The following is a 72,089-nucleotide window of genomic DNA, read 5'->3' as shown; positions in this document are numbered from 1 at the left end:
GGACTTCTTGCCAAGCGTCCGGTCAGCCCGTCGACCCGCTTGGACTTCTCGCCAAGCGTCCGGTCAGCCCGTCGACCCGCTTGGACTTCTCGCCAAGCGTCCGGTCAGCCCGTCGACCCGCTTGGACTTCTCGCCAGCTATCCGGTCAGCCCGTCGACCTAGCTGGACTTCGTGCCAGACATCTGGTCAGCCCGTCGACCTGTCTGGACTTCTCCTGCACACTCAATCAAAGTGTCAGATAACAACGAACCTAACTTAACCTGATTTGTCATTCATCAAAACCTGAGTTAGACCGTTAGTGCTACCCGCACAAACACCTAGATGTTGCATCACCGCAAGTACACGATTACGTCGTCAGTAATAAAAGATTATCGATCACACAGGGACTGTTGATTAAGTACTAGTTAACTTTGCACGATGAGCTATCTAGACAATTGTTAAATGGAAAAGAGAGAGTGAAGGAAAGAGAGAATGTAAAGAGTAAAGAAAGAGGGAGAGTTGAGTTTGGGGATGGATAGATACTAGGATTTAGGTTTCACTATGATGCTAGTTAATGACCCTATACATTATTCATCTCCTTACCTCCATCCTTATGCACATGTTTAAAGTTATTAGCTATCCCCTATAGTGGGCAACCGGCAGGGTAGTTAGATCAACATCCCTTGCAATTAAATAAGAATGATTCCTATGAAGTCCGTTAGCGGGGTAGCCTATCACTGACGCCCCTCGGTCATATAACATAGGAACATATGCACTACTTAATAAACATAGAGATGAAGATTACAATTGACTATGACTACCTACTTCCTTGTAGAGAATTACTTCTTCTTTCAAGGTGATTATAAAATATGGTGCCCAGATAATAATTAAATAATAATGTTATTTGACAAATAATCTTATTGGATTTTTTAGAATTTTTTAGGAATTTTTAGGAATTTTCTAGGAATTAATTGGAGCTTGTATGATGAATTTAAGGGGATAAAATTATAGGCTTGGTAAAAATGCCGTTTAGATATCCCAATTAAGTTAGGAGTTGATTGATTAAATTAACCTAAAGTTAGTTAATTTAAGCATAGTTATAAAAACATAACCTAGGTTTCCTTTTCCCTCATCACGCCAATTTCTTTTCCTCCCCCACCCTCTCTCGACGTCGCCCGAACCCCTCTCCCTCTCGCGATCCACCGCACCCCAGCCGACAATTTCCTTCCCCCTCTCGAGTTTCCGGACGCCGACGGTCTCCTCCTCATGCGAGCGAGCCACAGCCATCGGCCTCTCCTCCTTTGCCAAGCCTTTCCTCCCTAAATCCTCCGATGATCTCCTCTCTTCCCGAGCCCTCAACCTCTCGCGGCCCCTCCTTCTTTCCTCGCGCGAAAGCACCACAGCAGCCGACGATCTCCCTTGTCCTCACACGGGCACTCCAGCCGCTGAGCCACAACCGCTGATCACGCCGATACCCGACGCACTTCACGCGATTCTGCTCGACATCGCCACCTCCTCTTCTCCACCCAATTCCCCGCTGTCGGCCGACAGTTGGTGCCGCTCCCTACTCCTCACGGCGATGCCGTCTCAATGTTTCCTTCTCTGGACTATGACCTTGGCCTCTTCTTCCCCCGACACTGGTGTCCATGGTGGCGATCTCTCTTCCGTGCCCTAGTGTCATCTCCTTTGGCCTACTTTGGTCTTCACCGCCGGCCTACTTTTCCTCCAGTGGATCGCCGCCAAGCAGTGGAGATTCAGCTTGGACTCGAGCTCACCTACGAAATTCCTTTCTCCGCTTGATCCAAGTTGCGTGAACCCTCCTTTGCATTGCTGATTTAGGGTTTCTAGCGGCCGGATTTAAAGTATGCACTAAACCTAGGTCTGAATTTAGGAATTTAGGTGTTGGTTTGCTGAATTGGACAACCAAAATTGAGTTGGGCATTGGGTCTATGTTAGGTGCTGATTTTGGGGCATTTGATTGGCTTCAGCCATCTCCAACAGTGAATTAACAGTGGAGGGCAATGGAAATGGGTAAGTTTTAGTGTTGAATTCTTAGTGGTTATTTGGTTTAATTGACATAGATGGTAGTATGATTGTTGATAGTATCATTGAATTGTTGTGGATGAATTAAGTGTGTATTGATCCTAGAAGTTGACCATGATTAGATTGATTAACTCATGAGTAGGATTGTAGTGAATGAATTGTGGATTAAGTTAAACCTAATTGGAATGATGAATTAGGTTAATTATGTCGATTAGGGTTTTCCCTAATTAGATTAGAAATTTTATTTAGCTATTTGCTACATAAGTAATTAGCTAAACACATTATGTGATCACAGGACTTTAACTCAAGACGGACATAGGATTCAGACTACGTTTAGAGGCGGGTACTTCTTACCTTGATTCTGTAGTTCTTTGAACTTAGTGCATGAACTATTTTGGATAAGAATTGTTTTACCTTGACTCCACTCTTACTTTTCCTGTGCTTGATACTTCCACGTGATCTTTGAGATATTTGTTTCCATTTCTATATAGTCTCTTGTTGTTGTCCATGATAAGTAGCAGATACTAGATACCATGTTTGTATATTTTGATTGTTGTTTATTTATGTACTATATTGAGTATGCTTGCTTCATGTAGCGTACCTAATTTCTACTTATATTTGTATGATGACTGTTGCATTTGGCGCATCATATCATGGAATGCATGTCAACGACCAATTCTCCCTTGCGGTCGAGAGAGTCGTTGACCAGGGCTGCATCCTCGGCCACTCGAGAGAGTGGTAGCTGGAGTTGATGCCACTTGTCTTGTCGTGCTTCCACTCGGTCACTCATAGGTAGTGATAGCTGGAGTTACAAGCAGCAAGGACCCCAGTCACAGATGTAGCCAGTTAGCTACTATGCAACTGTCCCCTCGGCCACTCGAGAGAGTGGTAGCTGGAGTGGTGTACAATCTGTCATTGACCCGACCTTTCGACCATACAGGGGTTATAGTGCAGAGAGGTGAGCGGGAGTGACCATCCGTGCATACGCTGTTTATTATTGTACTTGCTTTGGCTGCTGCTGTTTACATATACTGCTATTGTTTACTTATGCTGCCATTGCTAACTGCTGTTGTTCACTTATGCTGATATGCTTACTTATGATGAGATATAATCTCATGGTAGATGTTTAGACATTGGTTTATTATTGGAAATTTATATATATCTTGCTTATTACCTCTGTAGTTATGAACAGTACTGTAACAGATTAGTACCACTTCTGACCTTCTATTACCTAGCCTAGGATATGGTTTCAGGTATGAGTATTTATTATGATTTTATTTTAGTATTTGTTATTCCCTTTATGAGACTGTATACTGTTGGCACTCTCAATTTGTATGTTATGTTCATGCACTATCTTTCCTTTACCCGCTGAGTTCCAATACTCACCACCCCACAAAATGATTTTTCTCTCGCCAGGTAACAGGTAGATGAGTCATGGGTGCTTGGAGAGTCCCGACTGCCATCCCCACGTCACACTTGAGGATAGTTTTCTTTTTGGTTTTGTTATCGTTTGGGTGATATGTTGATTTTGTGTATTTTGCTTTTCAATAAGTCGATGTAAATTTTGGAGTCAAGTATGGTGATTGTAGGTATTTCCATTAGTGTCGTTGTTGGTCTTACGTTCGTATTATTTTGTGTTTTCCCCTGCGTTTACTTACAGTTATGTGGGATGTTATTAAACTGCGTGGTTGTGTGTTTATTTCATTGTTGTCTAGCAGGGTAGGCTGAGTATATTAAATTACGTGGTTATGTTGTTTCTATTGTGTGTATATTCCAACCGTATGTGGCTGATGTATTTTGTATGTATATATGCCTCAGATTGTCACCGGTACAGGGGAGATGCTGCCGAAATTTTTTGATAGGAACTCCTCTGGGGGCGTGACAGTGATCCCCTAGACGTTCGTTAGCAGGGCAGCCTGTCACCAACGCCCCTCGGTCATACGATCTAGGGTATCCCTTTACAGGATCCACAATCAATCCACATCTACATGTTTGCACCACTCACACACTTCATCAAACATATAGACGACACAACACAAATAGAACATGACATAACACTTCATTAAATAAGGAAATATCTAAATACATAGTTCATACATCCACAATCACATCATAACTACTTCCTACATCCTAGATCAAAAGATTTACTCCATAACAAAGGATTTATGAATGAGAGGGGTAGAAATTAAGCATTCCACACTCCAAAACAAGAGATAGAGAAAAGAGGAATGCTTATCTATGTACCGCCGGTCTTCTTACTTGCAAATCTTGCTCCGGAGGTGGACGGATCAGCGAAGATGGAAGATCTAGGGTTCCCCCAAGGGGGAGAACCCTTCTCCAAGGAATAAATGTGAGCTCCAAGCTAAAGATGGATGAAAAGGGGAGGAAACCCCCTTTTATAGGCTTAGACATGGGTTATGACATGGCCCATCCACATGGTCGTGTGGCCCACACGGACATGTCTTGTTTCTTCTCTGGACTAGTGACATGGCCATGTGGCTCACACGACCATGTTCTGCTTTAGTTCTAGATAGGCTACACGGTCGTGTGGCTCACACAGCCTAGCTCTTTTTAACCTCTAGAAATGCTGCACAGTCATGTGGCTCACACGGTCTAGCTGTTCTTGCTCTTTGGAAATGTTGCACGGTCGGGTGACTCACACGACCTAGCTCTGGTTGTGCTGGTGGGGTGACACGGCTGTGTGGCTCACACGGCCTAGCCTTGCCATTTTAACACCTCTTATCGTGGTATTCTTGAGTTGAGGTCTTCATCAAAGTTGTATATCTTGAAGTTATCTACAATTCAATATAAAGAAAAGCTAAAAACTCCAACGGAGCACAAATTTATGCCTATTTTACTCTTGGTATATAGTGCAGAAAATGTAGGATTTGACACGTCCGTATGCTAAGACCATGTCTCATAGAAACGCATTTTAGACCTTTAAGAAGTGGTTTTTTCTGGTTGAAGTCTTCATAAGAGTTGTAGATCTTGAAGTTATCTACATTTTAATATAAAGAACAACCCATAATTCTAACTGAGCACAAAGTTATGGTCATTATAGTTTCAGTCTGCAGTATTGAAAATTCCACACAGCCGTGTGGATTCCACACGGCCTCCACACGACCCCCCACACGACCTCCACATGGACGTGTGGATTTCACATGGACAGAACAGGGAAAAACTTGATTTTTGCATGCTCGTGTGAGTTGCACACTACCAAGACACTTTGGAAGCTCTAGACTCCATTTAAGCATTATTTTTGCTCCAAATCATGTCCTATCAATCAAAATAAGTAAAGAGTAGATCTCCAAATAAATGGAGTAGAAATAGGATATTATAATGAAATAGGATGTAATAAACATATATTATGCTAATGAAATATAAGTAGATGTGCGTTAAAGTATGCATAAAAGTATATATAATCTATACACATCAGGTATGGCCGACACGACCTTGGCATGGTCATGTCTTGTAGACACGGTTAGGTGAAGATGCTCTACATGACCGTGTAGATCTACACAACCCAAGCATTCCTCCTCTTAGTCAAAACCACATGCCCGTGCCAAATGGCACGGGCAGTGGTGTCTCCTTCTCGGCTAGGTTCACATCGATAGTGTGGGTTGAGTTCATTTTCTTCTCTGTTGGCCTCACATGGTCGTGTGTGTCACATGACCTTCTTCTTCTTCTTCTTCTTCTTCTTCTTCTTCTAGGGTGTCTGGCTAGGCCGCTTGGGCAAAGCTGATCTGGGCTCCCGGAGTCGGGGCACCTGGATCACTCCAAGCACTTAGACACCTTGTTTTCTTTTCCTTTTTTTTTCCTGCAACAAGGTTAACACACAAGCAATAATAGAAAAAAAAAAGTAGCAATTTGACAGTCTCCGGATTGTCTGACCTTGACCTTCAATTTCGTTGAAGCCCCCGGATCGGATCAACGCCTACTGTTCCCTCGATCGGGAATGTGTCCTCACTGGATCTCTTCTCCGGTTGCTTACAATTTACTTACTAACTGCAGTCGCTTGACTTGCTTTTAACCAACCAGGTCTTCCCGCTAGCTGTCAGATCTGCAACACACAACTGGACTTTGGTCTGTTGTTAGGTCTCGCAGACCCAACCAGATTCCCGCCAAATATCGGATCTGACGGACCTATCTGAATTTCGCACCAGCTATCAGATCTCGCAAACCATGCTGGATTTAAGCTTAGTGTCAGGTCCTCTAGACCCATCAACTCCTATACATTTGGTGAAGCAATTAGATCATAAACACTCTTACTTTAATCCACTTATCATTCATCAAAACCTAAGTTAGATTATTAGTGTAAATTACACCAACAACCGAGCTACACCAACTTGACCGCACTATGTCATCAACCACAACTCGACCTCGTTGAGTCACAAGCTCGACTAACTTCATATCAATCCTTACCAAATCCTTACACAACTTAATGCACAAATTAGTAACTTAGACCAACTTAACTTAAATTTTTGCCCAACACATTACCTTGGTTGAATACAACCACTTAGGATACAATCACACTACCAAGTCCACTAAATAGAAACTTATTTATTGCACAAATCTATGTAAATACTATTAGTTTTGGTTCAACTAATACTTTTTTTTAAATGAGTTTACTACTTTCATGGAGAGAGAGTTTGAAATAAGCATGGAGAGCAAATTCAAGTTCTTATTATGATTATTGACAAAGTAGACTAAGGAGGGAACTTATGTCAATCAAACCAAGTACGTAAGGGAACTCATCAAGAAGTTCAAGATGGGGAATGCCAAAGAGTTGACTATGTAGGGGATCGGTGGCCGGCTTAAAGGGGAGTTGGATAGACGGTGCTCCCAAATCGATCGCTTCTCCTATGATGTTAGCTTGTACAATGGAATACAAACAAAACAAACAAGCTAAAGGCTAAAACTAAGAAAGGAAATGCAAACCGCTAACACGTTCATTTAACGTGGTTCGGAGATTAGGGCTCCTACTCCACGGCGTGTCCTTGAGGTGGACGATCCTGATCCGTCGGTGGATTAGCCCCCGACAAACTTCGGCTATCTCAAGTAGCTCCTTGTCGGTGGAGAAACCTCACCACAACACTCACAAACATTTGAGAACAAGTAGACTACTAATTAGGGTTTACCACCACTAATTTCGTCAACTATAACCAAGCTCCCAAGCTTTGGTTATATAGGCTGCGGGTTGAAAACCCCGCCTACCAGTCGACTGCCAAAACATGCAGTCGACCGCCCTCTGTGGAAATTCGACCGTTACATCCCAACGACTCAATACTAGTCGACTGATCCACACTGACCGAACGAACAGAAGCATTCTGTTCGCTCCCAGTCGACTGCCCAGTCGACTGCACCAGTTGACTGCTAAAACATGCAGTCGACTGCTACAATAGCGCTACAGTACTGCTACAGTAACGCTATAGTGAAACCCTAAAACTAGGATTTTACTCCGAGTATAATCTCTCATGCACTCGTACCCTCACCCTTATGACTCACTTGACGCTTCTTTGCAGCCTTAACCTCTTTCCTTCAAGCTTACTTCCTTTGACTCTCGTCCCTTGGATGCATTCAAGCTTGCGGCTCATCCCCAATGTCATCCTTCACGTATGCCTCGAAGTCGCTTCCCTCGACCCTTGTCCTCGCTGCCTTGTCCACGGTCCCTCGGATGCTCCATCCTTCACCGGACCCGAAGCCGTCAACCTGAGTCACATGTGTATCCTGTAGTCCTGCACAACTAAAGTACACATATCAAATAATAAGGGTGAACCGAACTTAAACCCTTTGCTCAAACACCAAAACACATGGTCCCACGGACCATTGGGATTGCTCCAATAATCTCTCCTTTTTTGATGTTTGCCAATACGTTTAAGTTAGGGAAAACATAATAGCAAATAAACATGCTAAAACAAATGGACTTACGTTGCCACGGCTACATACTTGGACTTACACCGCCGAATGGACTTACATTGCCAAGGCTACACACTTGGACTTACACTGCCGAATGGACTTACGATGCCAAGGCTACACACTTGGACTTACAACGCTGAAATAAAAATGCAAACATGCATTGGAACCTATCCCAAGGCTCCCCATACGTAAAGACACTAAGGTTTTCCCAACTAAACCTTTACTTCTCCCCCTTTGCCTAACATCCAAAAAGCTTTCGAACAATATCCCAACTATTGAAAACTTATCATCCAACTGACCTTAAACTCATGTATTTATCCCTCATGGATTCCATACATCTATACGAGCTGACCCGGTCAAAATCCAGTGCTGAAAACACTTTCAGACTGGTATCAGTCGACTGCAAGAAGTACCAGTCGACTGCCCCCATGAAAACGAGCTTACAAAGATATTCTGTGCTCAAAAATACTGTTACCAGTCGACTGCTAACTATAGCAGTCGACTGGTACACTATTCATGCAAAAATCAACCTTTTCTGGCCAACTTCAGAAATGCGCCAGAAATTCCACATACCTTCAAAAAATCTCAAATTTTGTAGAGAGGTCTATTTTATCAATATCTACTTGAAAAAAAAATATATAAAAATATATTTATCACAAATCCCAAGATTGACATAAAACACAAAACTAGCAAAAAAGTCCAATTGAACCTTGACCTAAAGTCCTAGTTTTGGTTTCGTCTTGATGTATTTGCCCATACTAACCCACAATGCATCCCTAGCATTGGTTTATATGACATCTATACATCCAAAACCAATTATCATGCTATATGACCCCAATGTCATATTTCCAAGCATGAAACACAACCCATGTGTGTCAATTCCCTAGGTTTGAGACTTAAGTCCGTCTCCAAATCACTTGGCACATTTCATGACCTAACCTAAACTCTCAAGTAAAACCCACTTGAGATCCATTGGCCATGGATCCCAAATTGACTCTTTGAGCTTCCCTTAGAGCTCTTAGCCTTAGCCACCTCCCTAGGCGACTCATCTACAATGGCTAGGCGATTTCGGTGCACCTCCGGTGACACTTGGCCTACAAACCTAACTTTCTTGACCTTGGACACTTTGTCCTTGGTTAATTTCTCCTTACCATTAAATGACTTTCCCTTGCCATTTATTGTCTTCTCCTTGCTATAGTCATATGCAACCCTAGCATAAGACTTTCCCTTAGCTTTGGAGGACTCTCCCTTGCCATGATCATTTGCCACCCTAGCATATGATCTCTCATTAGCCTTGGAGGGACTAGATCGGTATCCCAAACCCGATCTATCATTGTTGGGTCTTTGGCTACCCAACACCATACCTAAACCCTTAGATCCAACATTGAATCTTTCTAGGATTTTCTCCAACTTATCAAGTTTTGCCTTCAAAACTTGATTTTCCCTTTCTAGGTTCCTAAACCTAGAGTTAACATGCCCACCATGGACATTCCTAGACCTACCCTTTCTAGGCATGTGTCTCCCCTTCTTAGGATTAATACCTTAGGTCTCCTTAGGTCTAATGTTTCTAGATATATCATGAATTGGTTTCCTAGGGTTATGATCCACATTTACCCTACTTCTATCATGATATTTAAATCCAAAATTTTGCATGACTACATAATGATAATCATTATTTTTCCTAGCATGCATGGGAGTATAAGAATTTGAATTACGATTCAAGTTAGGGTATACCTCCCTTACCCTTGAAGCTCCCCCTTGACACTTGCTTCTCTCCTTCTTATCCCATTTCTTTAGATGCGCTAGCTTCTTAATCTCTCCCTTCTTGGGACATTTGGTGTGGTAGTGGCCCTTTTCTCCACACGTGAAGCATATGACGTGCATCCTTCTTCCTTGGGTTTCTTCATTCCTACAACCCTTGTTAATATTCAAATTAACTTGAATGGGTTTAGGAGTTACCTTCTTCTTACCCATTGGACACCTACTCTTGCAGTGTCCCTTCTCATTGCACCCGAAACAAATTATGTGGTCCTTTGACTTCACTTCGGTGGAGGTGCTTGCTAGGTTGACCACTTCCAATACCTCTTTTTCTTCTTCACTTGTCTTGGAATTTTCTTCAATTCTTGAGGATGTAGATGATATCTCATCTTCCTTTTCCTCCTCGGATGTTGAGCGTGACTCAACTTCCATTTTCTCCTCCTCAACTTGAGCAATTAAATCCATCTCCTTGGGTTCTTCTTCTTTTTGTGTAGGTTTAGGTTCTTCCCGTAGAATCATCTTCACATTTCTCCACAAATCGTGGGCGTTCTTATATTCACCTACACCAATTATCACATTAGACGGCAATATATCTATTAAGATTGATATTACCTTTGAGTTTGCCTCCGAATGTGAGGTTTGCTCTTCCGTCCAATGTCGTGGTCGGAGTCTTTTTCCCTTCTTGTCTCTTGGGACTTCGAACGGGTCGTTGATCACCATCATGGTATCCCAATCCATGTTGAAGAAGACTTCCATCTTCATCATCCAAAATGTGATGTCCCCAAGGCTTCCTCCTTCAAACTTTGGAGGTGCTATCAAGTCGGCCATCTTCTTGCTTCCTCGACGATTAGTCCGAAGGAGAATGCCCTAGCTCTGATACCACTTGTAGGGGATCGGTGGCTGGCTTAAAGGGGGGTTGGATAGACGGCGCCCCCAAATCAATCGCTTCTCCTACGATGTTAGCTTGCGCAGCGGAATACAAACAAAACAAACAAGCTAAAGGCTAAAACTAAGAAAGGAAATGCAAACCGCTAACACGTTCGTTTAACGTGGTTCGGAGATTAGGGCTTCTACTCCACGACGTGTCCTTGAGGTGGACGATCCAGATCCATCGGTGGATTAGCCCTCGGCAAACTCCGGCTATCTCAAGTAACTCCTTGTGGGTGGAGAAACCTCACCACAACACTCACAAACACTTGAGAACAAGTAGACTACTAATTAGGGTTTACCACCACTAATTTCGTCAACTATAACCAAGCTCCCAAGCTTTGGTTATATAGGCCATGGGTTGAAAACCTCGTCTACCAGTCGATTGCCCTCTGTGGAAATTCGACTATTACATCCCAACGGCTCGATACCAGTCGACTACTAAAACTAGCAGTCGACTGATCCACACTGACCGAACGAACAGAAGCATTCTATTCGCTCCCAGTCGACTACCCGGTCGACTGCACCAGTCGACTGCTAAAACATGCAGTCGACTGCTACAGTAGTGCTACAATATTGCTACAGCAAAGCTACAGTGAAACCCTAAAACTAGGATTTTATTCTAAGAACAATCTCTTGTGCACTCGTACCCTCACCCTTATGACTCACTTGACACTTTTTTGCAGCCTTGACCTCTTGCCTTCAAGCCTACTTCCTTTAGCTCTCGTCCCTCGAATGCATTCAAGTCTGCGGCTCGTCCCCAATGCCATCTTTTGCGTATGCCTCGAAGTCGCTTCCCTCGACCCTTGTCCTCGCTGCCTTGTCCACGGTCCCTCGAATGCTCCATCCTTCACCGGACCCGAAGCCATCAACCTGAGTCACATGTGTATCATGCAGTCCTGCACAACTCAAGTACACATATCAAATAACAAGGGTGAACCTAACTTAAACCCTTTGCCCAAACACCAAAACACATGGTCCCACGAACTATTGGGATTGCTCCAACAGACTACTCTAATGGCAATACGCATAAAATTAATATCAATTCAGAGGGAAAGTATTAAATATAAACTTTATAGAGGAATGTTTGGTAGCTTACTATATTTAATGACTAGTAGACCTAATATTTTATTTGTTGTAGTTATTCTCTAGGTACCAATCCTACCTCAAGGAGTCTCACTCAGCAACCATTAGGAGAATTTTACAATATCTCAAGGGTACTCTCAATATAGGTCTTTTGTATCTCAAGACCAACTCCTTTGACCTTGTAGGATGCTTTATCTCTAACTATGTCAGTTGCAAATTTGATATGAAGAGCATAAGTGGAGCATATCAAGGTTTCTCCTTTATGAGTTGGAGCAGCCATATTGTGTTGCACTATGTTTCACCGCGGTTGAGTACGTGGCTATGCAAGAATGTGTGATATAATTATTATGGACGATGTATACCTTTGAATATTTCGAGATAGTAGATTTGATCCTTGAGGATACTATATTGATCAAGTCCAACTTGATTAATCAGGTTAGACTTGCAGACCCATGCTTGGACTAGGTTCTTAGTTGATCGATTCATTAACGACAAGTAATATTTGAATCAATGTCTAACCTTGTACCCAAGTCCAGTTCGGTTGTATACGACTCTTTGTTTTTCAAGAATCAGATCAAGATTCTTAGAAATCAGGGTGAACCATTCTATAGCATGTCCTTGAGTTCTTTGACTTGAGTTTTTAAATTAGAATTCTCTTCCTCAAGTTGTTGGACTTGAGTTGAGGTTCCATCTTGAGCTTGCTCAGTCAAAGAACTCGGGTTAATCACTTCTTTCTTTTGGAGTGACTTGACCTAGATATTGGATTTGGCCAACTTCCTTAATATATATGAAACTAAATTATGTAGATCATCTACTTGAGCACCAGCAACCAGAGAACTTACAACATTATTTGGCCATCCAAAAATGGATACAGATCCATGGCTTCCTTAGGACTCACTTTCTGATTTAGCTCTAGTTGCGGACTCAGACTCGATTTCAGCAATGTAAGTTTGTACCGGTAGAGCAAGGAAGCTCGCTAGTTCATGTTCTTCATCGGAGTCTTCCGAGAATTCGGACCACATTGCTTTTAACGCCTTCCTTGTCCTTTCCTTCTTTAGCAATTTTTGAACACGGCTGATTAGTTCGGAGGTGATCTCCTTGTTGTCTTCTAATTTAAATTTGGGTTTGGGTTAGAATTTGAGCTTTGATTTCTTAGTCTTGCTTATGCCTGCAACCAAAGCAATACCTTTCTTGGACGGGCATGCATTAGTCTATACGCGTAACTCAAAATCAAAAAATAATTCATCTAATCTAATAATTGAAAGATCCTTGGAAAACTTGTAGTCATTTACCATGGATGCTTATAAGGTATTCCTAAGAAAGACTTGTAGTGTATACCTTATAATATCATAATTCTCTACCTTCTGGCCGATTATGTGTAGTCCGTTAAGTAGGTCTCGGATCCAAGCATGTAGTTGACTTACTGATTCTCCATTCTGTAATTTGATATTATATAATTTATTTAATAACAAATCTTTTTTACATACCTTAATATCGGAGGTTCCTTCATGAAGTTGATCAACTTTTGCCAGAGATCCTTTGGCTGCTGAATGGTCCAACTCTATTCAGCTCATCTTTGGTCAAGCCGCACTGTAGGGTTTGAGTGGCTTTTGCATTCACCTCGATCTTTCTTTTTGTTGGTTCATCCCATTTGTCATAGGCGAGTGGTTCTCTATTTTCAGTGGGGAGTGTGAATCTAGTTTGGATTATGATCCACATCTCCACCTGCATCTTGGGGTGGTACTCCATTCGGTCCTTCTAGTATCTAAAGTCATGGTCGGAGAAAAAAGGTGGGCGATTGGTACTGTAGACTTCTTGGTGGGCCATTGATAGAAAATCTCACACACAAGAAAAAAATGATGAATGTTCCAAGACTAGGTGTTGGATTAGTAGTGCAATAGGAAAATAAGGCAAAAAATTAGCTCGAGTAGTGTTGAACCAGTTTCGAGAAAAAATAAAAAAATAATAAAAAATATTATGACAAATTTTGTCAAAAGAGTTATTTTGCTAATTCTGACTAATGGTGAAAAAGAAAGAAAATGGAAAAAATAAGATTTTTTTTAAAAAAATTTGGAGGGGAAAAAATGAAAGGCGTAAGAATAATTTCTAATAAAAAATGATATATAATTTTTTTTCTTTCACAAAAAGGAACCCTTGTTTGATTGGTGGTTTCATTGATTCAGAGCAACCCTGCTCTAATACTAATTGTAGAATTGAGACGTGCTAGAGGGGGGTGAATAGCAGTCGTGACTATAATATTTTTTTTCCACAAAACACAGAATGCACAGTGAAAATAAAGAAACAAACACAACAACGACACAAGTTGATTTTACTTGATTAGGAGCCTGTGATGACTCCTACTCCAAAGACCACACTCATTGAGTGTTTACTTTGGACAATTCACTATCAATCCATAATTTTAAGTACAGAGATGAAGTATAATGATAAATTAATTTAAGTACAATGAACGCTTATACCGATGACTTTAGAATTCAGAGAGGCGTGCTTTCTGTCATTGGGGTTGTGTAGACTTATCTTAGATGCTTTGAAATTGTTGTATCGAAGTGCTGGTCGAGGCCTCCTTTTATAGCCAAGTTGAACCTGATCTAATCCACTGATCTTGGTATCACTGTCCGTGAGTTGACATTTATCGGTCGATTGATCCTCCTGATCGGTCGATCGATCCTTTTGTATAGACCCGACTTTCCATCCAGATTCTGCCACTTTGTATAAGTCTTTATTCGATTGACCGATCCCACTGTCTGGTCGACTGATTTTGCTATCCTCATTGGCTTATTTGGTCCGATCAACTCGCTGTTTATCCACCGTTTGGTCGACTGAACCTCCCTGTTCGGTCGACTGATCCCCCGGTCAATACTTCATCATGAGCTAAAATATAATCTTTTTGCTTGGAGTTCAGTAGATTGATTCAGACGTTCGGTCGGCCGAATAAGAAAAATCTAATTCTAAAAAAATGTTAGTTTTTCTACGAAACAGAGTTAGAATAAAAGATAAAACAGTATATAAAAATTAACATTGACAACCTCCAAACTGTCCGGTTCTAACTTTAAATTTCCCTGAAACTCTAAGTCAGATCGACCCCTACTGTTCCCTCTTCAGAGAATGCATCCTCACCTACTCCTCTTAGGAGAAATTACCTTTTGCCAGATCTGTCCTTCAGTCCATTTGGACTTTTTCTCAACGTTCGAGACTTCAGGATTTAATGCCGAACGTCCACTCCATGACTCAACGTTTGGACTTTTGCACAGTCTTCCACCTGGTGTTCGCAATCCTCAGGATTTTCACCTAGAGTCCTCGACACTAAAATTTTTCCCAAAGTCCTCGACTTGCCAAAACTTTGCCTAGTTCCCCGGACCAGGACTTCGCTGCCTAATCATAACTAGGACTTTCCACCTGCCTAGTATCAACTAGGACTTTCTTTTTCTTAAGATCACTTAGGACTTTCCTAGAAACTCACTCAAATTTGTTAGACAATAAGAAACCTTAACTTTGAACTCTTTTCCATAATCAAAACTTAGGTTCGATTGTTTGTTGCTTTCTACACAAACAATACCTTAGTTAAATAATTAGACCGAGTGAGATGAAAAAATTAACTTAGAATTAAACTTAACTTAATTTAATTAAACTTGAAATTATTTAATTAAAACATAAATTTAAACTAAATATAAACTTAAATTAAATTAATACTTAAATTAAAACTTAATTAAACTTCGACATATAATTAATTAAAATTTAAACTTTAAAATTAAATTAATTAAATTAAATTAATTAAATTAAACGTTGACATTAAAATTCTAAAATTAAATTTATTAATTAAATGTTAAAATAAAATTAATTAAAGAGTAAGCCTTAATTTAAAATTTAACTTAACTAAACTAAATTAAAAACATAAAGAAAATAAATTATGATTAAATCAATTAAAACTTTAACTTAATTAACTCTTTAAAAAACTTTTAAATTTATTTAAAAACCTTTTTAATATTATTTTGAAATTATTTAAAAAATCTTTTAAAAATTATTTTTAAAAACCATTTAAAAATTATTTTGAAAAATATTTTTTAAAAACATTTTAAAAATTATTTTGAAGAGCCTTTTTAAAAATTATTTTTAAAAACTTTTAAACATTATTTAGAAAAGCCTTTTAAAAATTATTTTAATATCCTTTTTAATTTTTTTAAATTTATTTTTAATTTTTTTAAAAAAATTATTTTCAAAACCTTTTAAAATTTTTAAACATTTTTTAAAATCATTTTAAAAAAATTTAATAATAACAATATTTTACAAAAATTTGTGTTAAACTAAATTTAAAACTGAATTGAACATAAAAGTAAATTAAACTAAAATTAATTAACCTTAACATATAATTTGAAACTAAGACCTTAAACTTGAACGTAACCTAACTTAAAACTTTAGTTAGACCTAAAAGTAGTTAAATATAATCAACAAATTCTTAACTTTAATTAATTATAACATCAGGTTAAAGCTTAATATGAAACTATGACCTTAATTAAATAGTTAATTAAAAATTTTAACTAGAAATTTTTATTAAACTTTAAGTAAAAGTACTATTAACCCAAAAATAAACTTATTTATTAATCCAAATTTAATTAAGTGCTCTTAATTCAAACTTAATTAATTTATTCTTAACTTAATTTATAATACATTAGTAATCAATTGTTTCTTTTAACATGAAATTTAATTTTAATTTAATTAACTCAATCCGAGATTAACTTTTTAGGAATAATTGATTAATTATTAATTTAAATAATTCTATTTTAATAAATTAACAAAACTTAATTAACAATTAGAATTAGTGAAGAGAAAAATACTTATGTAGTTTTTCAAAATAATATATTTTCTGAAAATAAGTATTTCCAACACAAGTCCAATGGATATTTAGGTAGAGCCCCTTGTAGGTAACAAGGATCATCAAGAGGTGTCAGGTTAAGGGGGAGAAAGGGCTAAAATATTTTAAAAATAATTTGAAAATAAATATGTATTTTTGAAAAATATTTGATTTTTGAAAAATTTGTTAATATTTTTAAAATACTCTTTGAAAATCCTTTGGAAAAATAGTTTTTGTGATATTTGAAACTATGAAAACTCATTTGAAAAATCTTGCAAAACTCTTTGAAAAATTACTTTGGAAATTAAAAAAATACATGAAAAAGTTACTTTGAAATTTTTAAAAATCTTTTGAAGATATTACTATTGGTGTAGGAAGCGCTAGATGATCGAACCTATGTGTTGATTATCTTAAAGTGTTTAAAGTGTTGGATCAAAATGCGCTAGAGGGGGGGGGGGGGGGGGAATAGCGCCCGTGGCTTTCACTTAAGTTTAAAAAAACTATCAAGTAAATGCAGCGGAAATTAAAAGAAAGCAGCGCAAGAAAGACACACCAAGTACGCAGGTTGACTTTACTTGGTTTGGAGCCTAGGGTGACTCCTACTCCAAGGCCCACGCTCGTTGAGCGTTTACTTTGGGCAATTCACTATCAGTTCGGAAATCTTACAACCGAATATTACAATTTAGAATGCTGTAAAGAAATTATACCGACTACAAAGGAATTGTAAAATAGAAGCTTCAGGTCGACGAAATGTTGTTACGACTTTGCTGAATCGTCTCATTAGCAGTGCGCTGAAGAAGGATTGCCAAAACTATGATATATCAAACTGCTGGTCGAGACATGCTTATATAAGCTGTTGAGGGCGCCTCCATTACCGGCGGATTCGCATCATTGATAAGCTTTGACTCCTTCGCAGCCTATCCACTTGAGGGCGCCTCTAATGCCATGGAGGGCACCTTCAAGGCCGTCCGAGGGCCTCAACACTCAATTAGGGCTCCTCCAGCTCTGCTGCACGCACTCCTCAGCTCTTTCACCTAAGGCTCCTCCAAGCTTCATGGAGGGTGCATCGGGTACTGTTCATTCGAGGTAAATCAAGCTATTTTATCCCTGCAAGATATGTTAGTCCCAAAATACCCTGCAACACAAAGTTATTACATAATAATAACATAAATATGAGTATCTAACAGTGACAAGACTGTCCAGTTCTGACTTCAGATTTCCGATCGGAAATCCTAGGTTGAACCGATGTCTACTGTTCCCTCAGCCGGGAACGTGTTCTCACCTACTCCACTCAGGAGAGTATACTTGTTGCCAGTTAGATCCTCCAGACCGACTGGACTTTTGCTCAACGTTTGAAGCTTCCGGTCTTCATGTTGGACGCCCGCTCCACGATCCATCCAACTTCCACTTGGTTCGCGACACTAGGATTTCAATCTAGGATTACCGCCCCTAGGATTTTTGCCCCAAGCTTCGACCCGGCAAGACTTCCCGCTTAGGGTTACCACCCCTTATGACCTAGGGTTACTGCCCCCTTGGGTTTTCCCTTTGCCTAACCGCAGCTAAGACTTTTCTTCACCTAGGGTTACCACCCCCTAGGGGTTTCCACCTGCTTAACCGCAGCTAGGACTTTTGTCTAAGTTCACTTAGGACTTTACCTACAAGCTCATTCAAACACATCAGATAACAAAACAACTTAACTTGACCCCTTTGACATAATCAAAATACCGGTTCGATCGTCGGATGCTTCTCGCACCAACATTAAATTAAGATTTCTTGTTGTCTAACAAGTTAAACTAAGTGTGCAGAAAAAATCTAAGTGATCTTAAGCAAAGGAAACTCATAGTTGAGGCTAGGCAGGTGGAAAGTCCTATCTGCAGTTAGGCAACAAAATCCTGGTCTAGGGGACTGGTCAAAGTCTTAGTGGGTTGAGGACGTTGGGTGAAATTGATGAGCATAGATTATATACACTTTTATACATATTTTGACATATTTTTACTTATATTTCATGAGCATAATCTATGTTTATTGCACTCTATTTCATTGTAATATCATATTTTCACTTCTTTTTTGGAGATCTGCTCTTTGTGTATTTTCTTATTGATAGGAAGCACTTTTGGAGAGAAAATGATGTTGATAGAAAATTTGGAGAACAAACGAAGATAAAGAAACTTGGCCATGTGGATCCCTGCGGAATCCACACGGCCGTGCCACTTACCAAAGGAGGAGATAATCTTGGTAGTGTGGATTCCACACGACCATGCAATGAAGCAAAGAAGAAGATAGCCCTGGTCGTGTAGGTTTCTAGAGAAGGAGTAGACTCTGGGCATGTGGATTTTTCAGAGGTAAATCAGTACATGGCCATGTGAATTTAGATGACTATGCCATATTACTAGAGGCCAAGCAGAGGGTGGCCGTGTGGATGCCACATGGCTGTGGCATGGGTCGTGTCAGACCCATGCTCAGCATTATTTAAGGGGGGTTCTCCCCTTTTTACTCATCTTTGGCTTGGAGCTTACCCCCATTCCTTGGAGAAGGGTTCTCCCCCTTGGGAGAATCTGAGATCATCCATCTTCACCGATCTATCTAGCTCCAGAGCAAGGATTGCAAGCAAGAAGACTGATGGCACATAGATAAGCATTCCTCTCTTCTCTATCTCTTGTTTTAGATTGTGGAATGCTTAATTTATTGTCTCTTATTTGTAAATTCTTTGTAATGGAGTAGATCTCCAGATCTAAGATGTAGGAAGTAGTTATGATATGATGTATGAACTATGTATTTAGACATTTTCTTATTCTATGAAGTGTTTATGTTATGTTCTATGTGTGTTGTATCTTGTATGTGTTTGATAAAATGTATGTGAGGTCAATTTATATAGATGTAGGATTTTATTCATCATGTAGAGGGAATATTTTGGTTTGTTTAACTAGGGAACCTGTGACAAAGAGTATCCCCTACTCTCTAGGGTATCATCCTTGAAACGGACATCAATTCCCTACAAGAGAAAATAATTAGAGTTTAGAGGGCACTCCCAAATTAATGTTAGGAATGATTTATGTAATCTAGCGATTGTATGACCTGGGGGCCTATAACAGAGGGTATCCCTTTAATCAGACTTTGTAGGTTATCTCTTCTACTTAATTGCATTAATATACCATTAGAAAGTAAATAGGTTAACTCTAGGATTGTATAACCGAGATGTCTTAGTGACAGGGGTATCCCATTACTAGACTTTCTAGAGCTACTTCTTTACTTAATGACGTTGAAACTTAGGTAAACTCTCACGTGTGACCTGTGCGGGGGTTATTCCAGACTTTAGTTAGAATTCCTACTCAAGTGTAAGCATAGAGTTAGATAGATGAACAATGCATAGGGACATTAACTAGCATTAATTAAATCAAAATCTTAGAATCTAGCATCCTTCCTATACTTATGCTCATTATCTCCCTCCCTATTCTCTCTTTTCTCTCAACCTTCTCTCCCTCTCTTCAATTTCTCTTGTTAGTTTGTAAGCGTCAAATCCAACTTTCGACCATCTAGATAACTTACTTTGCAACATCTCTAGTGCTTAATTAACAGTCCTCGTGGGATCGATATTTTATTACTTGACGACACCTATATACTTATGGGCACACATAAGAAATCCTAGGGTCGTCGAGGACTCTAAGTGAAAGTCCTAGGGTTGCAGATACCAGGCGGAAGACTAGACGGGCCAGGGATCAGATAACCAACAAGAAGTCCTGATTTCTCGGGCATGGAGAAAAAGTCCAGACGGTCTAGATGACCAGTCTGACAAAAGGTAATCTCTCCTAAGAGGAGTAGGTTAGGATGCGTTCCTCGAAGAGGGAATAGTAGGTGGTGATTCGACATAGAGTTTCAGTGAAACTTAAAGTCAGGACCGAATAGTCTAGAGGCTATCAAAATCATACTTTATATAAACTTGTTATTGCCTGGACTAACTATTTTTTTGTAGAAAGACAAGTACTAGAAAAAGGTGGTCTGGGCGCCTAAAGTCTGGGCACTTGGGAAGACTTCGGCTAAGCAGCAACCCGGACGGATGCCTAGCTAGGCACTTGGGTGGTCTGGGTAGTTCGTGTTGAACCCCGTGATAGTTTTGATGTGATTAACCAAGTTGATTAGGTCCTGCTTTGTGTTTGATCCCTGTGTCTGAGTGTGCAGGAGCTTAGGAGCGCAGGAAGTCGAGCGGAAGACGTAGCTAGCGTGAAGGACGGCACGGGAAGGGAGCCGACGGGCTCAGTGCGTCAGAAGGACGAGAGAGCTGCGGAAGAGTACTCCGGTGGGCGTGAAGAGCGTGCGTGGCGTTCGAGGGATGTTAAGCCGGGACGGAAGGCTACTCGAGGAGAAGACCGGAAATTGAGTTCCGGTGAGCCCTATTTCGGTTGGCCGAAATCACCCAAAAGAACGGAGCGTCGGAAGTTGAAGAAAGCCAATGCAAAAGAAGCTGAGCTGGATAAAATAGCTCAAGGCGCCTTCAAGCTACCTTGAAGGCGCCTTCAACTTGAAGGCACCTTCAAGGCTGATGAAGGCGCCTTAAGCCTGGTCAAACAGATCGTTTGCGCAGCGGATAAAGTTTTATCCGCTGAACCCTTGGAGGCGCCTTGGACCCCTATTGGAAGCGCCTTGGACCTTCGAGATCAGATTTTTCAGAGGCTATTTAAAGGCCCTTGGAGCTAGGAATTCAGCACAACTCAAGCAATCAAGTGTGTAGCCATTCCTAGCAATAGTTCTAAGCTTCCAAAGTGTAAAAGGCTTCTCCGCCTTCAGTAAAGGAGATTCTTTTTAGTACGCTTTCCATTGCCCTGGATTAACAACCTCCTTGGTTGTAACCAGGTTAAATTTCGGTTTCTTTTCTGTTTACTGCTTCAATTACTTTACTGCTTTATTTGCTATTGCACTAATTGAGTTGAAAGCACGAGGAGGGTATAATTTATTTTTTATTTTCAACAATTCACCCCCACTCTTGCCGGCCTCCGCTGGAGCTACAGTTCGTGCAACCAGAGTTGCTCCAGGTGCCCGGACGTCCAAAATCTCATCGACACGCTAAGCTAGAGAGCGACGACTAGCTGAATCACGTCAGCGGTCCAGACGTCCGGAGGGGGTTCGAGCGCTCGGAAGTGGATAAACTTTAAGGATGAAGTTTTGATAAGAGCTCACCACATCAACATATTCCAGACCCTCGGGAGGGGATCCAAGAACCCGGATAGGGCTATAAAAGGAGACATTGACCAACAACTTCAAAACATTATTACAAACATATTCCACTTCTGCGCACTACTTCGAAAAGTTCTCTACGATGCTCGAAAGCTAATTTGACGACAACTACGTTGAAGATCTCTTCCTCTTAGTCGTCAGTATTTTCTTTAATTGTTCCAGATACTTATACACAATTGTAATTGCTTTTGTAACTTATTCGAATTGATAGTGATTGCCCAACGAAAGTGATCGACGATCATGGATCTTTGAGTAGGAGTCGTCATAGACTCTGAACCAAGTACATCAAAGTGTTAGCGATTGCTTATTTTAACTTATCTTTATTCTGCTACATTTTACTTGATCGTGTTTAAACGAATGTGAAAGCCACAAGTACTATTCACCCCTTCTAGCACTTTTGATCCTACAATTACTTTGTAAATCTTTGAAAAATGTTTGAAAACTTTATTTGAAATTTTTTGAAACATTACTTTGAATTTTTTAAAAAAATGTTTCCAAATCTACTTTGAATTTTTTTAAAAAATGTTTCAAAAATAACTTTGAAAATGTCTTGAAAAATTGTTTGCATTGAAAATTTTCAAGAAAATACTTTTGAAAATAGGCACAATGTTTTTTTAAATTCTTTTTATATATGACGTAAAAATTAATTGTGAAATATGACTTTGAAAATGTTTTTGAAAAATGCCTTAATTTTTTTTTGGAAAGCATCTTTTGAAAAATGTCTTAAGAAAAATTTCATGAAAAAATTTGAAAACTAGTTGAACTATCTTGTAAAATTTTCTTGGAAAATTCTTTTCAAATGTCCTTGCAAATATGTAAATCTTATTCCTTCAAAACTCACTTTTGACATAATTTTGTAAACAATACATTGAAATACTTTAAAAAATACTTTGAAAATATTTTGGAATATAGAGTATTTTGAAATTCTCCTGAAAATAGGTCTGACACTCTAATCCTATTCACTATTTTTATCTAAAGTTTTGATGTTAGAAATGCTTATTGTTTGCTTGTATATTTTTGATGAATGACAAAGGGGGAGGATAGTAAGGGTAAAACTTAGAAAATATTACAAATCCAAAGCTTAAGAGAATGAACATCATTACTATTAGTTTTTCTCTTAATCATGCTATTATCGTTTTGAATATTTTATCTAACTTTAATCCAGGTTGTCAGTACATCAAAATAGGAGAGATTATTAGTGTAGTTGATACTAATAATTAAACTTTGGTTTTAATGAATGACAAATGATTATGTTAGATTTTGTATGATCTGATACTTTTACTAAGTGTGTAGGAATTAACAGATCTAGAGGACCTGACACCAGGTTGAAACCGAGTTAGGTCTAAGGATCTGATAATTGGCACAAAATTTAGATAGGTCAAGGTGTAACCTGATATCTAGTAGGAAGTCTAGCTGGCTTTCTGAGATATGACAGTTGGCTGAAGTTTAGTTGGGTTTGCGAACCTAACAACTAGTAGGAAGATCTGGTGGGTTAAGAGGCAAGTCAAGTGACTTCAAATCATAAGTGAAGGTATATCGTTGGAGGAGACTGATTTAGTGAAGATGAGTCCTAGTGGGATTATAGGTGCTGGTCCAACTTTGATCCATTTTTAAAAACCCAAGCTAAAACCAAGACTAGATCCTGGCCGTGTAAGATAGGGTCTAATTCATGCTATTAGAAACTGTGCTAATTCTATTTTATAGGTGAAAATATTATTTTGTTAAGACTAACAATTTTTTTGTAGCTTAAACACATGCTTTACCTCGGATGAATAATGATCCGAGGCACCTCTATGATAAGGGAAGCACCTCGGCTTGGCCAACTTAGCCTCTGCGTTTTGAGGTGCAAAGGTGCCTCCAATAGGAGGGCGTGGATAAGAAGCGAACTTCTAGTACAAAGGGTTCAGAGGCACCTCAACTCGATGTATATGTTTCAAGGATAAGAAGCGAACTTCTAGTATCCGATCAACACTGATCAAAGGCGCCTCCAAAAGGATTGGAGGTGCCTCTAGTGTCTTATAAAAGAAGTTGCCGAGCAGCTGTTTGATATACACAGATCTAACTCCCTCTCATTCCTTGACATAATCATGCTTCCAACTGTGCTACTGCTCTACTATGCTACGACATCGACTCCAAGCTTTGACTTCCATTTACCATGAGTTGGTATATTTAAATTTAAGTTGTAATTATCTGTTACTTATTATTGAATAGAGGAAGTGTATGATTGTTATACTTCTTTTGATAATTTGTATTCGAATTACTCTTCTGGTGGTTCCGGAAGAGAATTTAGTGGATTACTCATCGATAGATCTAAGGGACCTAAGTCTTGGAGTAGGAGTCGCCGAAGGCTCCGAACTAAGTTAAAATTCTTTTGTCATTTTGTTTGTAATTTTTATTTTGTTTATTCTGCTACACATTTTGTTTAAAAGAGTTTGAAAAAGATGAGTTTTTAAAACCATGTGATTCATCCTCCCCTCTCATGTGTTTACGATCCTACTGACTTTAACTTTGCTAGTCATCAAATCAACCTTTGACTTGACTAAACTTACTAACTTTCAAACATCAACTCCTGTTTAGATCAATCCTTGGTCAAACATGACTAGATATAGATATATTATCAAACATAAAAATCCTAGTAGCTGATTGCACTAACGCCTAACAATAAACTCAAATCTCTAACCTATAGAATTAACTAAACCTATGAAAGCGGTTCAAACGCTCTTGAGGCTTTCATGAGATGTCATAGAGTGTAAATGGTTTGTCCTAATTCAATTACAGGAGTTGCGTTAGGATAGACACATCGGTGATTTTCTTTCTTTTCTCTTCAAGCATAATCTAACATTGAGGTAAGAGAGAGAGTCACAATTAGATCATCAACGATCATTATGGTAAAATTGAAATCCTAGGATTGTCTCAAGATTTAGTTTTCCTCATAACTTTGCATTGAGTTCTTTTTCTTAGTTTTCTTTGCTTTTGTGATAATTCCCTCATTCTGATTTATCTAGATAGTCTACTTTACACGTAAATTTGAACTCAACAACATGATCTTAGAGGATAATATTTTTATTATTTGTCGACAACCATATACTTACGATTAAAACATCAATATTCTTGACTTCTATTCCACATCATTCTCTCTTGAGTAATTTCTATCATGATCAATGTGATGGCAGATAGAGTTCAACTAGAGTGAGAGGGGATGAATGGATGCCCTGATGGCAGATAGAGTTCAACTAGAGTGGGAGGGGATGAACATATGCCCTTTAGTTGCAAATCCTTGTGCACAACAAAAAGACAATACAAATTGTAGAATATTCTTGCTTCCTTGTATAACGACAATCATTAATTAGCTAATTAGTCTCTTTTAAAGAGATTTAATAAGTTCTCTTTCTTTATTTTTTAGATGTGGTAACATCTCTAAGTAGGGTTGTATAATAGGATTTTGTGAGTTAGTATAATTTTAATTTTCATTAAAAAATAACATAGAATAGGAAAAAGACAATACAAATATTAGATGTTCGAGATCCTCATATATGTTTGTTCATGTCGAGTATACTACACCATGAAAATGAGAAATATAAAGAACACCAACTCATTAACACAAGGATACAATATGGTTCAATGACATTACTCCTAATATATATGACCTATGAACCAACCCCTTGTTAGAGTGTATACTAAAAGCCTAGCTTTTGGTATAAACATTTATCTAGAAATAAGAATCACATTGGTCAAATGTCTACATTTGTGATAAATGTAGTTGTTCAATTAATTTATATTGTAGATAACATGGTGTGTGGTGTCACACACAGAGGATCATGTTATCAGTACCTTATAAATTATAAACAGTAGCTCACGACCAAGATGGAAAGGAACAAACCATTTGAAGGTCTTAGTGTAATTAGGTATTAGTTTATCTTAACTATATAATTACACTAGTACACTTAGAGTGTATTGAGTAGGACCATTAGAGGTCGTTTCTTTTATACTGACTTTATAAAGAAACAAAGACCTCAGTTATTATGGAAGTGTGTGCTCTTAATCCTAATATAATAACAAGCACATATATTTGATATTTATTTCTTTAATTTATCAATGGGTGAGATTTAGTTCGATGAATCAATAAGCCCGATAAGTTGGGAAATGATATCACTTATAGTGTGTGTTGATTATAGAAGGAAGCTGTGTCCTAGTGATCTAGGTTGAGAATGTCCCCAAGAGGAGCTCATAAGGATTGTCATGTTAAACCCTGCAGGTGGACTTAGTCCGACATGACAATGAAGTTGAGTGGTACTACTCTTGGAGCTAGATATTAATTAAGTGAGTTGTCAGTAACTTACTTAATTAGTGGACATTTGTTATCTTAAACACAGGGAGACTAACACACTCATAATAAGAAGGAGCCCAAAATGTAATTTGGGATTGGTGCGGTAGTTCAATAATAGTTCTTTAGTGGAATGAATTATTATTGATGAAATTAAGTTGTGTGTTCGGGGCGAACACGGCTTAATTTCATCGGGAGACCAAAACCAATTCCTCCTCTCGGTCCCTATCGTAGCCTCTAGTATATAGAGATTTATACCCACCGGATACCCACCTTCTTACCCATCCAATGGGGCCGGCCAAGCTAGCTTGGAACCCAAGCTAGGGCCGGCCAAGACCAAGTGGATGAGCCATGTAGGTGGCCGGCCAAAGCATGGGTCCCAAGCTTAGGTGGCCGGCCACTAGAATATTAAAAAGGATTTTTAAAATTATTTCTTAGGTGGATATCATGGTTTTAAAAGAGAGTTTAAAAATTAAAAATTTCCTTTTATAGCTTTCTACAAAAGATTAAGAGAAGAGATTAATCTCTTTCCTTATTTGTAGTTTAAAAGGATGGTTTTAATTTTTGGTAAAAACTTTCCTTATTTGTAAATCATCTACATGTTTAAAAGAGAGTTTAAAATTTGAAATCTTTCCTTATTTGTTGATTAAAGGAGGATTTTAAATTTTAAGAAAACTTTCCTTTTTAACCATGTTCATGATTTAAAAGAAAGTTTAAAAATTAATAATTCTCTTTTATTAGTTTCTACAAAAGATTAAGAAAAGATTTGATATCTTTCCTTATTTGTAGATTAAGAGAGATTTTAATTTTTAAGAGATAACTTTCTTTTTATCCACATGTTTAAAAGAAAGATTTTAATTTATTAAATTTCCTTTTTATTAACCACCATGAAGGGAAAAATTATTTGAGAAATTTTTATAAATTTTCGAAAGCAAATTAGGAAGTTTTAATTCTTGTGTGAATTAAAATTTCCTTGATTAAAGGGATTAAGGTGGCCGGCCATTACAAATAGAAAAGAAAAGTTATTTTTAATTAAATAAATTTTCCTTTTTAATGGCAAAAGAATTAAGGAAGTTTTTTATTAAATTTTCCTTATTTGCCAAGACCAAGGATTATAAAAGAGGGGGTAGAGGAGGCTTCAAGATGAATGTCTCTATTTATTTTTCTCCCTCTTTTCTTCTTTGGGTGTGGCCGGCCCTTTCTTTTCTTTCCTCTCCTTTGTGTGGCCGAAACTTTCTCATGGTGGAGTTAGCTTTGGTGGCCGGATCTAAGAAGGAGAAGAAGGAGAGAAAAGAAGCCTCTTTTCTAGCATCCCTTGGAGCATGGTGGTGGTGGCCGAACCTCTTCATCCTAGAAGAAGTTTTGATGGCCGAAACTTGCAAGGAAGAAGAAGGTGCTTGGTGGTTCTCATCTCGGAAGATCGTTGCCCACACAATGTCCGAGGTTAGAAGAGGAATACGGTAGAAGATCAAGAGGTCTTTCTAAAAGGTATAACTAGTAATTTTTCTTTCTGCATCATACTAGTTATTTTTGGAAATAATACTAAATACAAGAGGCATACGATTCTAGGGTTTCGAATTTGTTTTTGATATAGTGTTCTTTTGTTTTTCTTTCCCTTGTGATTTGATTGTTCTTTTCGGTTAACCTAATGTTATTTTAGGAAATTAAATATTAGCTTTCCATAAAAGGTTTTGTCTAGTCGGTGGTGGTTGCTCCCATATCCAAGAAGGTCGTGTGCCTCGCCACGTCAGTACTGGGAACCAATTATGGAAATTAATATTTAATGGAATTAATAACTTAAGGTGATTTGGGTCGAACGTGTTAAGTTCCGCAGGAGACCCAAGTTAAAACCTAAAAGAACGAATAGATTAAGTTTTGGATCAAACGTGTTAAGTTCCGCAGGCGATCCAAAATTTAATTTAAAAGAACACATGGTAGCTAGGAAAAGGTTCAGACCTTTGTACAAAATTTTGTACAGTGGAACCTCTAGGTTTTCGAGTAGCAACCAACAATTGGTATCGAGCTAGGGTTTTGCCTCTGTGTATTTGGTATTAGTTTAATTATGCATGTCATACATAATTTAGGCGGGATAATAGTAGGATGTGCTAACTTTGTGGATGCAGGATCCAACTATTATGGCTTATAGTTTTATGTGTGATTGGACCCTTGGACATGTCAAGGGCATTTATATGTGTGTGCATGATTGTATTATAAAATACGGGAGGTATTTAGTTTTATTAGGATTTTATTTTTGATCTAGATACATGTACATTCCTTTTATGGAATATAGGATCAAAATTGTAAAATTCTATTTATGTCATGGATCGAATCTTGCAAAGCGTGGAACCTTCTAAGGACCGAGGCGCAGTGGAACAAGGAGCAAGATGAATGCGACAGCTAGACCCGGTGGCGGTGGCCAAATATGGCAGCAGCTTGGGATGACAACACACGGAGGACAACTAGAGATAAAAGCCATAATAGTTGAAAATTAGATTTTCTATTTATTGCTTTTATATTGTGCTGTGTGTGCATGTTAGTTTACAAGTTTAGTAGGCTAGCATAGTTAAAATTCCTCATTAATAAATAACTAAGTGGGAGAGGGATTTTTAAGTAAATCCCATGGTCTCCATTACTGGTTTGTAAGTGATGCAAACAAGCTTGCGCGTTGGCTCTGAGTGCCTTCCTCCATAACGGATGAGCTAGTTTGCAGATCACTAGAACAGACTTCCATTTTTGGATGACTATAGGAAGTTAATTAAGAGCGTGTGATCTTCCCCAACGGAAGGGGCATAATCTTATTAATGGACTTAGTGTCAAGTAATGGTATACATTTAGACACATCTAATAGTATCCTCCCCATCGGAGTCACTGTTATTATTTGTGTGACCAAATGAAACCAACTATTAATTTGTCATAAAACTAGGTTGACAAGATAATAAAATTAAAGGGTTAAAACCCCTCTTACAAATGATTGATTTTGTATACGTCCACACTAACGTGGCATACAAAATTAACGGTGTTTGAGATAATTTTATTTGTCATAAAGTTACGTTGACAAGATAGTTAATGGGTAAGACCCTCCTCTTACAAATGTTGATTTTGTATACGTCCACACTAACGTGGCATGCAAAATTCACGGTGTTTTGAGGTGTTGGTAAATTTAAATAGTATTGTTAGAGGAATCAATATTATTTTAAATTTAGAAGTCTTGACCAAATATTTGATTAAAGATAGACCAACTATTAATTTTATTCGTCATAAAGTAAGGTTGACGAGATAATAAAATTAAAATTTCCTCTTTGAATTTGTATACGTCCACACTAACGTGGCATACAAAATTCATGGGGATTTTTAAGGAGTTGGTCTTAACCAAATATTTTTGTGATTCTTAGGATGATGGTCAATCCCTAGCTGATATACTTTAGGATAGACTTAGTGGTCCCAATTATAATTGATTGGAAATAGGATTTGGACATTAAGGTAGACTGTCCTCTTAGAACTAAGAACAATATAGGTGTATTTTATTCATTAGATGAAACATGTTTAGTGGTGTTATCTACCAGAACCTGGAGTGTAGATACATATGCCATTAATCATGTCCGCAATTCATTGCAGGGTTCCAGGAAACCCGACAACTAAATGAAAATAAAAACACCGTCCACATGGGCACTGCTGTAAAAGTGGCAGCTGTTGTAGTGGGAGATGTTTATCTTTTGATAAAAATAAAACATGGATTTTTAAGTAATTGTCTTTACGCACCAAGTTTAGAAAGAACTAGTTTTCAGTTTCTAAACTATTCAAAGAACATGATATTCTGTCTCTTTTAATAACAAAGTTGTTATTAAGAAAAAGAGGGAAGTTATATGTTCTGGTACGTTGGATGGCAATTTATAAATCCAATAACTCTCACGATGCAACAAATGGAAATTAGTAACACATCTTCTAACTTTAAGAGAAAGTAACCTTCGGAAATGAACCAATTATATCTTTGGCATCTAAGGCTAGGTTATATTAACTTGAGTATGATTCATTGGTAGCTGATGAACTTTTGGGTTCATTAGTAGTGGAAATCTTTCCAACCTGCGAGTCTTACTTGGAAGGAAAAATAACCAAGAAGCTTTCAAGTCTAAGGGGTATGGACTCAAAGATATGTTGAAATTGGTTCATTCTGATTTATGTGATCCTATGACTATCCAAGCAAGAGGTTGTTTCAAATATTTCATCTATTTTATAGACAACTATTTGATATACGGATACATTTACTTGATGTGCCACAAGTCTAAGTGCTTTGATTAGTTCAAAGAGTATGAGGCTGATGTGGAGAAATGTCAAGGTAAAAGTATCAAGACACTACGGTGAGATCGTAGTGGCAAGTACCTCTTGGGAGAATTTAGGAGTCACTTATCAGAAGTAGGGATTCAATCCCAACTAACTACACCTAGGTATATCCCAACAGAATGGTGTAGAAAAAGGAAGGTATAGGACTCTTATGGAAATAAGTAGATTGATGATGAGTTATTTAGAAAATTACCAAATTCATTTTAAGGATATACTCTGGAAACGGAAGTGAACATAGTACCTTCCAAATTCATAACTCTCTACTCATATAGAATTGCTGAATAGGCGTAAGCCTATTTTGAAGCATATTCGGATTCGGGTAATCCAGCACAAATGCTGAAGAGAGACAATGATAAGTTGGACAGGAATTCACTTGTTTGTGGGTTATCCTAGAGAAATGAAAGTAGGTTTATAGTCTTAAAAATCAGAAGGTTATTGTTAGCATCAATGATCGATTTTTAGAAAAGGACTATGTAATAAACCTCATGCCCATAAGTAAATTTATTCTTAAGGAAATAATAAAGGACATGTCTAATCTAGTACCAACTGTACAAGATGAAATATCACAAGAAACTGCAACACGTATCACAAATGATACACAATTGCAGAAAGTGCCTCATCGTAGTGGGAGGGTTGTTAGGCAACCTAAAAAGATTTATGTTTTGGGAGAGTTTTTGGACTCGATCCCTGGAGGACATGAACCTGATCTCCGGACATATGACGAAGCACTCCAAGATAAAGATGCAATATCTTGGCAAAGAGTAATGAATAACAGAATTAGAATATATGTATTCTAATAAAATCTGGAAGCTTATAGAACCACCAAATGGTATAAAAGCCTTTGGGTGTAAAAAGGTCTATATTAGGAAAAGAGGGATAGACAGGAAGGTAGAAACTTTCAAAGCAAGGCTAGATGAAAAAGGAAACTTTTTCACTGGTAGTCATGCTTAAGTCTATCCGGATTCTTTTATCTATTTGGCAAGTGGATGTCAAGACAGCATTCCTTAATGGAAGTCTTGAAGAAAACATCCATATAAAGCAACCAGAAGGGTTCATTGCAAAGGGCTAAGAGCATCTTGTGTGTAAGCTCAATCAGTCTATGGACTGAGGCAAAGCTTCAAGGTCTTGGAACATCCGGTTTATCAAAGTAATCCAGATCTATGGATTTAGTAACCGGATAAGTCTTGTGTATACAAAAGATGTGATGGAAACGTGGTGGTATTTCTTGTACTATACTTAAATAACATTTTTGGTAGTTGGAAACAATATCAAAATGTTGTCAGAAGTAAGGGTATGGTTGTCCAAACAATTCGATATAAAGGACTTGGGAGAATGTATATATTCTTGAGATCAAAGTAATAAGGGATCGCAAGAAAAGAATATTTTACTTATCCCAAGTTTCATACATCGGAAAAATCCCTGCTCGTTTTAAGCATACAAAACTCCAAGAAAGGTTTCTTACCTTTTCAGGATGGAGTAACTTTATCTAAAGATATGTCTCTGTAGACTTCAAAGGAGATAAAGGAAATAAATGCATTTTTTTATGCTACGGGTGTTGGAAGCCTAATGTATGCTATGCACGAGATCAGAAATCTGTTTTGCCAATGGCATAGTTAGCAGATATCAAAGTAACCCTGGACAAGGACAGTGGACTGCAGTAAAGCATATATTGTAGTACCTTAGAGGCACTAGAGATTATATGCTAGCTTACAAGGCAGTTAATTTAGTCCTTGTGGGTTGCATGGATTTTGACTTCCAATCGGATAGGGACAATAATAAGTCAACCTCGGGGTTTTGTGTCTACTTTAGGAGGTAAAGTCATAACTATGGAAGAGTGATAAGCATAGGTATTTTTCTGGACTCCACCATAGAAGCTTAGTATATGGCAAGCCTCTGAGGTAGCCATAAAAGCTGAATGACTCAATAACCTCAAGATAGACTTAGATATGATTTCTGGTTTGTCCAAAAATTATTACAATTTATTGTAATAATGTTGGTGCAGTAGCAAACTCGAAGAAACCATAAGTCTATAAGGCAAGTAAACACAATAGAGCACAAGTACCACCCAATACGAGGAATCGTATAAACGAGGAGAAGTTGTTGCCGCCTAGATTGCATCAGGTGATGACCTATAGATCCTTTCACTAAGGTCCTTAAGGCAAGAGCTTTTGATGGGCATGTTGAAGGGATGGGAATCAGATGTATGACAGCATAGTCTTTTAGTATAAGTGGGAGATTGTTAGAGTGTATACTAAAAGCCTAGCTTTTGTAAACATTTATTTATTAAAATAAAAGAATCACATTGGTCAAATGTCTACATTTGTGATAAATGTAGTTGTTCAATTAATTTATATTGTAGATAACATGGTGTGTGGTGTCACACACAGAGGATCATGTTATCAGTACCTTATAAATTATAAACAGTAGCTCACGACCAAGATGGAAAGGAACAAACCATTTGAAGGTCTTAGTGTAATTAGGTATTAGTTTATCTTAACTATATAATTACACTAGTACACTTAGAGTGTATTGAGTAGGACCATTAGAGGTCGTTTCTTTTATCTGACTTTATAAAGAAACAAAGACCTCGTTATTATGGAAGTGTGTGCTCTTAATCCTAATATAATAACAAGCACATATATTTGATATTTATTTCTTTAATTTATCAATGGGTGAGATTTAGTTCGATGAATCAATAAGCCCGATAAGTTGGGAAATGATATCACTTATAGTGTGTGTTGTTGATTATAGAAGGAAACTGTGTCCTAGTGATCTAGGTTGAGAATGTCCCCAAGAGGAGCTCATAAGGATTGTCATGTTAAACCCTGCAGGTGGACTTAGTCCGACATGACAATGAAGTTGAGTGGTACTACTCTTGGAGCTAGATATTAATTAAGTGAGTTGTCAGTAACTTACTTAATTAGTGGACATTTGTTATCTTAAACACAGGGAGACTAACACACTCATAATAAGAAGGAGCCCAAAATGTAATTTGGGATTGGTGCGGTAGTTCAATAATAGTTCTTTAGTGGAATGAATTATTATTGATGAAATTAAGTTGTGTGTTCGGGGCGAACACGGGATGCTTAATTTCATCGGGAGACCAAAACCAATTCCTCCTCTCGGTCCCTATCGTAGCCTCTAGTATATAGAGATTTATACCCACCGCATACCCACCTTCTTACCCATCCAATGGGGCCGGCCAAGCTAGCTTGGAACCCAAGCTAGGGCCGGCCAAGACCAAGTGGATGAGCCATGTAGGTGGCCGGCCAAAGCATGGGTCCCAAGCTTAGGTGGCCGACCACTAGAATATTAAAAAGGATTTTTTAAAATTATTTCTTATGTGGATATCATGGTTTTAAAAGAGAGTTTAAAAATTAAAAATTTTCTTTTATAGCTTTCTACAAAAGATTAAGAGAAGAGATTAATCTCTTTCCTTATTTGTAGTATAAAAGGATGGTTTTAATTTTTGGTAAAAACTTTCCTTATTTGTAAATCATCTACATGTTTAAAAGAGAGTTTAAAATTTGAAATCTTTCCTTATTTGTTGATTAAAGGAGGATTTTAAATTTTAAGAAAACTTTCCTTTTTAACCATGTTCATGATTTAAAAGAAAGTTTAAAATTAAATATTCTCTTTATTAGTTTCTACAAAAGATTAAGAAAAGATTTGATATCTTTCCTTATTTGTAGATTAAGAGATTTTAATTTTTAGAGATAACTTTCTTTTTATCCACATATTTAAAAGAAAGATTTTAATTTATTAAATTTCCTTTTATTAACCACCATGAAGGGAAAATTTTATAAATTTTCGGAAGCAAATTAGGAAGTTTTAATTCTTGTGTGAATTAAAATTTCCTTGATTAAAGGGATTAAGGTGGCGGCCATTACAAATAGAAAAGAAAAATTATTTTAATTAAATAAATTTTCCTTTTAATGGCAAAAGAATTAAGGAAGTTTTTATTAAATTTTCCTTATTTGCCAAGACCAAGGATTATAAAAGAGGGGTAGAGGAGGCTTCAAGATGAATGTCTCTATTTATTTTTCTCCTCTTTTCTTCTTTGGGTGTGGCTGGCCCTTTTCTTTTCTTTCCTCTCCTTTGTGTGGCCGAAACTTTCTCATGGTGGAGTTAGCTTTGGTGGCCGGATCTAAGAAGGAGAAGAAGGAGAGAAAAGAAGCCTCTTTTCTAGCATCCCTTGGAGCATGGTGGTGGTGGCCGAACCTCTTCATCCTAGAAGAAGTTTTGATGGCCGAAACTTGCAAGGAAGAAGAAGGTGCTTGGTGGTTCTCATCTCGGAAGATCGTTGCCCACACAATGTCCGAGGTTAGAAGAGGAATACGGTAGAAGATCAAGAGGTCTTTCTAAAAGGTATAACTAGTAATTTTTCTTTCCGCATCATACTAGTTATTTTTGGAAATAATACTAAATACAAGAGGCATACGATTCTAGAGTTTCGAATTTGTTTTCGATATAGTGTTTTTTTGTTTTTCTTTCCCTTGTGATTTGATTGTTCTTTTCGGTTAACCTAATGTTATTTTAGAAAATTAAATATTAGCTTTCCATAAAAGGTTTTGTCTAGTCGGTGGTGGTTGCTCCCATATCCAAGAAGGCCGTGTGGCTCGCCACGTCAATACTGGGAACCAATTATGGAAATTAATATTTAATAAAATTAATAACTTAAGGTGATTTGGGTCGAACGTGTTAAGTTCCGCAGGAGACCCAAGTCAAAACCTAAAAGAACGAATAGATTAAGTTTTGGATCAAACGTGTTAAGTTCCGCAGGCGATCCAAAATTTAATTTAAAAGAACACATGGTAGCTAGGAAAAGGTTCAGACCTTTGTACAAAATTTTGTACAGTGGAACCTCTAGGTTTTCCGAGTAGCAACCAACACCCCTCACAAGAGGTAATAGGGCAAACCTCTTACAATCTCTATCTCGGATGTTTACATTTAAAAATATCCCTTCAAAAAATGAAATGAATAACCTAAAATAAAGAGAGATTACCAAGATGTTGAATTGAAGCCTTTAATCTTGTTCAAGCCCTTGAAGTTCTTTGAGCAATATAAGCCCTTGATTAGAGGAGTATCAATAATATTTTTTTAAAGCTTTACATTCTCAAGGCAATGAATATATTACTGGTTGACTAGAAATACTATCAAGTTAACTGCTTAGCCACTAGTCAATTGTACTAAACCTCTAATCCGTTGTTGCTCGATTGTAAATATTTTATTCACCAAACTCTTGCATTCACTTAACTCCTCGATCAACTAAACTATTATGGTCAATTTAATCAACTTTCTAGTCAATTGAATTGAGTGTGAAAGATGGAATGGGATGGTGTTTGCCTGCATATGAGCTCACTCTAAGATTTTTTTTTGTTGAGTGCATCACTAATGCAAACTACTAATGACAATTTAGCTATTTATAATCTATCTACACGGAGTAAAAAAGTTCATTATGCATGCCTTAATTGCGATGAATCGACACACTTTTTATGGTTGGCACATGGGAGAAAATTCACTTATGGGGTCATCATCATTGGTTTCCTATGAATTTTCTTTATCATCATGATGTCAGAAACCTTTATAGGACAATCTAAATAGGTGAAGCATCAAGTAGATTCTAAGGTCTTGATGTGTTTCAGCAACTTCCTTATATGAACCACATCAAGAATAAATCAACCATGACAAAGTTGATATTTAATTTAAAATAGCCGATATCAAAGAAATAGTGTTGTATGAAAATCGAAAAAGAACACTCCTTTTTAAACTTTTACATTAGTATCAGTCTACTCTTCATTATCTAGATGCCATGCATATCACGAAAATAAATTATTATAATTTAAAGACAAATTATTGAACATTGACTTGAAGTCAAAGGATAACATTAAAGCTTGTCGTGACTTATAAGAAATGTGGGCTTGACATAACTTTGATCTTCACTGGCTAATGTAATAATTGATCATTCATCTACTATATTCTCAATGTTAAAAACAAAAGGATATTTTCTTAAATTGTTTGAAAGGTGTAAAGGTGTTGGATGGATACTTCTCAAATTTGATGATATTATGAGGCATAGTGCATTGAGAAGTTCAACATGTCATGATCAAGTCGTGAAACTTTTTCAAGACAATATGCTCAAGGACTCTACATCCAATTACACTAGATCAACTCAAAAGTCATGCAACATTATCATTATAGAAGCTGTCAAGGTATAGCCGAGTTAGTCACTATATGATAAATTTGTAAAAATAGGTAAGAGTCGATTTCTGACAAAGTCGACAGAAATATCCTTCCATATAGTGGCTTGCTTGATTTCGATGACTATAAGAACGATCGTGTAAGGTGCCCAAGGTCAGTGTACATTATACAACATGAAGAGAATATTTCCATAATTTTTTTTTTCACTATTATGATAGATCTAATAATATACCTTGGTGGCTCCACAATTTATCATCTGATGTAACCTATAAAAGGTATAAATATTTGCTGTCTTAATTAACATAAAATTTGTAACAGTATTAGTTTTTATTTTCATGAAATTAGCTTCTATTTATTTAGGGCCTTGGTTCGCTTAAACTCATATGCGTGGATATCCTCGAATATCAATGGAAGAAGGCTATATTGCTAAAGAGTGTTAATTTTATTAACACAATTAGATCACAGCTTTGTTCTATTAGGGAGATTGTTATTACAATTAAGCTTTGTAGGATCGAGACGTACTAGGGGGAGAGGGGGAGGGTTGAATAACACTCGTAGCTATTTTACGTTCGTTTAAAATTTTCAAAGTAAAACGCGGTGGAATAAATAGAAGAAAACAAAAACAACGTAACGCTAACAAGGTAGAGTTTTACTTGGTTCGAAGCCTTTGCTGACTTCTACTTTAAGGTTCATGATCGTTGATCGCTTTCGTCGGGTAATCACTAATAATTCAAACAATGATTACAAACTTGAAGTACAATAGTAATAAAATCAAGTTACCGACAATAATAGAATTAGCAGTCGTTCATCAATTGTCGGAGTAGTGTTTGGGCGTTGTCGAATCGTTCTGAAGTGGTGCGCAGGAGCTGAAATAGTTCTGAATGATGTCTGAATGTCTGTAGAAGTGCTTGGTCGAGGCCTTCTTTTATAGTCGAGTTGAGCCGAATTCAGATCCACTGATCTCAGGATCATGTTTGACTTGATGCTGATTGGTCGACCGATCCCCTTGATCGATTGACCAAACCTTTTAAACCTGTCCAGTTTCTTGTCCAAATTCTGTCGCTTCAGATAAAGCCTTCGTTCGGTCGATCGATCCCGCCGTTTGATCGATCGATCTCGCTATCTTCACTAGCTTATCTGGTCCGACTAACCCAGTCTAAAGTTTACCCATCGTTCAATCGACTGAACCTGAGGTTCGGTCGACCGATCCCTTGGTCAAAACTTCACTTTGAGCTAGAATATGATCTATTTGCATGGGGGTTTGGTCAACCGATCCAGAAGTTCGGTCGATAGAATAGGGCAAAATTTGAACCTGCAAAATTTTTAGTTTCCTACAAAACATAATTAGAATATAGGCAAGTAATATATAAAAAGTAACTTTGACAGTCTCCGGACTGTCCAGTCCTGACTTTGAGTTTCGCTGAAACTCTAGGTCAGACCGATGCCTACTGTTCTCTCAATGGGGAGCGAGTCCTCACCTACTCCTCTCAGGAGAGTTTACTTTTGTCAGACCGATCTTCCAGATCATTTGGACTTTTGCTCAGTGTTAGAGACAACAGGACTTCATGCTGGACGTCCACTCCATGAGCCATCCAGTCTTCCACCTCGTGTCTGTGATCCCAGGATTTTCACCTAGAGTCCTTGACTCTAGGATTTTACCCAAAGTTCTTGACCCGCTAAGACTTCACCCAGTCTCATGGACTAGGACTTCATTGTCTAATCGTAACTAGGACTTTCCTTTACCTAATATCACTTAGGACTTTCTTGCACACTCAGTTCAACTTGTGAGACACTAAAGGGAGTCTTGGTCATCTTGCCCAGTAGGCATGACTCGCATGCCTCATATGATTCAAAATCAAATGAGTCCAGTAAACCATCTTTATGGAGCTGGGATAAGCGATTCTCATTTATATAACCTAAGTGACAATGCCAAAGATAGGTTTGGTTCATCTCATTTGACATGAACCTTTTGGTACTTATGTTATAGATGGGGTTCTCTAAGTCTAGAATGTAGAGTCCGTTTATCAGAGGTGCACTACAATATAACATATTATTTAAGTAAACGGAACAACATTTGCTTTTTATTACAAAAGAAAAGCCTTTGTTGTCTAAACAAGAGACTGAAATGATGTTCTTTGTATAACAACATTCATCTAATTCTAGTACAAGCCCAGAGGGCAGAGATAGATAGTAAGTTCCTACAGCAACAGCAGCAACCCGTGCTCCATTGCCTACTCGTAGGTCCACCTCGGCCTTCATCAATGCCCTGCTATTTCTCAGTGTCTGCACATTAGTACAAATGTGAGAAGCACATCTAGTATCCAATACCCATGATGCAAAAATAGATAGATTGACTTCTATAACATATATACCTGAAGTAGAAGTCTCACTTCTCTTATTTTTAAGATCTTCCAGGTATCCTTTGCAGTTCCTCTTCCAGTGCCCAGTCTGACTGCAGTGGAAGCAGGTAGCATCCTTGGCAACCCCTCCTTTAGGTTTCATTACCTTGCCTTTGCCCTTGGCTTGAAACTTTCCCTTACCTTTAGGCTTGCCCTTGCCTTTATGCTTTTGCACCATCAAAATAGAGTTGGGCTTTACCTTCTTAAGGTTGAGCTTAGCAGTTCGCAACATGCTAAGCAGCTCAGGCAGTGGTTTGTCAATTTCGTTCATGTTGTAATTCATGACAAATTGACTGTAGCTCTTTGGAAAGGATTGCAAGATCAAGTCTGTGCCCAACTCTTGGACAAGTGGGAATCCCAACCTCTGTAGGTTTTCTATGTACCCAATCATCTTGAGCACAAATGGACCTACGGGAGTCCCATATTGCATCTTGCACTGAAATAGTGCCATGGAGATCTCGAATCTCTCGTGCCTCGCTTGTTCTTGATATAGTTGACGAAGATGTTCAACCATATCATAAGAAGACATCAACTCGTGTTGCTTCTGAAGCTCAGAGTTCATGGTTGCAAGCATGAGGCATGCCACATCTAATGCATCATCTTGATGCTTCTTATAAGCATCTCGGTCAGCTCACGTGGCAGTGGTAGGAGGTGCCTCGGGAATGAGCTGCTCCAGGACGTACAGTTTTCTTTCTTGTGTGAGAACGATTCTCAGATTCCTGTACCAGTCCAGGAAATTAGTTCCATTGAGCTTGTCCTTGTCAAGGACAGAACACATGGAGAAGGTGTTCGTGTTTGTCGACATGACAATCTACAATAGAAATAATGTAGAAAGTAAATATCATATTCCATTTATCATTTAATTAGGCCTTTAATTAAATGATGCTCCCACTGAATTATAGAACTTTTGTAGAATCAAGTCATGGATGTGGGCAAACCACACTACTAGATTCATATCAATTAGCTATAATTCTCGTGGGACAAGATCCACATCATACTACATCTTGAGTTAGCTTTGGCTAAATCAGCCAAGACTTAGTATAATCGGTAGATAACTAGTTATCAATTACATCTCTATGCAACTCTTGTTTATAGAATCAAAATCCTCATTTATAAAAAACCTTGAGTTAGCTTTGGCTAATTCGCCCAAGATTTAGTATAAATGTGATCTTTACCCTATCTTCCCAACCGTTGGAATATGCCTATAGTTATACCCGATAAAATTGAGTTAACTAGTTATACTCAATCTAACTAAGTTTGTTCTCACCCAAGCTTTGATAGGTGGGACCAAGATTGTCCCTCTGCACCCTACCAAGATAATATGCGTTCCTTTGCTTTGGCAGATTCAACAACAACAAATGATCGAGTTAGTAATGGGTATCAAAACATGGTAGACATTTCGAGTTGATTTGATTAAGATCTAATTTAATCGTTAATGTGTATCATATACGCATCAAGGTACTAATTACCCTACAATAGCATGCATCATATACACACAAAGAAAAATAATGTGACATAATTATGGCCCTACTACGATCCACTCTAGCCAAAGAGAAGATCGAATGGTCAACCTAGAGATAGCACCTTCTCTAAGGTCTTCATTTGACCACCTTGTGTTGACGGCTTCCTTCTTGTAACCCCATCTTCAATTGTACATTACAAAAGTGAAACTCGAGTTACATTCAAGTCTAAAACTATTTTACAATAGGAATATTAAAAGAAGGAGGGCACGACACACAGGTCGTGTAACACAATACAACACTCACAACCAAATGACGGCTCGCAAGCCGTATTATGAATTACAACACATAATTTCCAATCATATTGGGTCTTTTGGGCCATAACTATGAACACATCACACACATATTCAAAATATGCATTTTTCATAAATTTTCATAAATTTACTACTATTCTAACAACCCTCTATGAGCCGCAACTTTGCGGTGGTCTAGTTTGTTGATTTTTCGGTCGAGGTCAAGTAACAACTCCCCTTGCGGGGTTAGGGGCAGCACCCCTACTCACAAAATTAATTTTGTGAGTGTTACATAGACCTTACAGTACCTAAAATCATTTAGATCACCGATTTGGTCGAGACCAACTCGTTTGCGAAAATTTTCTCTTAGTGGCCGAAACCTCCAAGTGACTATACACTTGTTGTTTTGCCCCCAAGAGAAATATACTCATAAAAATGTTAAAATTTAGTAAATTTACAGAAATTTACAGATTTGCAAATTTTATATAAAAATGCAAATAAAACTAGTATATGCTTTGCACGTGGCTCTAATACCACTGTTAGAACTTTCGAGCCGCAAAAACCACTTTTTGTATTGCGGAAACCCCGAAGTTCTTGCCACAGATCCGTGCGAAGATAAAAATCTTACATATACTTAGTTTTCTCCTAGATCTACACTAGATCTACATGGTAGAGATTATACCTTTGTAGCGAAACCCTTCACTTATCCTGCTCGTCCAAAAGTTGTCGGATCTCGTAGAGTGTCAAGTGAATACTCCTCTACAAGGATCCATATGGAAAAAAGGTGGAGAAGAACCACTTAGAGTGTGCTAGCACTCTTGGGTGGCTCGGCAATGGAGGAGAGGGAGAGAACAAGAGAATGAGAGGAGGAAGAAGAAGACTTCAATGGGCACACAATTGCTTTACTCACCATTAAGTGGCCGACCACCTTATGAGAGGTTATATATCTCCATGTAATATCAAGAGTCATGACTCTTGGTCTCCCTCATGAGGTGGCACACACTTGATGTAGCCTTGACGATGTGGACTATCATAATTGGCTAGCCCTATGCCAAGTCACAATGAGGTGGCAATTGGTCAACTCAAACTTGACCCTTCATCTTTCCTCTCAAGTCAAGTCAAACTTGACCCATTTATCTCCCATGGTTGATCAAATCTAACCATTGATTCAAGTCAATTTGATTTAATGAATCTCTATTCATTGAATTAAATTGATTCAATGAGTCATAATCTAAATTAAACTCATTCAACATATGAATCAAATTGAGTCTAACTCAATTAGTCTAATTTGGATTACTCTTAATCTAATTTGGTTCATCCCATGAACCTAATCCTCTTGGTTCATCATATGAACCTATTCTCCATCTAATTTCCCTTTGTGTGTGACCCTATAGTTCTTGTAACGTTGGTAATGCTCCTAAACTCATTTAGAAACATAAGTAATGAGCGGTATCTAGCAACACATCATTACTACCCAAATTACAAGAATGTTGAGATCCAACATCACCTTGTGACTACTAATTGTGACTCTTACAATATGTGATAATGTCCTTCTATCCTTGACATCTAGATTGATCAATTGAGGCATAGACCATGTCATCCTCTAATCAATCTATATCTTGAACTCCAAGTAGACTCACTCTAAACAAATGAGCTCAATATCTCATATTGACTCATTTAGGCATGACCATGCACTTAGTGGTCTCACTCTATCAAGAATCATGATGCCACTCCCGTCATATGAGAGGGATAGATCTCATCTACATCACTCACATCCCTCCATATAATTTATTGCATACCCAGTAATCGCCTTCATAGTCCACCCAATTATTGGTGACGTTTGACGAAGCCAAAGTATGTAACTCCTTATGTAGGGAACCATGGTGACTTCAGGTCCAAGGACTGATAATCATACTAATAGTCACATGAGAAAGTATATGACACTCATATAACGATCCATGATACTTTCTCATGACGGGTCATTCAGTATACATTCTCCAATGCATACTCATGTGTCAATTTGATATCTCTATATCCATGACTTGTGAGATCAAGTCATCGAGTTGACCTACATGCTAGTCTCATCGCATTAACATTGTCCCTGAATGTTAATACTTGACTAGGAATGATTAAGAGTAGTGTTCTCTATATCATCTCACTATCAATTCAACCAATCGATTGATATAGATAAGAACATTCTACTCAAGGACGCTATTATACTTAGTTATTTGACACCAATACAAGTAAGTATAATAACCATAAAGAAATGCCTTTATAAATATATAGGAATATGATACATCGAGTTCATACAACAATCATCATATGATTAGCTCTAGGGCTCTAACTAACACCTGCATCCCTGGGTAGGCTCACCGACCTCATATGGATAGACCTGGCAAACAATCACCTCAGTTTTCCATGCATGATCAAATAAAAAACTTACACAGTGAAGAATTAACGATGATGAAATATGTTCTTATCAGACACTTGAACAAGAATCATCTCTCAGGTCCAATTCCATTGAGCCTTTTTAGCTCTAGCATGAATGTTAAACATATGTAAGATATATAAGCTCTATTGCCACCTGAAGCTTCCTTGTAATAGGCTCTCTGCATACTAACTTGTTGTTTGCATTCAGACTGCTTGACAGCAATAACCTTTCTGGGGTTATTCCAGAATCAATTGGACTTTTTCAGAAACTCAAAATTTTGTGAGTGCTTGCTATTAATTTCCTTTTCATCAAACTGTTTGTTTATATCTTTCTTGTGCTTTTCTTAGATGTCTAGACCGTAATAATTTGATTGGTCCAATTCCTCAAAGTATCAGCAATCTGACAAGACTCAAAGTGTTGTAAGTGATTTCTGGAACCAATGAGATCAAATAACTTCTTAGCTTGAGAAACTGATCCTTGCTTGCCTTTGTCCTAGAAACTTTGCAAACAACGAGCTAACATGAATGATACCAAATGTGACTGGAATGCATGCCCTCTACAATATGTGAGAATAAGCCATTTCAGGACTACCTTGATTTTCCATTTGGTGAAATGGGAGATTATGCATACCTGATTTCATTTACAGGGACTTGAGCAACAACTCATTTGATCCTTCAGAGTAGTAGATTCCTACTCTGTGTTGTTTGCTATGAAGAAGAGTGTACTGTAATCATGTGTGAACTGTGGATATTGTAGATTTCAGAGTCAAAGTCATCATCCTGCATTAAATTTAGCGTCCAAATATTAGATGCTAAGTTGTTAAGATTAAACCTCAAGGGGCCCTCCTCACCTTTTCTTGCACATGACCTTTCATAAGACTTCAACTCCTAGTGTGTTTAGCATTTGCATTCCAGATTCATTACATTTCATGTGCAGCAAGCTTAGATTCTTTAACACAAATAAATTCTTAGATTTAGTGCTTTTAGAATGTTTAGGTTCTGTGAATTGTTGTGATAATGGAACCTGTTGTCTACTTGTTTATTTCTTCACTTTGATTATCATTTGTCATTGATTTAATCTATATTTTAGTTGAAATATAATTCGACTTCAACTCTTAAGGATTTTACACTGACTATATTTTACTTGGTTCTTCTCCATATGAAAATCAATTGACCAGTTATTATACAAATCAAGAATGTAAAATTCCTCAAATTTGTTTTATTTTAATTGAAATCTCATTACTTCCCAAAGATGACAGTGATCCAATGATTCTTTGCTGGGTTTGATATGAAAGAAGAAATTGCATATTTGGTATCCACACTTCTACTTTTTGTGCAAATGTCTTTACACTGTTTGTCTTTAGGTCTCCCTAATAGTTGCAACTCAGGGTTTGATGTTGTTTCTCCATGTCAAAATGTATTAATTGGCTACTATATGAAACATGTCTATTTTTTCCTCTTATTATTTCTATTTTAACTAATATCTTACTCATTTTTAAAGTACATGATGATTTGTTGTTGACTTGCATACAAAAGAAGAGAAGTTTATTTACTATGTGTAGTTCTTGTTTGTGTGAACTCTTAATCATTTTCTATTTATTTCAGGCTCTTCATAACATTGATGTTGCAGAACACTTTCGAGATGGTTGCACTAATCCTAGGAATCTCCTTGATGCATTAAACAAGGTTAAAGGAAGTTTACTGAATCACAGGTAATTGGTTTTTTGAATTAATTTATGAAGATAATTTCTCATCTTCATACTGACATTCTTGAGGAAACAAATTATTAAACATTAAAGCTATAATCATATTAAACATATGATATTATATGATATGATTATACTTAACATGTATGATAAGGTTAAACATGATCTTTAGAATCATTCATTCTTCTATAGCAGAAAAGTCTGTTGTTCCTTGGGAATCATGTCTTCTCCAAATCATGGTATTTTGAATATTGCTAATATTTTATTATCTATTTCATGTAATTTCACCATTTTCTCTATCTTTTTTTCAAAGTTGGAAATAATTTAATTCATGTGTATCCATTCAATCAATATTCTGTGATTTCTTAAACTAGCATTGTTCTTGCAACTGAAAATATATTTTACATGCACTCTTTGATTAATAACTATATTGGTTATAGGAGCAGAGTGAAGAGCTTGCGCATACTTTTGTGGACCAGATTAACTCTGAGAAGATTAACTTTGAAGAGGTATGCCTTAATTTAAGCATCTTATGAGTTATTGATAAGATGATTCTTTTTATTCTCCTTGCTATTTTTTCCTATGCAGCAAATAGCTCTCCGTGTATGCCTTCTTCTACTGGATGTTGCATTAGCTAGTGAAGGTATTTTACAAGTCTCAGGAAGTTTCTTTGTAATCAACACCTTTTACTTTTTTATTTTCCTCAACGATGTCTCTTTTATTTTTTTTTTAAAATTCACAAAATGAAAGTGCTGCAATATCTATTTTTATGTGTTTTTATAGTTTACAAATCTCAATTACTCCAGAGTTGAAATTAATGAAGTGCGGTTCGAGTGGGCTGAATGCATGCTAGATTACATTTGAGTAGGAAAGGTATTTGAATTTTGAAAACTTTGGATAATGTATGCATTTGCATGGAATGTAAATTGCGGATACTACCTTGATGTGTGTCTATTACCTTTTGATGTTGTAAAAAGAATATTTGTGTATTGTATGGATACTGACTTGATGTGTACAATATCTATTACCTTTTGATGTTGTAAGAAGAATATTCGTGTAATTTGTGGATACGGACTTGATGTGTACAATATCTATTATCTTTTTATGTTGTAAGAATAATATTTATGTGTTGGTTACATGGATATTGACTTGGTGTGTTTAGATACACCGATGTATAATAATATTAACTAAATTTTATACTATTAAAATGTTGTATAATATCGGTTTTTCATTGTTTCAAAAATTGAATTGACGTCATTAAATAATACTGATATTACATCGGTTTTCCACCGCTGCCAAAACTGGTGTTATTAACATATATTACATCGATTTTACACCGTTGCTGAAACGGTGTCGTTAAGTGATACTACACCAGTTCATAACCGATTCGAAAATCGGTGTCGTTCAGTGATAGTACACCGGTTATAACCCGATATCTAAAATGGCAGACCTTTTGTAGGATCGAAAAGAATTTAGATATCTCCACAATTGCATGATATTGTCCACTTTGGGCCTAAGCTCTCATGGTTTTGCTCTTGGGCTCTACCCAAAAGGCCTCATACCAATGGAGATATCTTTTTCTCTTATAAACTCATGATCTTTTCCATGTGTTTTCAATGTGGGACTATATTTGCAACCTTGCAACCCTAACACCTTTTACATCGCCTTCATAGACATCAGTCGATTTTGTAATAGACAGTGGTGGAAAACCGATGTCTATGAGGGTTTTTCTTGTAGTGTTGAGTTTACTTTGGTTCCCAATCTTTATTAATTTGGAGCGCCTAGTGACATACAAAAAGGCAGACACCAGGGAACAGCGCTCCACTACAAGCAATCCACAATATGTGGGAGCAACGCTCCACCACAAACAATCCATAACATGTGGGAGCAATGCTCCACCACAACAATCCAAAATATGTGGGAGCGACACTCCACCACAAACAATCCATAATTGATCAAGACATCTAACTATCTAACTAAAGACTGCATGAGATCACTCTACCACAAATCACTGTGGGCAGCCAAGGGTATAACAACCTAGTAAGCATATCATATCCTCTGTCAACTCCCTCAACATCGTAGTGAGTCACCCTCTAGTAGGAGAATTAGTTGATAGGGTATTACAACCAATGACATAATATAAACACTCAACATAGGTAGGACCATCATGATGCTACCAATAATACACCCGACACACGTGCACACACTACATAGGTATGATCGACAAAATCTACTAATTAGTACACACCAAACACACTCATAACACAGGTATAAATCAACATTATACCTCCAACAATACATACCGAACCCGTGTGCAAATATCAACGTAGGTATAATCGACAGTACACCTTAAACAATGCTCACCTAACATATATACACATACGGCAAGAGTATAATCAACATAATACTTCCAATAAACATAATAGACATGAGTGCACACATAGAACTGATATAATCAACAAGATACCTCGAATAATACACCAAATCACATGTACACATACCACGACATAGATTTAATCGACAAGATAGCTCCAATAAAACAATCTGACACGTACACCTAACCACATAGGTATAATCCACAAGAAACCTAAAATAACCCTAACTGGACATGTATACACACACCACCTGTAAATGGACAGTCTAACATAGGACTCCTACAACACATACCAATCATATGTACACACAACCTAGATATGCATAATTAGCATATTTAATCCAATCCACTAGACGAAACCCTATGCTACCTACTCTCATGGGTATATACAATAGAGTTCAGGAATCAAGACACGATACTGTACAGAACATAAACCTCAAAAAAATCAAGCATAAGTACCACACAGGAAAAATAGCAACTATAGACAATCCTGTTGGGACTGATGTGCCCGCTAGAGGGGGTGAATAGCATCTCGTCGCGCGCTCGTTGATTGTGTCTTGATGATGATATGCAGCGAAAATAAAATACAAGACACACACAACGCTAATAAGTAGATTTATTTGGTATCCACCTCAAGAAGAGGCGACTAATCCAAGGATCCACACACGACATGCTATCTCCACTATGAAAACCTCCTTCTCAGTCGCAGCCAAAGGCGGAGAAGCCTTGTACAAATTCTCACACACACAAACAACTCACACAAGAAGAAGAAATACAAATACAAGTAAAAACACTCTCTTCTTGCTTACTTGTTGTTTGTTGTTGCCTCTTGAACCTTGGGAATGCACCCCAAGCACCTTCAAGAACTGGCGGTGAAGAGCGGAAGAAACCCGTGTGAAAGTCGCTGAAGAACACAGGAAGAAATCATAAAGATCTAGCGAAGAAAACGCTCCACCCAGGCTATATACAGTGCCTCCAATCGTTTGAAATCAACCCCAATCGATTGTCACGTCAGCACCACTCCATCGCAGCCGTTCATCACCTGCATCCTGCGCAACGGTCGAATCCCAATCGATCGGCCAATCGATTGGGACAGTCAGAATCGATCCATTGATCGATTCAGATGCTTTTTGTGTTCTCACGATTGCGCAAGAACTCCCAGCTCTGACCGATCAACCGATCGATTGGAGATTCCCAATCGATTGCATGATCGATTAGGAAGGCCTCTGTGCTCGTGACTCATGCTCCAAATCGATCAACCAGTCGATTGGGCCATTTCTTCCTTCGCAGCACACTCCAATCAATCGGATGATCGATTGGACCCTGGTTCAATCAATTGCCCAATCAATTGACCATCCTGGACTTGACTCAATCTCAAGTCCAAAGTCTCCAACCCAACTCCCAATCAACCGTGACATGTTGGGTCTCCATGCCTAGCATTTGGCCACACCCGACCAACCTCGAACTAGCCTTCTAGCCTCCTCCATCAGCCTCGCATCCCTCGGATATCTCCCCATCCTTCACGCCTTGCCTTCAGGAGCTTCGTTCAGCCTCATCCTAGTTGTCGGGTCTTACTTGCCAAGTCATACCAGGACTTACCTTGCCAAGACCACATGCTTGGACTTTCCAATTGCCTGGCTCCTCACCAGGACTTTCTCCTTTGCCAAGATCACACTTGGGACTTTCCAACTGCCTGGCTCCTCACCAGGACTTTCTCCTACCTAGCTCCTCACCAGGACTTTCCCGTTGCCTGGCTCCTCACCAGGACTTTCCCAATCAAGTCTCCTATCAACCTTGACCTACTTGACTTGTATTCTCATGAACTGGTCATCCCTTTGACCATCTCCATAACCAGACAATTGCTTCCAGCAATCTCCTTATATTATCAAGCATCAAAACTCAAATCCTGACTCAAGCTTGACTCAACTCAAGCTTAGTCAAACTGGTCAACCTTGACCTAGGGAAATTGCCCCGACAATCTCTCCCTTTTTGATGTTTGACAATACCTCTAAGTCAGGCTAAATCCCATAGCCTTAACTCTTCTTTATCACAAGGCTAAATCCCATAGCCTTAATCGCTTCTTTATACCAAGGCTAAATCCCATAGCCTTAACCTCTTCTTTATAACAAGGCTCAACCCCATAGCCTTAACCTCTTCTTTATACCAAGGCTAAATCCCATAGCCTTAACCTCTTCTTTATCACAAAGCTAAATCCCATAGCCTTAACTCTTTCATGACAAGACATGAATAAAGGTTTCCTTCATTCTCTCCCTTTCCTAGAGGGCAAACTCCCCCTGCTTGGGATGAAGGCCTAACTTAACCTTCCATTCTCCCCCTTTGTCACACATCAAAAACTGAAAACAAACTCTTCTCCACAAGAGTTAACTCTACGTTATTTATAACCTCATGTGTTGGTAACAACCCCACAATGAAGATTTCATATTCTTCATTGCCGCCAAAGCTCCCCCTTGAGCTCTACTTCACTTCACAATGCTCATCCTAGAGCATGCATCAACTTCCCAATGAAACTCCCATTCATTGTATTCAATGCTCCCCCTTGAGCAGTAATTTTCTTCTCAATGCTCATCCAAGAGCATTTTTCACTTTACCAATGAAGGTCCGATCCCCTTTATTAATCCAATGCTCCCCCTTGAGCAGTAACCTACTCCACAATGCTCATCCGAGAGTATTTATCATCCTAGCAATGAAGATAACCAATATTCCATTGTTCCCAATACTCGACCCTGAGTATTATCCATCACGAAGGTTTAATCCCCTTCTAAGGTCCTTGAAAGTAAATTTTCATGCATTCAAGGAGTAACTCCCCCTAAAAACATGGTCAAACTTCTGTCATTGCACCAACAATACTTGGAGTTCCTAAACAGTTAGGAAAACCAAAACTTGAAGTTTTGAGGTTCAAAATTCAATAATGAAACTAAACCCCAACCTAAACTTCACCTAAGTCTACCTTAACCAATCCATACTTGCTTTCATCATGAAAACTCTCCCTAAATGTATACAAGTGTATTCCAAAGGGTTAGCAATGGTTAATGACCCTTGAAAACCAAAACTTGAAGTTTTGAGGTTCTAAAATTTGAAATAGAAACTAAACCCCATCCTAAACTTCACTTTGATTTATCTTAACCAATCCATACCTATTTTCATCAAGAAAACTCTCCCTATATGTATACAAATATATTCCATGGGATCTGGAATGGTTATTAGAACTTGAAGTGGCTTAATGTGCTGAAATTAGGCTTTTCCAGCCATAATCAGACTTCCCAATCGATTGAAGTTGGGACTCAATCGATTGAAGCTACTTCAATCGATCCATTGATCGATTCTGCAAGCTTCTGCTTGTAGAAATTCCCTCTAAATCGATCAACTGATCAATTCATCCTGGGTCAATCGATCGGCTGATCGATTCATTGACCTTCTGTTCATGGGAATGAACTTTCCAATCGATCGATTGATTGATCGAAACTCATCCAATCGATCGACTGATCGATTGGGTTTCTGATTTCTCTGAAATTTAATTTCAGCAGACTTCAGAAACTCCCTAAAATTCTACAAACCTCTAAAAATCATGAAAACTCATGTAGACATTATTTAGGGTATATTCTATCAAGGAAAAATAATTTTATATGAAAATACTTCCTATTTTCAAAGATTGACACAAACTTGAGACCTTGTAAAAACTTTAGTGTTTTCTTCCAAATTTGTGTTTAACTATTCAGTGATGATTACTATCAAAAGATAGTCTTCACCAAGATTTTCCAAAAGCCTTTTAAAATCATTTTCAAAACTAATATCCAACCATGTTCCTTGGGCTCAATGTACATGACTTGTACATCAGCTTTCCCAATGATTGGAAACACATAACTATGTGTTTTGATGAACCTAAAACTCAACGAGATGCACTAAATCAATATCTTGAGTTTTGTTCACCATCCTAACATCTCACTTGTATCTAATGTGTACTAAAACACATACAAGTCACCTTATGGTTCTTTGTGAGATGTATATTTGATTTTTCCCTAAACTAAGGGATCATGCATAACTATCTAGGCATTATGATGGTTATGAACATCCGCCAAGGATGTTACTTATTAGTGAATGTCATTGGTCCTTAATTGCAAGGAATTAAACATGATGTATGATATGTTATGACATACATCAAAAAGAATTAATTTTCAAAAGAAAATTTTCTATAACTACATGATGTATGTATGACATGACATGACATGATATTTTTTTTATATTTTTCATAATAATCATGAATGTAAAAATAAATATGATGCCATGACATATGATGGCAAACAAAGCATAACAAATTAGCATAAATAAAATACCTAGATTACCTATCTAAGTGTCCTTAAACCTTAGCTAATCTTAAAATTAAATCCTACATTGCCTAATTTCACCAAGAAAGTGCCAAACCCCAACTTGACATTTCTTTAATCTCTTTATTTATTTATGCCAATTAAAATTAAGCACATTCCTCAAATTTTGGCATATTTATCCTTGCAAAGGAGTAATCACTTTATATTTTAAGCCTGGATTTGCCCTTGACTCCCTAAGAACATACCAAAATCCCAACTTGGTAGTTCATTTGATTCTCCAAATTGTGCTAATTTAATTTAAACATAATTCCTTACTATTTGGCACATGTTACTCTTTCCAAGAGTGACAATTTGGATTAAGGTTTACATTTCCCTTAATTCCATAAGAAAATGTTGAATTCCAAATTTGGCATTACTTTTGCTTCTCTCAAGTGTGTCAATTTAAATTAGATTCAACTCCTCAAATTTTGACACATATATTACTCTTTCAAAGAGTAACCCTAATAATCCTTCTCATTTTCAAAGGTTAACAATAATCTTGAAAATGCTCTCAAGTGTCAACTTTACCAAGATTGGGTTAACTACCTTTCCAATTTAAGTTGACACTATCTAAACCCATCTAAGGTGTAGAGAATATGCTCCTAGGAACCTAATACCTATTGGTGCTCCTTGGATGCTCTAGGTACTCGCTAGGGATAACTTCCCTAGATACCTTCCTAAGGACCTTTCTAGGCTTCTTAGAAGCCTTGGTCACTTCTACTAGGTTACTCCTAGGAATAACTTCCCTTGTAACATTCTTTGTGGCTTTGTTAGACTTCTTGGAAGTCTTAGTCATATTGGTCTTGTCAAAAGAACCTTTAGGGATTCTTTCCCTAGTATCCTTGACTTGACCTCTACACCTAGGGTTGGTCCCATAGCTATATAGAACCTTATGAAAAGAAGTCACATCCTTCTTGACTTTAGGTTTGTATCCCAAATCCCTATAGCCATTGGATGTCTCTTGTCTAGCTTTTCCTAGGTTATGCTCATTTTGACCCCTAAGCATGTTTTCCATTCTTGCTAGAGTCCTTTCTAAATTATCAAGTCTTGTCCTCAAGCCTTGATTTTCACTCCATAAATCTCTAGATTTTGGTTTTTCCTTAAATTCTTGAGCATTTCTATTCTTAGGCATATTTCTAAAGTCCTTGGTGTTATTGCCTAAGTTGTTATTTACCTTCCTAATCTTTGGTGTGGTAAATCTAGCATGAGGAGGAATATATTTATCCTTAAAGCTATCATACTTCCTGCTTTCATGATAATTTGCATTAAGATGGTAAGAATTATTTCTAGCATGCTTTTTATCATCTGTCAAAGGAATAGATTCATTAAATGATACCTTGGTTTTTACCTTTGAAGCTCCCCTTAGACTTGTGCTTCCTCCTTTGACTTTGGTTGTTTTCTTCCCCTTTGAACATTGGCTTCGATAATGTCCATTTTGGTTGCACAAGAAACACACAATGTGTTCCTTGCTCTTCTTTGTTAAGGGGATTGTCTCCTTAGGCTTTTCCTTGCCCTTGGGTACTACTTGGCTCTTCTTCTTGGCCAATTTGGGGCACTTGCACTTGTAGTGCCCATGCTCCCTACACTCAAAGCAAATGATATGGTTTTTATTTTTTATAATTGAAGTTTCTATACCTTTTCTTGTAAGGATGATGCTTGATTCTCCATTTGATGTAGCTTGAATTGTGGAGGTTGCATCATCATCTTCTTCTTCTCCTTTTGAGGATGTGGGTGCTTCCACCTCTTCAACCCTTGAGGATGTGGATACTTCCACCTCTTCCTCTCTTGAAGATCTAGAAGATCTCTCATCTTCTTCCTTCTCCTCCTCTTTCTTTTCCTCCTCGAATGTTGCCCTTGTGTCAACATCGGATTGGTCCTTCTCTTCCTGGACCAATGAGTACTTCTCCTGAGACTCATCCACTCCTTGAAATTGAGTGGGGTTCTCATGATAGGCAATGATCTTTTTCCAAAGATCACATGCACTTGTGCATTCACCTACACTCACAATGATATTAGAAGGTAATAGATTTACCAAAATTTTTGTTACCTCCTTATCCGCCTCCACTTGCTCCCTTTGTTCCTCGGTCCAATATCGAGATCGGAGGCGCTTTCCCTTTTTTTCCTTTGGAGGCTCAAATGGATCTTCCAATGCAACCCATTGGTTCTAATCCATGTGGAACCAAGTTTCCAACCTCGTCCTCCAATAGTTGAAATCTTCTTTGTCTTACGGAGGTGGAATTTGGATGTCCCGTCCGAGCGGTCCTTCGGACTCCATCTTCTTCCTCTAGCTTCTTGCTCTCTTGGCGGTTAGTCCGTAGAAGAGCGACCTCGCTCTGATACCAATTGTTGGGACTGATGTGCCCGCTAGAGGGGGGGTGAATAGCGTCTCGTCGTGCGCTCGTCGGTTGCGTCTTAATGATGATATGCAGTGGAAATAAAATACAAAACTCATACAACGCTAACAAGTAGATTTACTTAGTATCCATCTCAAGAAGAGGTGACTAATCCAAGGATCCACACACGACACGCTATCTCCACTATGAAAACCTCCTTCTCGGTCACAGCCGAAGGCGGAGAAGCATTGTACAAATTCTCACACACACAAACAACTCACACAAGAAGAAGAAATACAAATACAAGTAAAAACACTCTTTTCTTGGTTACTTGTTGCTTGTTGTTGCCTCTTGAACCTTGGGAATGCACCCCAAGCACCTTCAAGAACTGGCAGTGAAGAGCGGAAAAAATCGTGTGAAAGTCGCTGAAGATCGTAGGAAGAAATCGCAAAGATCTGGCGAAGAAAGCGCTCCGCCCAGGCTATATACAGTGCCTCCAATCGATTGAAATCAACTCCAATTGATTGCTACGTCAGCACCGCTCCATCGCAGTCGTCCATCACCTGCATCCTGCGCAACGGTCGAATCCCAATCGATCGGCCAATCGATTGGGACAGTCTGAATCGATCCACTGATCGATTCAGATACTTCCTGTGTTCTCGCGATTGCGCGAGAACTCCCAGCTCCAATCGATCGACCGATCGATTGGAGATTCCCAATCGATTGCCCGATCGATTAGGAAGGTCTCTGTGCTCGCGACTCATGCTCCCAATCGATCGACCAATCGATTGGGCCATGTCTTCCTTCGCAGCACACTCCAATCGATCGGTTGATCGATTGGACTCTGGTTCAATCGATTGCCCAATCGATTGACCATCCTGGACTTGACTCAATCTCAAGTCCAAAGTCTCCAACCCAACTCCTAGTGAACTGTGACCTGTTGGGTCTCCATGCCTAGCATTTGGCCACACCCGACTAACCTCGAACTAGCCTTCTAGCCTCCTCCATCAGCCTCACGTCCCTTGGATATCTCCACATCCTTCACACCTTGCCTTCAGGAGCTTCCTTCGGCCTTATCCTAGTTGTTTGGTCTTCCTTGCCAAGTCATACCAGGACTTACCTTGCCAAGACCACATGCTTGGACTTTCCAATTGACTGGCTCCTCACCAGGACTTTCTCCTTTACCAAGATCACACTTGGACTTTCCAACTGCCTAGCTCCTTACCAGGACTTTCTCTTGCCTAGCTCCACACTAGGACTTTCCTGTTGCCTGGCTCCTCACTAGGACTTTCCCAGTCAAGTCTCCTGTCAACCTTGACTAACTTGACTTGTATTCTCATCAAACTGGTCAACCCTTTGACCATCTCCATAACCGGATGATTGTTTCCAACAATCTCCTTATATTGTCAAACATCAAAACTCAAATCCTGACTCAAGCTTGACTCAACTCAAGCGTAGTCAAACTGGTCAACCTTGACTTAGGGAAATTGCCCCAACAAATCCAAGGTATGGCAGCCTAATCTTCCAGTAATAACCATGCTCTAAGTTCAAACGAACAAATAGAGGTCAAGAAAGAAATACTCGCCATGGTTCAACATTGCACGTCTATGTCGTACCACTATAGATACTATATCTAATGGTTCACTCAACCTCCTGACTAAGAGTCTACCTATCAAGAGTGTATTTCTAGAACTCTCATAGTCGTGACTGTAAATATCCTCCGTCAAATGTCGGCAAAAGGTCGAACACTCTCTGATCTGACATATAGACCTCAAGACCTTGGTAAATGATCACGTGATTAAGGCCTTAAGCTACTTGATAGAGACAATATTAGTTGAGCCATCTAACCATTGTGTTGCAGTACTTCATGCTACAATTGCTCTACTTGGGGTTCAGTAACCTCTAGAGGTGTGCAATGCACACAAAATAGAGAAACACTATAACTAAATAGCTAGTTAAAATATCTGTCAATTGACACTCTACCCCTCGTAGATCATCATATGATTTTTCCACTCAGAATAGTGGATCTCATAGGTGTTAATCAACTAACACCTTGGTAACGATCATATCTCCTAAGTGTTAAGCAATTATCTCTACACCTTCTTACATTAGTGGGGGTCATCTAGCCCAAATGTACCTTCTAAGTTATCTAACCAGGTGCATACAATCTAAGATTAAAGCCCTTATGGAATAGGATACATCGATCCTCTATAAACTGACCAAGCCGATAATGGCATATGGCTAATTTAGTCTTTTCTACGTCGATACAAGCCATGTACTCAAATGTGCTTACAATATCTAACAAAGCATGAGTAACTCAAAGATCAACATCTCTATAAAATAGAGTAAGTCGATCCCATGCTAATTGGACCAACCAAAAATTAGATCGGTCATCTACTAACTAAATCTAACAAGAGTACATTAATTCTCCACAAGCAAATAAGGTAAATCGATCCACGACTACCCAAGTCGACAAGCGTAAATCAGTCTTTTATTGACCGATCTAACAAGAGTAAATCAATCATCTACTGATGTAACTTATTAAAGTAAGTCAGTACTCTACTGGTTGAGTCAACATGAATATACAAATACTATCCACTACCCAGCTAATAATAGCAGAGGCTGGTATGTGCCTCCATCTCCTAACCAACTAGTAGTAACATAAGCTAAAACTACTGGTGGTATGATATGAAAAAATCACCTGAGACTGTAATCCTTAATCTACAGTAGGGTCGACCATGATCAGTGGTTGGCCCAACACATGTAATATATGCTACAGTAACTAGACAGGTACTAATAAAGAGTGCTAATACATGTCAAAACTATAATAGACAATAATGCATATATCAATAGAAATGTATGATAACAATATACCAACATACCTCCTATAGCTTGGAGATGTCCTGCCACTGCCAGATCCTAAAACCCGAAAAAGTCATATTGAGAAAATCAAAACATGAAATCAAAACACAAAAAGCAGGCCTCGTAAACCTGTGGCTCTGATACCAAATAAATTATCACGCCCTAGAGGATTCCAAGCCAGAGGAAAAATCTGGCAGCATCTTCCCTGTACACGTGACAATCTGAATCATTACTACATCTATAAATATATATTAGCCACATATTGCTGGAATATATACACAACCATGCAGTTTACATTCAGCCCACTCGGCTGTAACAATAAAAATACAACCATGCAGTTATATATATATCTAACAGCCCACTCGGCTGTACTAAAAAGAAGAACACAGTAGAAATACAACAGAAACCCATTACAAACCAAAAGAATGACTGCTAGCCGGTTAGACTTACACAACACAACAAACAATACAAAACACCACATCACAACACCCCGGAACTAAAATCGAAATTTTACATTGCTAAGTAAACCAAAAACATAGACCAAATAAAGTACAAATGAAAACCAGAAATAGGTCTTCGGATGTGGCATGGGAACCGACAAACAGGATACTCCAAGCTGTTGGTGCAGGAAGCATCCAACGATCGAACCTAAGTTTTGATAATGACAAAGGGATTCAAAGTTAAGATTCCTTGTTATCTAATGTGCTTAAATGAGATTTCAGGAAAGTCCTAACTGCGGTTAGGTAGGGTGAAAAACCTAAGGGGTGGTAACCTTAGGTCCTAGGGGTGGTAACCCTAGGTAAAGGAAAACCCTAAGGGGTGGCAACCTTAAGTCCTAGGGGGTGGTAACCCTAGGTGGAGGAAAATCCTAAGGGGGGGGTAACCTTAGGTCCTAGGGGGTGGCAACCCTAGGTGGAGAAAAATCCTAGGGGGCGGTAACCCTAAGTCCTAGGGGGTGGTAACCCTACGCGGAAAGTCCAGTCGATTTGGAGGATCGCACTGGCAACAGGTAAATCTCCTGAGTGGAGTAGGTGAGGGCGCGTTCCCCGTAGAGGGAATAGTAGGCATCGGGTCGACCTAGGGTTTCCGGTTGGAAATCCGAAGTCAGACCTAGACAGTCCGTTGACTGTCGATATTTCATTCAGTATACCTATTTTGTACTAACTTTGTTTTGCAGGGTATGTGTTTGGGACTAACACATTTTGCAGGAACAAAGAAGTAACTTTGGCCTTGGATGAACAGTGTCTGAGGCGCCTCCATGGGGCTTGGAGGCGCCTCGGGTGCAAGCTGAAGCCAGCTGTCCAGAGGAGCTGGAGGCGCCTCGGATGAAGCTGGAGGCACCTTGGACCAGGGCTTGAAGGCGCCTTGAGGAGGCTTGAAGGCTCCTTAAACCTGATAAGGTGCGACCAGGTTTGCGTTGATCCACCCATGCGACTCGGTGACCTAGAGGCACCTTGGACAGGCTTGAAGGCGCCTCCAGTACAGTATAAAAGAGGGGGTCAAGGAAACAACTCAAAACAACAACTTTCGAGCAATCCTTACGCTACAAGCTGCTAACGAGACGATCCCGAAGTGCTGCAACATCATCCCGACGACCCGGAGCTTCAGCTTTCATTTCTTTGTTGTCGGTATTAAGTTAATTACTATTTTTCTCTGTACTTAGCTTGTAATATATTTTCGAGATTATAAGAGTTGCCGACGTAAACGCTCAACGAGTGTGGGCCTTCGAGTAGGGGTCGCTCAAGGCTCCGAACTAAGTAAACTTCTCGTGTCTCTGTGTGTGATATTCTCTTTACTATTTTCCGCTGTGTTATCTCGATTATTTTACGATTTCGAAATGAGTGAAAGTCACGAGCGCTATTCACCCCCCCCCTCTAGCGCTTTCGATCCAACACAAGAAACTCCAAAATCTACCTGCTACCTGAAATAGAAATAGCTCAACAGTGTGAGTTCAAAGAACTCAACGAATATCAAGCTGGCATGCCTAGTAAGATATAACTATCAGTAATAATCATAGAGTATAGTCTTCTGATCAATAATAAGAAATACAAACTGAAAAGATAACAGAAGAAGAACTGTACTCACCAGGACCTCCTATCCAGATGTAAGATTCGTCGGACCAGATATATAATGTCTCCTGTATGAATGTCAATCATATGCAACACCAAAATGCAGCAAACAAAGTGTAGCAATCACAAACAATAAATGCAATCAATGCAAAATGGTGCAAAATGACATGTGTCACCCCTAACGCTAATCAACCATCTCACACACGATGGTGAGACCGAGTGGGTAGGGCTATGACAATTGTGCACTCTGCCATCACTGCTCCTGAGTGATTGAGTGGACAGGATGTTGTCGGAGTACACCTATCCTCCTACCCTAAATCATAAGTGAGGGAGCTGTTACGAACTGCAAGTGTACGGTTACGTCGTCAGTAATATAAAAGATTATCGTATCCATAGGGACTGTTGATTATCCACAGGCACTAGTTAACTTCGTACGATGAATTATCTAGACAAATGTAAGATTTATGGGAAAAGAGAGTAAGAGAAAGAGAAGAGGGAAAAGAGAGAATGGATCTCAAGAGGGGTTAAGCTAGGAGGATGGAGGATGATAGATTCTAGGATTTCAGTTTCCTTGTAATGCTAGGCGATGTTACATAGATTGCTTAGCTCCTATCCTCTATGTTCATGCTCTTGTAGGAAGTCAGATTCATTACTGACTCTCCCCTGCAGTGGATAAGCCGGCAAGATCTCCTACTCTATGTCCTATGCTACTAAATGGAAGTGATTCCTATGAAGTCTGTTAGCGGGGCAACCCTGTCACGACGCTCCTCGGTCATATAACATAGAAATACACTAACACACAATAACATAGAGATAGAAATAGTTATTATGGCTGATCTCCTACTTCCTTGTGGAGATTTGCTTCTCCTTTCAAGGTGATACCATAGACGTCTGTTAGCGGGGCAGACATGTCATGACGCCCCTCGGTCATACGATCTAAGGTACCCCCCTACGGGATTAACAATTCTATATAACCATTTGATAAAATATGCAAAAGATATATATAAGCATTCACATACACACACACATCATCAAACATGAACAAGGCATTAACAAGTCATTGAATAGAAACATGATGAATCTACATAGTTTTACATCTCCATCACATCACAAATACTTCCTACATCCTAGATCTAGAGATCTACTCCATTACAAAGGAAGAATAAACCCAAAACATAAAATAAAGCATACTTACAACCCTAGATTCGAGAAGAAGGGGAAGAAGAGATGCTTGTCGATGATTTCGATGTCTTGGGGATGCCTCCTTGCTCCGGAGATGGACGGATCATGAAGGAATGGAGGAGAATGAAGCTCTAGGGTTTCCCCCTAAGGGGAGAACCCTTCCCCAAGGAGAGGGGCGAAGTCCCAAACCCAAGATGAGTCAAAGAATGGAGATCTTGACCCTTTTATACCTCCTCCAAGCTGTCCAGGAAAACCAAGATTACAAGGGTCTGGTAAACCATGGTTTTCACCCATTAAACTAGGTTTCTTGTAATTCATCCTGAACCAAAGTTGTAGCTCTTGAAATTATCTTCAATCTGATATTTTGATCAAGCCATGTCTCCAACCGAGTCAAAAGTTATGATGGTTCAAAGTTTGGTTTGCAGTCTGGGCGGAGGTCCAGTTGAACCCATGGTTGGGAAGCACGGCCATGCCATTTAGAACGGGCAGGAAATGCTCTCTCTCTGTTGGATCTGAAGAAAAGTTATAGATCTTAAAGTCATCTACGTTTTAGTATAAAGAACAACCCAAAACTCCAACGGAGTGAAAAGTTATGGCCATTTTACGACCGATTTGCAATCTGCCCAGAATTCAGCATAACTCTGTTTTGGCATGACACGACTCGTGTTCTTCATCCCACGGCCGTGTGGAATCCACGGGACCTCACACGACTTCCTCTCAGGTTGAGTCACACAGCCGTGTGGCTCACACGGCTGTGGCCCTCTTCTTCTCTTCCTAGGTCACATGGTCGTGGCCTTCTGCTTCTCTGGAAACTTAGCAAGGCCATGCCATTTGGCACAACCGTGTGCTGCTTGGACATAGGGAGCTGACACGACCTCTGGAGAAATGGCACGACCTTTCCTTGCTTTGCCTCTGGATTGTTGACACGGTCGTGTGGGTCACACGGCCGTGATCCTCCTTGCCTCTAGAACATTGGCACGTCGTGCCAATTGGTACGACCAAAGCAAGATAATGGCCACACGACCTTGTGGCATACACGACCAAAGCTGGATTTCCTTTGGAGTTGCTCCTGTGTGCAATTTAGCTCCATTTTCGCTCCAAATAGCGTCCTACAATCAAAACAAGCAAAGAGCATATCTCCGAACAAAATATAATGAAAGTATGACATTATAATGAAATAGGGTGCAATAAACATAGATTATGCTCAAGAAATACAAGTAGATGTGCGTCAAAGTATGCATAAAAGTGTATATAATCTATGCACATCAGGAGCTCAATGCTATCATCTCCCTGAGACAGTCCAGAGGAGGGATCCCTGCCAACTACCACGTATGTCATCACTACTCATGAGTGGACCAGTAGAGCCTAACAGAGCAAAACTGCCACACACCCTGCCTGATATACCACTAACTGATTAAGGCCCAATTTTGTCGTAAATTGAGCATCAAATAATGAAGTATCAACCCCCCCCTATGCTAATGTAGCATAGGAATGACTCGGGTCGTCCGCCAACGAAAGCAACGATAGGATGGTAAACTTAGGATCGATCGTATGTTATTTATAATTTTTAGGGGTTTTTAATATAGAATTGGGGGTTTGGATTTTAATTCTAAATCCTACGAATGAAAAGCAGAACAAGAAAGAAACTAATCTAATGCTAGAATGAAATCTAACTAGGTGTCAATAATTAATCCACAACGCATTATCACTCTACGCTATGGGTTAATCATCAACACGATTAAACTAAGGATCGAAATAGCGAAGCATCAAATAAAATCTAACCTAAATAATGAAAGATAATACACGTAATGAAACTAACCCTAATGAATAAAAGACATTGCAAGTAAAGAAATCCCTATCTAACCTAAAGGAAGCATCTATGAAATTAAGCATGGAACGAAACCTAAAGCATTAAAGAAATCTAATCTAACCTAACCTAATTGCATTCAATCAAAACTAGAACTTAACTAAATTGAAAGAACAAGACAAAGCAAGAATTAACCAAACTAAAATGCATCAAAATAAACCTAACTACTGGTTGAAGCATTTCATCGAACATGTTGTGAGTATTAATCAAATGAAGCAAGATTAGTGCAACTCAAACATAGAAAATCTAGTTCAATACAAACATTCAACCACAAAACATTAACACAAATAAACATAAGCAATGAACAAAATTAAAATAAGAAAACTAAACTAATCCAACCACAATCCACACAACCTCTACTAATACCAACGACTACCCTCGTCGTCACACGAGGACCCGACTTCGGAACCCCCAAAACTGGTGGACAGTAGCTCACTGCTGTCGTCGCTTGTATCTGAGAAGAAGAAGTAGAAAGGGCTGGAGATCCGACCGGTGGCAGTAAAGGTAAGAGGCAGGGTCGCCGGCCGGAGAGAAAAGGAAGAAAAGAGGGAGGTGCCGGTGTTGTGCCCTAGCCGCCACGGGAGGAAATCATGCGAGAGAAGTGGATGTGCTACCGTTCCCATCCGCGTGAAGAGGTAAGTTTCTTAGTGGATCGGGTTTGGGAAGGAATGGGATTTTGGGTTGAGAGGTTTAAGTGAGATCCGGATCCAATAATCAATAAGGATTGAAATTGGGTTAATGAATTGGGCTTTTAGATTGGGCTTGAAGATTAGGTTTGAAGAATAGGCTTTTGGATCAAATCTGAATTGGAGCTCCATTTCTTAGATGAACCCTTGGATACCTTGATCTCGATCAATGGCCCAGATCACTTTAAATCATGATGAAGGGCTGGATCACTTGATCTAACTGAAGGGGCAGGATCTCACTGGATCTTGATTAACATTCCACATTAATTCAGCTTGATCTTCCTCATTTGGCCTCCAAATCAAGCCAAATTTGATCTGGTTCGACCCTAATCCATGGCTCTTTGAATTCCCTACAAAATCACATAAAATATGAAATTAAATTCCATAATTTGTAGGAAATTTATAATTAAGTCCAAAATATATTCAACTCACAAAATGTAATATAAACACAAAATTAGCATGTGAGAAGGTAAAAATGACAATAATAAGAGCCAAAATAATGCACAAAAATGCTAGTTATCAACTACCCCACACTTATTCTTGCTCGTCTCGAGCATGTAAAATAAAACAAGAAAATAACTAACGATACATTCCCTAGCAATTCTCAATCCTATATAGAAAATAGTGAAAGGAAAGTTACCTAGGATTATCCAATTCAAATGACCAAAGCATTCATGGATTCAATTCATACATCGATTAACAAACATGATAATTTCAATCCACAATCAATAAATTGAGAATGATAACAAAATAAACCTCACAAGGAAAGTAATGGTGGCTCTCCTCACATATAAATGCAATAGTGGAGCTCACTCAAGCTACTCATGATTTATGCACTACCATATGCTTGCTTTGCTTCTAATCTCCACCACTATAAACATAAGAGTGCACAATAAAATAATGAAGACATTATTTGAAATATAAAGGGAAACATGAATCAAAGAAAATGGTAGGATAAGAAAAGAGATGAAGAAGATAAATCAAGTTATTGGTGGAAGACATGAATATATTGGAATGTTACATAGATGAGTACAAGTAAACAATGCCCCAAAAGTAATACATCCAAACTTCCAAGCTAGCTCTAAAAACTCAATAAAAATGTGAACAATCTCTGTGATAGTTTTTCAATAAACATTCACTCATGATCTACAATAAAATCTAAAATTTGCTACTGATCAGGTGGTAAGGACGGGGGACCCTCATGGGCGGAGGGTCAAAGACACGTGGAGGTCAACCCCAAGTTCGCGCCGGACGAAGGATGTCGGGCCGAACAGAAGGATGCCCTGTCGAACGGAGGATGCCGGGCCGAACGGAAGGATGCCGGGCTGAACGGAAGGATGCAAGGCCGAACGGAAGGATGCAGGGCCGAGCCGACCTGACATTCGGCCAGGAGCTTCTCGGGCCGGACAGAAGACAACCCGACCATGGGCGGGTTTCCGACGCTCATAGTGAAAAGGGTCACCTGGCCGAGCGGATAGCCCGCTCGGCCGAAGCATAAAGCATCGTTGCTGTGGAACACTCTCAGCCGAGCACCCGGTCGGACCTATGCCTGCCGAGCGGCTGGCCGCTCGGCGCGGGAACAGAAGAGACAAAAGGACAAAGGAAACATCGGGGGAACATCTCCTGACAGCGGGCATGCTTTATAACCAGGCCATACGCAAGATCTTACAACAGAGGATCCCGCTGTCCCATCATAGATGTGCTCGGACTGTAGCAGTATGGTGTTAAGTAAGCTCTTCTGACAATCCCATACTGAGGTATGGACAGAGGACACGTATGCACCTCGGTATATGTGCCCGAGCCTCTTCACAGCTCTATATAAAGGGTCCTCATCCTTCGCCGGAGGTACGCGTTCTATAATTTTTGGAGCCACTTCTTCTTCGTTCGCTTACCTGACTTGAGAGTCGGAAGGTCGCCGCCGGGAACCCCTTCCCGGCCCGACTTCTGTGCAGGTTCGCCGGAGGTTCGTACGACCAGTCGAAGATCTACGTCAGCGACTCAGAGAGCGCCACGTGCCCAGCGTCCATTGATTCAGCTTTCGGACAGGATCAATTTGGCGCCGTCTGTGGGAACGCTCCTGCATCCGATCGGAAGCAATGGACGAGGCTGGACGACCGCACACGGTGATGCTCTCCTCGAAGGAGCTAGACGCTCTAATCAAGGCAAGAGAAGCTAAGCTCGTGGAGCAACAGAGAGAGAATGCGCAAGCCGAGTGGCTGAAGCAACAAACAACGTCAGCATCAGGTGGCCGAGCGGAGGCAATGATCCCCGAGCGGACGCCTCCCCCGAGACAATGATCCAACCGGCATTCAAGGGGGAGCACCGCCGAGCGGATGAAGATGGATTGGGACTTGGATCAACCATGAAGCGCAAATTATCTCCAGCCTTTCTGGGGCAGGGTGAAAGGTGCACCAATATAATGTGTGCTGTATATTTTCCGTTTGGCTGTATATTTGAAATGCAAGAAGCAAAATGTTAAAACGCAATTGGCATTATCTGCCGAGAGGCCTATCTCCATTATGTATAAGATCCGAGGCACCGACTCAATGTCAAAGACCCCGGGCCGATCGGCCGGGCGTAAAAATTATCCGAGCCAAGTCATCGAAGACGAAGACCCCTCGTCGCTCGGTAGTGTTGGGTTCTTCGGGCCGCGAAAACCGCTTTTCGCGTCGCGGAAACCCCGAGTCACCCAAAGCCGTAGATCCGTGCAAAGATTCGTAAAAAAAAACTTTTCGAAAAATCTTTTCTTGTACGAGTTTGTAAAACCATTAGATCTACACTAGATAAGGGTTATACCTTTGAAGCGTGCCTTTTGCTTATCCCGCTCGTCCAAGGAGTTGCCGGATCTCTAGACCGTCAAGCGCCGGTCATCTAGAAGTATCCACACGGACACGTAGGTGGAGAAAAACCTCACACAAAGGTGTGCTAGCACCTTGGTGAGATTCGGCCAAGCAAGGAGGAGAGGGAGAGGGAGAGCTTGAGAGGAAGAAGGAGGAAGAAAAACCACACTTGAATGAAAATGAATTCACTCACATTCACAAAGTGGCCGGCCACTTTTCTTCTCTAGTGTAACTCCCCATTAAATGCAATTAATGTGAAGTTAATAAGAAAATGGCTTTGTAACTTCCATGAGGTGGCATCCATGATGATGTGGAATATCATCATTGGTCCACCTAATGCCAACTCACCAATGAGGTGGCAAAAGGTCAAGTCAAAATTGACCTTTGGTCTTCCTTCTCTAGTCAAGTCAAACTTGACTCAATCTCTACCATGGTTGATCTAATCCAACCATTTGATTCGAGCCAACTTAATATAATGAATCTAATTCATTAAATTAAATTGATTTAATAAGTCATAATCTAAATTAGACTCATTAAATACATGAATCAACTTGAGTCGAACTCAAGTTAGCCCAATTAGGATTACTCTTAATCCAATTTGATTCATCAAATGAATCTAATCCTCTTGGTTCATCATATGAACCTAATCTCCATCTAATTGTCCTAAGTGTGTGACCCTATAGGTTCTTGTAACATTGGCAATGCCCTAAACCCATTTAGGAGCATAAGTAATGAGCGGTATCTAGCAACACATCATTACTACCTAAGTTACAAGAATGTCGAGATCCGACATCACCTTGTGACTACCAATTGTGACTACTCACAAAATAATGACAAGTGTCCTTCTATCCTAGACATCTAGATTGATCAATATGAGGCATAGACCGTGTCATCCTCTAATCAATCTAAATCTTGAACTCCAAGTAGACTCACTCGATCAAATGAGCTCAACATCTAATGTTGACTCATTTGGGCATGGCCATGCACTTAGTGGTCTCACTCTATCAAGAATACCGATGTCGCTCCCGTCATATGGGAGGGATAGATTCCATCTACATCACTCACATCCCTCCACATAATTTGTTACATACCCAGTAATCGCCTTTATAGTCCACCCAGTTACGGGTGACGTTTGACGAAACTAAAGTACATAACTCCTTATGTAGGGATCCATGGTGACTTCAGGTCTAAGGACTAATAGTCATACTAATAGCCACATGAGAAAGTATATGACACTCATATAACAATCCATGATACTTTCTCATGGCGGGTCATTCAGTATACATTCTCTAATGCATACTCATGTGTCAGCTTGATATCTCTATATCCATGACTTGTGAGATCAAGTCATCGAGCTGACCTACATGCTAGTCTTATTGTATTAACATTGTCCCTGAATACTAATACTCGACTAGGAATGATTTAGAGTAGTGTTCCCTATATCATCTCACTATCGATTCAACTAATCGATTGATATAGGTATGAACCTTCTACTCAAAGACGCTATTATACTTAGTCTATTTGGCACTAATATAAATAAGTATAATAACCAAACAAATGCCTTTATTAATATACAAGAATATGATATACATGAGTCCATACAATTATCAAATAATTGGCTCTAGGGCTCTAACTAACAATCTCCCACTAGCACTAGTGCCAATCAGTATAGGCTCTAAGGCCTAAAGACCTAGTGTGACCATCATGCTTCCTCTGTGCCAAAGCCTTGGTCAAGGGATCTGCGATGTTAGCCTCTGTAGGTACTCTGCAAATCTTCACATCTCCTCTATCGATAATCTCTCGAATGAGATGGAAGAGTAGTATATGCTTGGTCCGCTGGTGTGAGCGAGGTTCCTTCGTCCTATAGCTCCATTGTTATCACAATAGAGCTCAACTGGTCGGCGATGCTAGGAACCACCCAAGTTCAGAGAATGAACTTGCGGATCCAAGCGCCTCCTTCGCCTCGATGCAAAGAATATACTCACTCATTGTAGAATCACTCGTATCCCTTGAACTCTTCCGGTGACAGCACCACCATTAATGCAAAATACGAACCCTGACTGCGATCGGTAATCATCCTGATCGGTCTGAAAGCTGGCATCACTGTAACCCTTTACAGTTAGCTCATCATTGTCTCCATATATCAAGAAGTAGTTAAGAATATTCTTGACCGCTATCCAGTAACTTTCACCTGGATCTGACTGGTATCTGCTCATCATGCTCAAAGCATACGAGACATCAGGTCGAGTACATAGCATGGTGTACATGATCGATCCTATGGCTGAGGTATAAGGGATCTGATCCATGCGGTCTCTCTCCTCTCTAGAAGAGGGACTTTGAGTCTTCGAAAGACTCACGCCATGTGACATCGGCAGAAATCCCTTCTTGGAGTTCTGCATGGCAAACCGAAGGAGTACCTTGTCAATATATGTACTCTGACTTAGGCCAAGCAATCTCTTAGATCTATCTCTATAGATCTGTATCCCTAGAATGCGGGATGCCTCACCTAAGTCCTTCATTGAGAATCAACTCCCTAGCCAGGTCTTGATAGACTGAAGCATAGGGATGTCCTTCCCAATGAGTAGTATGTCATCCACATATAATATGAGGAAGACAACTATATCCCCTACAACCTTCTTGTAGACACAAGGTTCATCTTCGTTCTTGATGAAACCAAACTGTTTGATTGCATCATCAAATCGAAGATTCCAGCTCCGAGAAGCTTGCTTTAGTCGATAAATGGACCTATGAAGTTTGCATACTCTACTAGTATGCTGTGGATCTACAAAACCCTCAGGTTGTGTCATGTACACATCCTCGAGTAGGTTTCCATTCAGAAATGCGGTTTTGACATCCATCTGCCATATCTCATAGTCATGGTAGGCTGCAATAGCAAGCATGATCCGAATAGACTTAAACATCGCTACTGGAGAAAAGGTTTCATCATAGTCAATACCATGAATCTGCTTAAAACCTTTAGCTACCAAGCGACCCTTATAGATAAGTCCATCCATGTCAGTCTTTCTCTTAAAGACCCACTTACACCCAATGGGTTTTACCCCTTCAGGTGGATCAACCAAAGTCCATACTTGGTTGGTGTACATGGACTCCATTTCGGATCTCATGGCCTCTAGCCATTTATCGGAATCTGGTCTCATCACAGCTTCCTGATAGGTGGTAGGCTCATCCTCTATGATCATAACGTCATCATGGTCAGACAAGAGAAATGAATATCTCTCAGGCTGACGACGTACCCTATCAGACCTGCGAAGAGGTATGTCTACTTGAACCGGTTGTTGTTCCTCAACTCCTTGTGGAACAACATCATCCACAACACTTTGTGGTTCCAGTTCAATTTCCATCGAGGCATCAGTGCTATTGTTCGCATCTTGAACTTCTTCAAGATCGAACGCACTCCCACTCGTCTTTCTAGAAACAAAGTCCCTTTCGAGAAAGACCCCAGTCTTTGCCACAACTATCTTGTGCTGACTGGGAATGTAGAAGTAATATCCCTTAGTTTCCTTGGGATATCCAATGAAATAGCACTTGTCGGATTTGGGTCCTAATTTATCTGAGACTTGACGTCGTACGTAAGCCTCACAATCCCAAATCCTCATGAAAGACACCTGGGCATCTCTCCCAGTCCATATCCTATATGGTGTCTTTATCACGGTCTTTGATGGAACTCGGTTGAGTATGAAAGCTGCCGTGTCTAGAGCATATCCCCATAGATATGTCGAAAGATCTGTGTGACTCATCATAGATCGTACCATATCTAATAAGGTACGATTCCTCCTTTCGGATACACCATTCCACTGTGGTGTTCCAGGAGGAGTGAGTTGAGATAAAATCCCACACTCAGCTAAGTAGTCACGGAACTCATGGCTTAAGTATTCACCACCTCGATCTGATCGAAGTATTTTAATACTCTTGCCAAGCTGGTTCTGTACTTCATTCTTGAATTCTTTGAACTTTTCAAAGGATTCGGACTTATGTGTCATCAAGTACACATATCCATATCTACTGAAGTCATAAGTAAATGTGATGAAGTATCTATAACCGCCTCTAGCAGCGACATTGAAAGGGCCACATACATCACTATGTATGAGTCCTAACAAATCAGTCGCTCTCTCGCTGTGCCCACTAAAGGGAGTCTTGGTCATCTTGCCTTGTAGGCATGACTCGCATATCTCATATAATTCAAAATCAAATGAGTCCAGCAAACCATCCTTATGGAGCTGGGATAAGCGCTTGTCATTTATATGACCTAAGCGACAGTGCCAGAGATAAGTTTGGTTCATGTCATTTGACTTGAACCTCTTGGTATTAATGTTATAGATAGGGCTCTCAAGGTCTAGAATATAGAGTCCGTTTATTAGTGGTGCACTACAATAGAACATATCTTTTAAATAAACAGAACAACATTTGTCTTTTATTATAAAAGAGTATCCTTTCTTGTCTAAACAAGAAACTGAAACTATGTTCTTAGTAAGAGCAGACACATAACAACAATCATCTAAATTTAGTACAAGCCCAGAGGGCAGAGATAGCTGATAAGTTCCTACAGCAACATTGCCTACTCGTAGGTCCACCTTGCCCTTTGCCAATGCTCTGCTATTTCTCAGCGCCTGCACATCAGTACAAATGTAAGAAGCACATCCAGTATCTAATACCCATGATGTAGAAATAGATAGATTGACTTCTATAACATATATACCTGAAGTGGAAGTCTCACTTCTTCTTCTTAAGATCCTCCAGGTATACCTTGCAGTTCCTCTTCCAGTGCCCGACGCAGTGGAAGCAGGTAGCATCCTTGGCGACCTCGCCTTTAGGCTTCAATGCCTTGCCTTTGCCCTTGGTTTGGGACTTTCCCTTACCTTTGGGCTTGCCCTTGCCCTTGTGCTTCTGGACCATCAGAATGGGCTTAACCTTCTTAAGGTTAATCTCAGCAGTTCGTAACATACTAAGTAGCTCGGGCAGTGGCTTGTCAATCTCGTTCATGTTATAGTTGAGAACGAATTGACTATAGCTATCCGGCAAGGACTGCAAGATCAAGTCAGTGGCCAGCTCTTGGCCAAGTGGGAACCCCAGTCTTTGTAGGTTCTCTATGTACCCAATCATCTTGAGTACATAAGGACCTACAGGAGCCCCGTCTGACATCTTGCACTGAAACAGTGCCTTCGAGATCTCAAATCTCTCATGCCTCGCTTGTCCCTGATATAGTTGGCGAAGATGCTCAACCATATCAAAAGCGCCCATCAACTCATGTTGCTTCTGAAGCTCTGAGTTCATGGTCGCGAGCATTAGACATGACACATCTAATGCGTCGTCTTGATGCTTCTTGTAAGCATCTTTGTCGGCTCGCGGGGCATTGGTAGGAGGAGCCTCCGGAATGGGCTGCTCCAGAACGTACAGCTTACGCTCCTGGGTGAGAACTATTCTCAAGTTCCTGTACCAGTCCAGGAAATTCGCTCCGTTGAGCTTGTCCTTCTCAAGGACAGATCGCAGGGAGAAGGAATTCGTGTTCGACGTCATGGTTATCTACAACAGAAAATTTACAAAAATAAATATCATATTCTTTAAAACATTTAATTAGGCCTTTAATTAAATGATGCTCCCACTGAATTCTATAATTCTTGTGGGACAAGATCCACATCATACTAACCCTTGAGTTAGCTTTGGCTAATACGCCCAAGGCTTAGTATGATCGGTAGGTAACGATTACCAATTACATCTCTATGCAACTCTTATTTGTAGGATCAATATCCGCATTTATATTAAAACTCAAGTTAGCTTTGGCTAATACGCCCGAGAGTTAATATAGATGTGATTTTGACCTATCTTTCCAACTATTGGAAGAATGCCTATAGTTGACTCGATCCAACCGAGTAACTATGAATACTCAATCTAATTGATTTTGTATTCACTCATGCGTTGATAGGCGGGACCAAGATTGTCCCTCCGTACCCTACCAAGATAATATGTATTGCTCTGCTTTGGCAGATTCAACAATACATGTGATCGAGGTAGTGATAGGTATCACGGCACGGTTAGGCATTTTAGAGTTGGTTCGATCTAGATCTAATCTAATCGAGAAGGATGCATCTTGTGCACGACTTAGATCTAATCTAATCGCAAGGGTGCATCATGTGCACGACTTAGATCTAATCTAATCATTAAGGTACTAATTAATTAATTAATTATTAAACATGCATCAAATACATAACAATTAATTAATTAATCTATTTGTGATTTAGTCATGGCCCTACTACGATCTTCTCAAGCCAATGAGAAGATCGAATGGTCAACCTAGGGTCAACAGCTTCTCCAAGCTCCTCCCTTTGACCACCTTGTGTTGCTCGTGCCCGCCTCGGAACTCCGTCTCGTGTGGACCCTCCACCGCTCCAATTTGTACATTACAATTTGAAACTCGAGTTACATTCGAGTCTAAATCTAATTTACAACAAGAATATAAGAGAAGGCACGCAGTCGCGAATAAAATAAAATACAACTCGCGCCAACACATAACGACACGCAG

This window comes from Zingiber officinale, chromosome 9A (genome assembly GCF_018446385.1).
Source record: "Zingiber officinale cultivar Zhangliang chromosome 9A, Zo_v1.1, whole genome shotgun sequence".
Lineage (NCBI taxonomy): Eukaryota > Viridiplantae > Streptophyta > Magnoliopsida > Zingiberales > Zingiberaceae > Zingiber > Zingiber officinale.
The sequence above is the reverse complement of the archived record's forward strand: the minus strand, read 5'-3'. Positions refer to the sequence as shown.